At 45.0% G+C, this 72,089-nt stretch overlaps 1 protein-coding gene across 1 annotated transcript; it reads left to right on the plus strand.

Moving 5' to 3' along the window:
- The first annotated feature begins 742 nt into the window (after positions 1–742).
- Positions 743–26,427, plus strand: PEX5 (peroxisomal biogenesis factor 5). The gene is given in 24 exon segments (XM_049772157.1): positions 743–791; positions 1,151–1,320; positions 1,564–1,599; positions 2,272–2,404; positions 2,807–2,938; positions 16,080–16,108; positions 16,110–16,189; positions 16,696–16,777; positions 16,779–16,787; positions 17,159–17,284; positions 17,573–17,646; positions 18,354–18,474; positions 21,369–21,374; positions 21,723–21,755; positions 21,757–21,861; positions 22,050–22,120; positions 23,313–23,361; positions 23,363–23,448; positions 23,450–23,519; positions 24,330–24,340; positions 24,493–24,658; positions 24,931–25,047; positions 25,049–25,089; positions 25,847–26,427. Coding segments are annotated over 23 exon segments (1,932 nt in total). The 5' UTR covers positions 743–791; positions 1,151–1,167; the 3' UTR covers positions 26,049–26,427.
- The last annotated feature ends 45,662 nt before the right edge of the window (positions 26,428–72,089 follow it).

The following is a 72,089-nucleotide window of genomic DNA, read 5'->3' on the forward strand; positions in this document are numbered from 1 at the left end:
GAGGCTTTGGAAGGGAAAGGACCACCAGCTTTGGTTCCCATTTGGCTTTTAGGGAAGACTAGTGACCTCATTTTAAACAGAGAAACTGAGGCCCAGCAAGAGCCTGGAGTTCCCCAGTGTCACAGAGAGCCCCAAAGAAAGCTCCAGGAAGGGGCCTGAGAGATAGCACAGCGGTAGGGCGTTTGCCTTGCATGCAGCCAAATCCAGGATAGATGGTGGTTCGAATCCTGGCATCCCATATGGTGCCCCAGGAGTGATTTCTGAGCACAGAGCCAGGAGTAACCCCTGAGAACTGCTGGGTGTGACCCAAAAACCAAAAAAAAATAAAAATAAAAAAAAGCGCCAGGAAGAGATAGATGATCGAGCTCCAGCGCCCTAGATTGTTTCCTACGAATGTTCAACATCCCAACTCCCTTGGGGTTTTCCAGCCAACAAAGCTCCTAAACGTCCCCTTTAAGGCGCGTGGCCCTTTAAGACGGAGTGAGCCTGCCGTCACGCCGTCTTAAAGGCCCCGCCCCTTCAAGCCACTTCCGTTGCGCAGGGACGGCGGCGGCGCGGCTGTCGCGAGGGCTCCTTTAAGCCCGAGCCCCGCCCCTGCTCTCAGCCCCGCCCCTCTTAAAGGACCCCGCCCCTTCAAGCCGCTTCCGGGGCGCAGAGACGGCGGCTCGGATATCGCGGCTCCTTTAAGCGTGAGCCCCGCCCCTGCCCTGGGCCCCGCCCCTCCCCTCCCCTCCCCCTTTAGCCCGCTGCCGTCCCCGGCGGGTCGGGTCGTGCGGAGCTGCGCGTCGGTGGTGAGTGCAGCACCCCCTGGGACTGGGGACCATTCCCCTATCCGGTGCTCGCGGGCCTTGGGGGCGGCTCAGGTGGGGTGTTGGGGCGGCTGGACGGCGTGGAGGGGCTCAGGTGACTTCGGGGGGCGGTTGCTGTCCTGGCCCTGCCATGGCAAGGCCCAGATGAAGCTGGGGGGCACCAGGAGGGCACCGATCCCTGCCCGGACGCCTGGCAGAGGTGCCCCCCTCTTCTTAGGGGACATCAGGGCAGAGAGTGGTGGCCTATGGGTCACCCACGACCGACCCAAGTGCATCAGGCCCGGGTCACTGGGGCACGATCTGGCCCCTGACCCCAGTTTCCAACTTTCTCTGGCCTTCAGGGGTGCTGGCTGTCACCATGGCAATGAGGGAATTAGTGGAGGCTGAATGTGGGGGTGCCAACCCGCTCATGAAGCTAACGGGACACTTCACCCAGGACAAGGCCCTTCGGCAGGAGGGCTTGAGGCCCCCCAGGACACTGGCCTCCAGGCACTCCCCAACCTCTGAGACGGTAAGTGTTTCTGGTGTGGGCTGGGGCACTTTTGGGGATCACTGTTTTTGGGGTGCGAGTAATTAGGAGTCACTGCTTAGTGGGGTGCTTAGGAAGATGGAAGCAAATGTTTCCTCTGTGAATGGAGAAGGGTTTGGTGACTGGCCCAAGGTCCTCAGCCCAGGCAGAGCTGGAAGTTGAAGTGAATTGTGTGTCCTAGCATCAACCCTATACTGACAGGTCTTGTCTTCCTTTCCCACCTAGGTGTCAAAGCCTTTGGGAGCAGCCACCGAAGATGAGGTCAGTATCTTAGTCCCTTCACTGTCACCTCTGTCTCCTTTGTTTGTCTCTTGTCCTTCTGTTTTGGCTTTCAACTTACTTCTTCCATTTATCCATTGTTTGACTTTCCTGACACAGGGCGATTTGCTTTCCCACCACTGTGTGTGTGTGTGTGTGTGTGTGTGTGTGTGTGTGTGTGTGTGTGTGTGTGTGTGTGTGTGTGTGTGTGATTTGCTTTCCCACCACTGTGTGTGTGTGTGTGTATTCCACATTGTTTTCATTGTGTGTGTGTGTTCCACATTGTGTGTGTGTGTGTGTGTGATTTGCTTTCCCACCACTGTGTGTGTGTGTATTCCACATTGTTTTCATTGTGTGTGTGTGTGTTCCACATTGTTTTCATTGCCATTTTCCAAATTTCATCTTGCTTCCTTGCCTTATTTGTTTGTTTTGGAGCCCTCTCCAGCAGTGCTCAAGGCTTACTCCTGAAGCTTTCAGTGATCACTCCTGGTGGGGCTGGGGCTGGGGGGTATATGGGGTGCCAGGGATTGAACCTGGGTCGGCTGTGTGCAAGGCAAGCTTTCTACTCTCTGTATTGCTCCAACCCTTGCTTTGTATTTGATGCCCATTGAGTCCCCTGTCCCATGTACCCTGCATCTTGCTGGGTCATCTCTCTTGCCCTCTTTCTTCCTGTAGTTGGTGGCCGAATTCCTCCAGGATCAGAATGCCTCACTTGTATCCCGGGCGCCGCAGACCTTCAAGATGGATGACCTGTTGGCAGAGATGCAGGAGATCGAACAGTCAAGTTTCCGGCAGGCACCCCAGAGAGGTGGGTCCCCAGGGAGGGAGATTCCCTTCATTCTCTGTAGATGGGACAGCAGGTGGCATTGGGAGCTGAACTGCAGGAGATGAAGGGAAACTGAGGAATCTTGTGGATTTTTTAGGCATGATAAAATGTATATCATATGTATATGGGTTGTGTGAGTATGTGGGTTGTGTGTGTGCATTGGGACAGTGTGTGTGTATTGGGACACGCCTGGCAATGCTGTTGGCTTTGCACTCAGGAATCATTCCTATTGATGGAGTATTAGGGATTGAATCCAGTTCACCCACATGCAAAACAAGAACCATACCTGCTAGACTTTCTCTCTCCAGCCCCTAAAAGATGTGTCTATCATCTTTCTTAGTTTTCCCCTTCTCTTTCTCTTTTTTTTTTTTTTTCTCTCTTAAGCTCCTGGGGTAGCCGACCTGGCCTTGTCTGAGAACTGGGCCCAGGAGTTTCTTGCAGCTGGAGACGTTGTGGATGTTACACAGGATTATAATGAGACTGACTGGTCTCAGGAATTCATCTCTGAAGTTACAGGTGAGCTCGCCCTGGTCTAATCTTGAATAGTTCCTAAGGAGGGGCTGGAGTGGTGGCACAAGCAGTAGGGTGTCTGTCTTGCACATGCTAACCTAGGATGGACTGCGCTAACCTAGGATGGACTGCGTTTGATCCCCTGGCGTCCCACATGGTCCCCCAAGCCAGGAGCAATTTCTGAGCGCATAGCCAGGAGTAACCCCTGAGCGTCACCAGGTGTCACCAAAAAAAAAAAAAAAAAAACCCAACAAAACAAAACAAAAATAGCTCCTAAGAAGCAGTTAGGATTGTGTACCCCAATTTATCCTCTGATCGTTTAAGGGGCGTATGACTTTACTCATATAGAACATTGAGCCAGGTTTACCTTAGAGATTACAGGTACTTGAAACATACTAACCTGAGAACTGGGTTGGAAACTAGATATGCGATTTCAGATGTCTATGGAGAGAGAGGAGAGAGAGGAGAGGAGAGAGAGAGAGAAGAGAGAGAGAGAGAGGAGAGAGAGAGAAGAGGAAGAGAAGGAGGAGAGAGAGAGAGAGAGAGAGAGAGAGAGAGAGAGAGAGAGAGAGAGAGAGAGAGAGAGAGAGAGAGAGAGAGAAGAGAGAGAGAGGAGAGGGAGAGAGAGAGAGAAAGAGAGAGAGAGAGGAGAGAGATGTGAGAGAGAGAGAAGAGGAGAGAGAGAGAGAGAGAGAGAGAGAGAGGAGAGAGAGAGAGAGAGAGAGAGAGAGAAACAGTAAAAGTTGAGTCTGCCCTATAACTTCCTAGCAGGGTGGAGATCAGCTGCAGACCAAAGGGGCGAAAAACTGCTGTGGAATTTGGCACAGAATCATTTTGACCAGATTTGGGGCCTTGGAAAATGGGATTTTTGTGGTTCAGGGCCTGAGGTATGATGTCTGGGAGGATAAGACTGTACCCAAAGGACTCAAAATCAAAACTATATAATAGCTAGAGGTTGTTTACCACATTCAATGCTTTCTGTGAAGAGCTTTCAATGCATTATGTGTTTAATCCCCAGAGAATTCTTGGGTTATTAACGTTTTTATTCTTATTATATAGATAAGGAAACAGCCTTTGAGTATTTGCGAACTTCAGGCAGATACGTTCTTGTGTGAGCTGGGATTGACTCTGGGTGTGGGTTTTCTATTCTTGTAGATTTAACCCTTCTCTTTACTCTTCACTATTATTGTCAAATCCATGGCTTCAGCTTTTCGGGGTCTAGCCCAATTTTCCCTTTTTTGGTTGATGGTTATTTTTGGACCACACTCAGCAATGATTCAGGGTTACTCCTGCTTTACACTCTGAAATCTTTCCTGATAGTGTTCAAGAAACCATCTGGGGTGCTATCAGCTGCCAGCAAGACAAGTATCCTACTTGCTGGCTCTTAATTTTCCTCTTCTTTACCTCTTTGCCTGATTACTATATATACATCACTTGGGTTTGATTCTTCTCTAAGTCTGCCCTTTCTTTTTTGTTGTTGTTTGTTTTGGGGCCAAATCCAGCAGTGCTCAGGGGTTACTCTTGGCTCTGTGCTCAGAAATTGTTCCTGGCAGGCTCAGGGGACCATATGGGGTGCCAGGGATCAAACCTGGGTCCATCCCTGGTTGTTCACGTGTAAGGCAAATGCTCTACCTCTGTGCTATTACTCTAGCCCTCTCTAAGTCTGTCTTTTTAGTCTTTCCTCTTCCTGATTTCTCTCAAATAGAAAGAAGGATTGTTTTTTTTGATTAAGTGAAGAAATCAAGACTTACAAGAGATAAAGTGGAAGAATTTCCAAAGACTGTAGATTCTTATCACACTTTCCTGAGAAAAGGGGTGGGGCCTAACTGGTTTTTCCCATCCATCATCTATTCTCCTCAGTCAAAGGTTTCTTCCAAACACTAGAGACAAAGCCCTTAAATCTCACAACAAAGACTCAACTTGTTAAAATTAAAATTGTTGATCTCAATTAGCACATTGCCTTGCACTGGCTAACCCAAATTTAATCCCTAGCTATCCCTGAGCCAGCAGGAGTTAACCCTGAGTAGAGAACCTACCTGAACACTGCTGAACACTTTGTCCCAAAATGCCAAAATAAATAGGGTCTGTTGATTCATTTTCTCCCAGTTCCCTACCTGGAGATTAAAGTCAAACAAGTAGGTACTCTTGGCTTCATTAATAGGAATATGCATTATATATATATATATTTTTTTTTTTTTGTTTGTTTGTTTGTTTTGGGCCACACCCGGTAACGCTCAGGAGTTACTCCTGGCTATGCGCTCAGAAGTTGCTCCTGGCTTGGGGGACCATATGGGACGCCAGGGGATCGAACCGCCGTCCGTCCAAGGCTAGCACAGGCAAGGCAGGCACCTTACCTCTAGCGCCACCGCGGCCCCACATTTTATATTCTTAAACTTGTTTTTGTGGGGTTGTAGTGATAGCACAATGGGTAGGTATTTGCCTTGCTCACAGCTGAACTGGGTTCAGTTCCTGGCATCCATATGGTCACCCAAGCCTGCCAGGAGTAACTTCTGAGTACAAAGCCAAGAGTCATCCCTGAGCTACCAGGTGTGCCCCCTCCCCCCAAGTAACAAACTTTTGTTTTTGTTTTTGGATCCCACTTAGCAAAGTTCAGAGCTTACTCCTGATTCAACACTCAGAAATTATTCCTGACTGTGCTTAGGATACCATATGGGTTCCTAGGAATCGAACCCAGGTTGGCTGCATGCAAGAGAGACACCTTACCTGCTGTGCTCTCTCTCCAGCCCCTAATTTTTTTTTAAAATAATACCTTTATTTAAATATATTGATTACAAATATGATTGTAGTTGGGTTTCACTCATAAAAGAACACCCCCCTTCACCAGTGCAACATTCTCATCACCAATGCCCCATCTCCCCCCACTCCCTGCCTGTATTCGAGACAGGCTTTCTACTTCTCTCACTCATTGACATTTTTATGATAGTTCTTAGTGTAGTTATGTCTCTAACTGCACTCACCACTCTTTGTAGTGAGCTTCATATTGTGAGCCAGTCCTTCCAGCCCTCATCTCTGGGAATTATTTTAATAATGTCTTTTTTTTCTTAAAACCCATAGATGAGTGAGACTATTCTGTGTGTCTCTCCCTTAAACTTATTTCACTCAGCATAATAGATTCCATGTACTTCCATGTATAGGAAAATTTCATGACTTCATCTATCCTGATGGCTGCATAATGTTCCATTGTGTATATATACCAGTTTCTTTAGCCATTCATATGTTGAAAGGCATCTTGGTTGTTTCCAGAACCTGGCTATTGTAAACAGCACTGCATGAATATAAGTGTGAGGAAGGAATTTTTGTATTGTGTTTTTGAGTTCCTAGAATATAATAAATATCCTTAGGAGTGGTATAGTTGGGTCATATGGGAGCTCAATTTCCAGTTTTTTGAGGCATCTCTATATTGTTTTCCATAAAGGCTGGACTAGGCGGCATTCCTACCAGTAGTGAATGAGAGCTCTTTTCTCCCCACATATCCTACAGCACTGATCTTGTTTTCTTTAATGTGTGCCTATCTCTGTGGCATGATTGTTGTTTTGATTTGCATCTCCCTGATGATTAGTGATGTGGAACATTTTTTCATGTGCCTTTTGGCCATTTGTATTTCTTTGAGGAAGTGTCTGATTATTTCTTCTCCCCTTTTTTGTTTTTGTTTTTGTTTTTGTTTTTGGGTCACACCTGGCAGCGCTCAAGGGTTATTACTCCTGGCTTTATGCTTAGAAATCGCCACACCTGGCAGGCTCGAGGGATCATATGGGTTGCCGGGATTCAAAACATTGTCCTTCGGCATGCAAGGCAAACACCCTGCCTCCTTGCTATCTCTTCGGCCCCTTCTCTCCATTTTTTGATGGGGTTAGATTTTTTTTTTCTTGTTAAGTTCTGTCAGTATCTTGTATATCTTAGATATTAGCCCCTTATCTGATGGGTATAGAGTGAATAGCTTCTCCCATTCTGTGGGTGGCTTTTGTATCGGAGGCATTATTTCCTTTGAGGTGCAGAAGTTTCTCAGCTTAATATAATCTCATTTGTTTATCTCTGCTTCCACTGGTTTGGAAAGTGCTGTTTCTTCCTTAAAGATGCCTTTAGTCTCAAGGTCTTGGAGTGTTTTACCTACGTGTTGTTCTATATACCTTATGGTTTCAGGATATCAAGGTCTTTAATCCATTTGCATCCTTTGTGCAGGGTATTAGATGGAGATCTGAGTTCATGTATTTACAAGTGTCCAGTCCCTTTTCTTTCTTTTTTTTGTTTTTTTTTGTTTGTTTTTGGGCCATACCCAGCGGTGCTCAGAGGTTACTCCTGGCTATCTGCTCAGAAATAGCTCCTGGCAGGCACAGGGGACCATATGGGACACAGGGATTCGAACCAACCACCTTAGGTCCTGCTGCTGTGCTATCTCTCTGACCCCAAACCCCTTTTCTTAAACTTTTTTTTTTGGGGGGGCCACACCCATTTGATGTTCAGGTGTTACTCCTGGCTAAGCGCTCAGAAATTGCCCCTGGCTTGGGGGGACCATATGAGAACCGGGGGATCGAACCGAGGTCCTTCCTTGGCTAGCACTTGCAAGGCAGACACCTTACCTCTAGCGCCACCTTGCCAGCCCCTTTCTTAAACTTTTTTGATGGTCACAGGAATGCTTCCTTGCCCGTTAGGTAGCTGAAATTTGGTACCATATTGGTGTGGTAGCTGAGATGTGGCAGGCATAGTTATTTAGTTCAAACTTATTTACCAAACAGAGATGATACAGAAACTCATGATCTTACTCCCTTTAGTAGAACCATACATCATCACTGAGACACTGAAATCACCTTCAGTGAAGATCTGATGTGCACCAAGACTTTCTGTCAGACCCAAACTCAGTTTTCATGTACCCTTAAGACCTAAGCGTTTTCCGAGCCCGGAGAGATAGCATAACGGCGTTTGCCTTGCAAGCAGCCGATCTAGGACCAAAGGTGGTTGGTTCGAATCCCGGTGTCCCATATGGTCCCCCGTGCCTGCCAGGAGCTATTTCTTTTTTTTTTTTTTTTTTTTTTTTTTTTTTTTTTTTTTTTTTTTTTTTGGTTTTTGGGCCACACCCTGTGACGCTCAGGGGTTACTCCTGGCTATGCGCTCAGAAGTTGCTCCTGGCTTCTTGGGGGACCATATGGGAGCCGGGGGATCGAACCGCGGTCCGTCCTAGGCTAGCGCAGGCAAGGCAGGCACCTTACCTCCAGCGCCACCGCCCGGCCCCACCAGGAGCTATTTCTGAGCAGACAGCCAGGAGTGACTCCTGAGCACCGCCGGGTGTGGCCTCCCCCCCCCCCAAAAAAAAAAAAGACCTAAGCGTTTTCTATCATTGTGGAGAGAGTTTTGTTAAAAATCTGAGTATTTGTGGATTTTTATTTTTTCTAACTCCAAAAAGCCTCCTTGCTCAGATTAAGATTTTCGTTTGCATTACATTATTTGAATAGATTGCATCTAGTGAGGATCTTCTTTAACCTGTAGCAATTCATAATTCATCTTTATTTTTTTTTAATTTGGCTTCTGGGCCACACCTGGTTGTACTAGTTCTTCCCAGAGGCATCTCCTGACCTGGCTCAGGGACCATATCAGATCGGATCTGACCCGGGTTGGCTTTGTGCAAGGCTAGCGTCCTACCCACTTTATTACCACTCTAACCCTGAAAAACAGCTTTAGAAGAACGTGTTGGACCCGTCTTACCTGTTAACTTTTCTTTGCTTTGTTCTGGGTTTTGGGCATTCATTTGGAACTGTGCCCACTTCACAGACCGGGATAGGGCTTAGCTTTCTGGAAAGGGGAGCTGAACTATGGTAGCATCTGCCCTTGGAGAACTTAACATTTTAGGAACCTATTGCTTATTTGTAGTGGGACCTTATGTACTTACTGAACGAATGATCCAGGATCTGGGAGAAAGAGCAGAGCAGAAGGCATTGATTTTCCTAGTAATTCATTTTTTATTAGCCTCAGCATTGCGGCTGATAGTATATTGATTGAATAGTACGATTATTGGATAAACAGATTTTTGAATGAGAGGGTGGTAAATGTTTTAAACACTTATTCTAGATCCTCCTGTCTAGAAATTTGGGAGTCAAGCTTCAAAGAAATTTTGAGGCTTAGATTTTTTGGTTCTGTTTATTTCAGTCTATTTTTTTAATTGAATTTCTGGCCTACATTCAGCATTGCTCAGAGGTTCAGAGGACATTCCTGGTAGTGCTTGGGACCAGATGGGATGCTGGGGGATGGAAATCGATGGCTGCGTGCAAGGGAATGCTCTACTTACTGTACTGTACTATCGCTCTCAGCCCCACTGGTTCTGGTTTTGTCTTGGGGCCACACCTGGAAGTGCTCAAGGCTTACTACTGGCTTTGAGCCAAGGGGTGCTACCTGACGGGGCTCGGTATTATGTGAGCATGTGTGGTTCTGGGAATTCAACCAGGCTTGGCAGCATACAAGGCATGTACCTTAACCTCTGTACTCTGTTTCTGCTCAGGTTTTGTTGTTTTATTTTTTTATTTTATTTTAGTTTTTGCTTTTTGGGCCATACCCCACTGTGCTCACGGGTTACCCTGGCTCTGTGCTCAGAAGTCACGCCTGGCAGGCTTGGGGAACCATATGGGATGCCAAGAATCGAACCGAGGTCCGTCCTGGATTGGCTGCGTGTAAGACAACTGCCCTACTGCTGTGCTAACTCTCTGGCTTTAAGTTTTGTTGTTTTAATGTGCTCGTGTCTCACTGGAAATTGTAGAAAAGTACACAGAAAGATTCTGTGTATCCTGCACCTAATTTCCTTTGGGGGCATAATTTTTTTTGTTTGTTGGGTCACACCCAGCAGCGCTCAGGGGATACTCATTGCTCTGAGCTCAGAAATCGCACCCTGGCAGGCAACGGGGGACCACTATGGTGATGCCGGGATTCGACCCACCATCCTTCTGCATGCAAGGCAAAATGCCCTATCTCAATGGCTAACATCTCAGCCCATGGGGCATAATTTGACATTGCCATTGGTCACAAATAATAATGAAAATCAGAACTGCTATTGTATATATCCCTAACTCCTACTAGACACCACTATATTGCCTGATTATGTGTATTGACAAGAATTTTCATGCAATTTTATCATATGCAGACTGGTAATCACTACCACCTATGACCACGGCTGATGAACTAGAGGCAGGAGAGAGTTGTGCATGGCTGAGGCGCTGGGCCTTGCACACAGGGCTGTCCTGCATCACATATGGTTCCTTGAGCTCCTTTGGGGAGTGACTCTTTGGGTACAGTAGGCCCTGAGGACTGCCAGTGGGGCCCCAAGGCAACCAACAAAGTGACAGAGAAGAGTTGTTACCCTATGAAACTTGGTTCTCAGTCCATTTGTGTCTTCATGAAATCTATACCCTGTTCCTCCAGCCAAGTCCCTTAGACCAACTACTTCTCCATGATTCCCCAACCTAGGAACCAAATGTCCCCTGCTGTGCTATCACTCTGACCCCATTATTTTTCTTTTTTTGCCGGATGTGGGTGTGGGTAGTGGGGAGGTTTTTGGCCCAGCCCCAATGGTGTGCTTGGTGTGTCTTAGTTAGGGGGACTAATGTTGGTGGGGACAGAACCAGAGTTGGTCATATGCGTGGTAAGTGCCTTAACTTACCTTGTCCACCTTGGGCTCTAGTGATTTTGAGTTCAGAGAGCTTCGGCAGGCCTCTGGTTTATGAGGGTCATAGGATGCTCATGCAGAGGAAACTGCACTCTTGAGAGAAACCAGTGGTCATGGTAGTGGGTGATTGGCCTGAGATTCCCTGAGAGGCTGGGAAGAGGCTCTGCCACCAGGTCAAAGGAAGGAATAGCAGTCTCATTGTTTGGTTGGCTTTGCCTGGAGCGCCTGGAGATGATAGTAAGAGCTTTGATACCCTGTGCTTGTTCCATATTCTGTCTGGTATGTTCCGCTCCGCACAGCAGCTCCTGTGAGGGCCACTCCCTAGTTTGTAGATAAGGAAATGGAACCGTCCATAGTGAGGGGGGTGCAGGTATCCTGCACCTGCACCTGACATTTGGTGTCCAAGCTCTTGGTCCTGACTTCCCTCCCCCGTTTGGGGGGGTCTCAGGTGCAGTCTCTTGAGAAAACCCCACAGAAGTGGGGACGGAGAGATAGCACTGCAGTAAGGCATTTGCCTTGCACACAGCTGATCAGGACGGATTTTGGTTGGAAATCCTGGTACACGCCCATGTGAGTCCCCTGTGCCTGCAGGGAGTGATTTATGAGCACAGAGCCAGGGACTAAACCCCTGAGCGCTGCTGGGTGTGACCCAAAAAACCAAAAAAAAAAAAGAAACCATACAGATGAATTTGTTTTATGTGAGCACTTTTTTATTTTTTATTTTTGGGTCAGAGGTAATCAGGGGTTACTGCTGGCTCTATACTCAAGGATTACTCCTGGTGGGGCTCAGGAACCGTATAGTATGCCAGTGATCAAACCTGGGTCAGCCACAGGTAAGGCCAGTGACCTCCCTGCTGTACTGTTCCTCCAACCCCTCTGATAAGTATTTTTTTAAGGAAACAAAATCAAACAACAGAATATTGGGGCTGGAGTGATAGCACAGTGGGTAAGGCATTTGCCTTGTGTGTGGCCTACCTGGGATGGACTGGGTTCGATCCTTGGCACCCATATGGTCTTCTGAGCCTGTCAGGAGTGACTTTTGAATGCAGAACCAGGAGTAACCCCTGAGTGCCGCCGGGTTTGGCCCAAAAACCAAAAAGAGAAAAGAAATGGGGGGCCGAGCGATGACGCAGTGGTAGGGTCGTTTGCCTTGCATGCAGCTGACCCAGGACAAATCACAGTTTAATCCCCATGCATCCTATATGGTCCCCCAAGCCAGGAGTGATTTCTGATGCGCTTAGCCAGTAGTAACCCCTGAGCGTCACCAGGTGTGGCCTAAAATAATAATAATATAATGAAAAAGAATATGGTGTGGTTGTATTAAATATTAATTCTAGGAGTCCTTGATGGTGCATGGATGGTGAGAGCCTTTCTAGGCCAGCTCGGTGCCTGTAGGTATCAGGGTAACGGCATAAGTATTGACCCACAAGCAGTCAGATTTTAGGAGATACGAAGCTTTATTATAAGGCCCTAACCACCGTGTGTGGCTTCTAAGCTAAATAGCCGCTGCATCCATGCTGTCTCTGATCTCTCTGCTCGCGTCTTCTTCCTACTCCTTCTGTCCTTTTCCCCTTCCCAAAAGGCCTAATTACCAACTACAGACCCCTCCCAATAGTGGCTGGTCTGACCATCAGGTAAAGATTAGCATTTTGCCCTGGGGAGGGCTAACAACAGTAAAGGTCCAAGTGGGTTTTTTTGGATTATTTTGGGCCACACCAGGCAGTGGTCAGGAGCACTCCTAGCAAGATTGAGGGGATCATATGGGATGCTGGGGATTCGACACCTGGGTTGGCCATGTGCAACAAGTATCCTACCAGGGGTCTCAAACTCATTTTACCTGCGGGCCGCAGGAGGCAAAGTCAGGGTGATCCTTGAGTGCAAAGTCAGTAGTAAGCTTGAACATTGGGGGGTGTGACCCCAACACAACTAAAACAAAACAAAACAAAAAAAGATTCCTCTAGGGCAGGGGCCCACAAAAATGTTGTACGGAGGGGCCGTTTGCGGTGGGCCTCGAGTTTGAGACCCCTGCCCTAGACTACCTCTCTGGCTATCAAAATGATATTAAAATTTGGGGGTTGGTGGAGATAGCATGGAGGTAGGGCGTTTTGCCTTCATACAGAAGGGACGGATGGTTTCAAATCCTGGCATCCCATATGGTTCCTGGAGCCAGCCAGGAGCGATTTCTGAGCTGAGAGCCAGGAGTAACCCCTGAGTGCCCCAAAACCAAAATAATATATATATATTTTTTTAATAATTAAAAGGTTATTGATGGTTGAGTTTCAGTTATACAGTGTTCCAACACCCATCAAATGGTTTTTATTTTGGGGAGAAAGGGGGACATGTTTCTTTTGACTCCTTTATTGGAACTGAATCTAGTGACTAATATAACAAGTCCAAAATAAACACCAATTTAAGATGGCTTTACTCACCTCAGGAGTCTTTATTTGCCTCCAGTGTGTTTAAAAGTCCAGGTGCTCTGTAATTTTCTTTCTTTCTTTCTTTTTTTTTTGGTTTCCCATCCTTGAGTGGAGCAGCTGACCTGAAGGGTTTGCACTGTCTTTTAAGGAGCACTTGAGGCCAGAGCGCAGCTTGGTCAAACACACTCCAACTCCAGCTGAGAGTCAGCAGTGAGTTGGGAGGCGTGGATCCCATTCACCTGGTGCATTCTGGCAGGGCACCTCCTGATTGGCAAAGTGCTCTCTTAGGGCTGTAGCACGTAGAGTTGGGGGTGGGGAGCCCAGGGAAGGGGAAATGTGACCTAGAAAAGCTAGTGAGATTGGGGATTTGAATATTGTGAGTTTGAGAGAGTCCAAGAGTCCTTCATTAGAAGTTTTCAACTCTGTCTTTTACTTTTATAGTAAGACATTAATTTTGGTTATGGGTCATTCCTGGTATTGCTCAGGTGTCACCCAGAAAATGTTGAGTATTGCATGCAAAAGCATTGTTTACTTGGCCTTGTTTGGACCAGTCCTCCAGCTCCTGTAACAAATACATTATTATAATTAGGTGAGTTTTGAAATAATAATTTCTTCTTCTTCTTCTTCTTCTTCTTCTTCTTCTCTCTCTTCTTCTTCTTCTCTTCTTCTTCTTCATCTTCTTCTTTCTTCTTCTTCTCTTCTTCTTCCTCTTCCTCCACTTCCTCCTCCTCCTCCCCTTCCTACAAATACAATATTATAATTAGGTGTGTTTTGAAATAATAATTTCTTATCTTCTTCTTCTCTCTTTCTTCTTCTCTTCTTCTCTTCTTCTTCTTCTTCTTCTTCTTCTCTTTCTTCTTCCTTTTCTTCTCCTCCTCTTCCTCCACTTCCTCCTCCTCTCCTCCCCCTTCCTACCTCCTTCATTTTCTTTTCCTTCTTCCACCCCTTCTTCCTCCCCTTCTTCCCCATTCTTCCCCTTTCTTCCTTCTCCATTTAGGGGTCACACATCCTTTTGAGGTCAGGACCTTACTCCTTGCTCTAAACTCAGGAATTACTCCTGGTAATACTTGGGGGTACCATGTAAGATGCTGAGATCAACCAGGTTGGCCATATGTAAGGCAAGTGGCTGCCCTCTGTACTATCATTCTGGCCCCCATGAAATTCTTGTTTCCCCACCATCACACTCTGCATTTTGATTTTTTTCTTTTTTTGTCAAATGCTGGTATTTGTTGATATTACTTAGGCAAAGTCAGTAAATAGAAGGTTCTGTTTTGCTTTGGACAGTGAGGCAATCGATCTGCCTCTTCTTGTACAAACAAGGGACAAATCTTTAATTGGGCGACCAAAGACAGGGTACCTGAGCTTTCAGTATCTGGTGTGAAAGCTAGTGGGTATGCAGAGCTGAAGGAAAGAACACTGCAGGCATCTGCCTGCTCTGTTTACTTTTCCTTTTCTTTTTGCTAAACAAAAATGCTTTCGATTTCTTTTTCTCCTGACCTCAAAATAGTAGAGGGCAAAGTCCAGGATGTTGAGAAAATGCCCAGCACCCTCATTTGCTCTGTTGCTGTGGTGAGCTTATTTAGATATTGCAACACAGTGCCCCTTTGTCACAAAGTGTCTGTGACAATTTTTTTTTTTAAATTTTGTTTTTATTTTCTTTTTTGGTGTTTTGGGCCATACCCTGCGGTACTCTGTGGCTACTCTTTTGCCTGGCAAATGCCTATGCTGTGTTACCACTCTGGCCCCCTACAATTTCTTTTTTAAACTTGACTTAAACACTACTATATTGTTCACAATATAGTTGTTTATAATCCTGTTCTTTTAGATAGAATTCTAATGTCAACTCCATCACCATTGTTGACCTTCTTTCCATGATGTCTCCAGTTTCCACACGCACCCCAACCTGCTTCTTTAACGAGTACAAGATAGTTTACTTTTATATCGCTTGTTCCAGCAAAGTGGCAAGTGGAATGGTCAAAACATAGTTCAGTAAAAGAAAATCGTGAAAATGGTTATGTTTCTCAAGGGTGTTACTAAAGCCAATGTCTGGAGATTTCCTGAGCTGTTTGTTGCGATTGTCTTTGCTTACTGAGTATAGTGGGCTTCTGTGCAACTTTCCCCATCTAATTTGTTGTGTTGAACTTTCTGTACTTGCATATATGGCTGCATGCTCTAGGAGCTGTGGAACTGGCAGATTGCACATCTTGGCATCTCTGAGATTAGCCGAGGAGCTGTGGAGCTGGGTTGTTTATATATTGGGTGTGGGTGGGGTGTTGGGCCATAGGGCAGGCACCTGACCCACCACCTCCATCCCAAGAAAACTCCAGAGATCTCTTCTAGAGACCTGAAACAGTTTCTAGACTCGGGCTTAATGACGTAATCCTCAAAAATATTCTGTGATGGAAGAAATCACAGAATTGCTCTAGAGGGGATTGGGGGGCCGAGGAAGGCTGCAAAGGACACTGGATCTGGCTATTTGAGGTGTACAGATGAATAAACCATCAAGCAGGCATGGCTTACATCAGCTGTACCTTAGATGTTTTTAGGTTAGTATGTGCCTTTGCACTTCATTGCACCGGACAGAGTGGACTTAGGTGTTCTTAGTTCTGACCGAGCATCTTGCCTCTCGGATTCTCTTGGTGGCTGTTAGCAGATCAGACACGAGTCTCCTCCTGTTGGGACAGGACGCTGAGACAGAGCACAAGGGCAGGAGCTCAGAAGGTGGGTAGCTGACCAATGATAATGCACCCCCGCTCGCCCTCAGCTCCTTCCCAGGTTTGAGCCGGTGTGCATGGAAGAGGCCTCATGCCTGCCTTTCCTTATGGAGAAGCTTTTCCTTAACACCTTTTGTACTTCAAGCAGCTCATTTGTTCCTGAAGCTTGCCCAGCTTCTCAGGAAGTGGGTTGGCTCTGGAACACAGAGCTGCAATTTTTCTTTCCATCCCTGCTATGGCAGGCGCCACAGGATCCCTGGAATCTGTGTCATCCTCTCTCTCCCTACCACCCCAGGCCCCATCCCTGACTTAGCCTGGCATGATTTCCCCAAACTTTTTGCCCCCTGCAGACCCTCTGTCTGTATCTCCTGCCCGCTGGGGCTGAAGAATACCTGGAGCAGTCAGAGGAGAAACTGTGGCTGGGGAGCCAGAGGGAACAGCTACCCACTGCTGATCGCTGGTGAGTCGAGCTGCTTCGGGGCTGGGATCTCTTTGCAGGAGGCTGGGGCCCTTTTTCCCACCCTCGCTGTCCTCCTCCTCCACCTCCTCTTGAAGGCAGCATGCAGTCCCTGAGCTTTTCCACGGAGGGGCTTTCACTTGTGTAGCGTCACCCCAAATCTGAATCAAGGCTTCAATAAAACCAAGGAGTTTTTAAAGAGCCCACCCCCAAATCCCTCCCTCCCTTTGTCCTCTGCACCCTATTTTCTCTGCAAATGCGGAGCCGGCTGCTGTCTAGTCCACTTCCACAAAGATAAGGGCTGGGAACAGCAGCGGTGAAAAGGTGGAGCTTGAGCCTCGCACCCCCACCTCCAGGCCCATCTTTAACAAACATTGTGGGTCTGGGCTTGGACCAGCCCTTCCTTTCCCTGCAGAAACCATCCTGGCTTGGGCAGGGTGGAGTGGACATTGGACCATGAGCTGGCAGCCTCCCAGTAAAGCCAGTGATTGCCCCTCTACCCTCTGCAGGTGTGATGAGTATCACCCCGAGGCAGATCTGCAGCACATGGCCAGTGACTTCGTGGCCAAGGTCGATGACCCCAAATTAGCCCAACTCGGAGGTGAGCCCACGCCACATCTCTGCCCAGGGTATAGTGCTGGCTCAGTCGTGGGAAGTCCCAGGACTGGCTTCTTTCACCTCCCCCGTGAAAGCAGGGGAGGGAGCTCCTGTGTCTGCTCCTTCCTCTTGGAGAACAGACATGGGAGCTGTCACTTCCTCCCTCCTCTTCTTCTGTCCATCATTCTCTTTCCCGGGCAACTGGTGCAGCATTAGAGCCAGAACTCACTTCCATCTCTCCCTCTTTAGTGGGCCCAGGCTGCAGCTAGACCTGGCTAGAGGACAGGCAAGTGCAGGATCCTCTGGGGCTGCAGGCTCAGCCGGCACCCCTATGAGCCCGCTCCCAAGTGGCCTCTGTGTGTCTCTGTGCCCCAGTTCCTGAAATTCGTGCGGCAGATTGGCGAGGGCCAGGTGTCCCTGGAATCCGCTGCAGGTCTGGCCAAGCTCAGGCAGAGCAGTGGGCGGGCAGAGTTTATTCAGCAGCAGGTAGGTAGTTCCCTTGTCACTTTCTAGTCCCACTTCAGGAGCCAAGCTGGTACTAAGCCCCTGCTTTGGGGGGGGCGGTCATTGCCAGTGGTTCCAAGAGCGGGAAAGGGACCTGTCTGAGCTTCTCTGGGTGTGAGCATCCAGGTCTTGACTGGGAGGGAAAGAGATGCTGAGGAATGGTTCTAGGAAGTATCCAAGTGGTGGGGATGGTGGTTTAGTAGGTCTGTTCAAACTGGTGGTCAGCGGGTAGACAGTTGGTGGGGACATGACTATTTCTTCTTTGTCATAGGGGCGCCTCAGAAGCCTGGGATGGACCAGTTCACAAGATCGGGAAACACATCTGCCCTTGATCTAGAATTCGAAACGAGCCAGCGTCAGCAATAGAGGTGAGAGCAGAGAGCATAGGAGCAGATAACCCCCAAAGCAACCATTGTGGCTGAGAAAGGGGTGTATTAACCATAACTTCTAAGATAAGGGCTGTTGAGTTTCTCACTGTTCCTGGCTCATCCAGATTTGGATTGCTTGAGTGGCTGCTTGACAGGAAATGCAAATGATGCCCGGGCATCACCTCAGATGGGTTGAATTGAAATCTAGGTCTACGACTGTGCCTATTTTTGATTTTTTTTTTTTTTTGGTATGGGTCATCACCCTTGGTTCTCAGGGGTAACTCCCTGCTCTGTACTCAGGAATCACTCCTGGCAGGCTCAAGGGATCATATGGTATGACGGGAATTCGATCAGCCTATTCTCAACCCTCTGAGGTTTTTCTTTTTCTTTTTTTGGGGGGGGGGCGTGGGTGGGGTGGAGGCATACCCAGCATGCCCTAGGGTTACTTCGGCTCTGCACTCAGAAATCCCTCCTGGCAGGCTCTGGGAACCACATGGGACGTCAGGGGATTGAACCTGGTCTGTCCCAGGTCAGCAGTGTGCAAGGCAAATGCCATATTGCTCTGTTATCACTCTGGCCCAACTCTGATGTTTTTTCAGTAACTGCCTTTAGGACTCCATCCCAGTGCCGCTGAGAATGGGCGCCTGGGAGATCACCCACGGCCCTTCCTTTCCTATCTGGCCTTCCCTTCCTTACAGTCTGATGTCCGATTTCTGGGACAAGTTACAGGCAGAACTGGAGGAGATGGCAAAGCGGGATGCTGAATCTCATCCCTGGCTCTCCGACTATGATGACCTCACCTCTGCTTCCTACGATAAGGTAAAGACTTGACTCTGCCTTTCCTGCTTTGGAGTCTCTATGGCTTATTGTTTCTCCCTTTAACCCCTTGACTTGCAAGAGTTTTTTTTTTTTTTTTTTTTTTTAATTTTTAAAATTTTTTTTGGTGTTTGGTTTTTGGCCTACACCTGGCGACACTCAGAAGGTTACTCCCTGGCTATGCTCCCAGAAATTGTTTCCTGCTTGGGGGACCATATGGGACACCAGGGATCGAACCCAGGACTGTCCTGGGTCAGCCGTGTGCAAGGCAAATGCCCTACCACTGCGCTATTGCAGTATCCATTTTTTTTTTTTTTTTTTTTTTTTTGGTTTTTTGGGCCACACCCGTTTGATGCTCAGCGGGTTACTCCTGGCTATGTGCTCAGAAATCGCCCCTGGCTTGGGGGGACCATATGGGACGCCGGGGGATCGAACCGAGGTCCTTCCTTGGCTAGCGCTTGCAAGGCAGACACCTTACCTCCAGCGCCACCTACCCGGCCCCTCAGTATCCATTTTTAAGCAATTCTCTTTTAACGAATTATTGGCTCTTCGCTCATTAATGACTCCGTTGGGGGACCATATGGGATTATTGGGGATCAAACCTGGATCACCTGCATGCAAGGCAAATGCCCAACTCTATATACAATTGCTCTGACCCCCCTTTTAAGCAATTATTTGCTGAGTCCCTTTCTTGTTTTTGTTTTGTTTTGTTTTTGGGCCAAATCCAGCTATAGTCAGGCATCACTCCTGGCAGGCTCATGGAGCAGATTGAGAATGTCAGGGATCAAACCTGGGTTACGTGTTTAGTCATATAGGAATGTAGCTCTACCTGCTGTGCCTCTCTCTCTCTGGCCCCACATATTTTTAAATATTATTAAATTTTTAGGGAGGCCATACCAGGTGGTGCTCAAGGCTTATTTCTGGCTCTGTGCTTAGGGGTTACTCCTGGCAGGGTTTGGGGAACTTTGTGAAGTGCTAGGGATCAAACCAAGGTGGCCTTGTGCATGCCCTCCCTACTCGCTGTAACTATCTCTCTGGCTCTGTTTTTGTTTTTTGTTTTTTAAGTTTATTTTTTGTTTTTGGGCCATACCAGTAATACTCAGGGGGTTACGCCTGGCTCTGCCCTTCGAAATTACTCCTGCCAGATTGGCGGACTCAATGGAATGCTGGGGATTGAATTCAGGTTGGCTGTGTATAAGGCAAACACTCTACCTCCTATACTATCTCTCTCAGCCCCCTCTGGCCCTGCTTTTATTTTCTTGAACCCTATTTGAAATCATTAATAGCTGGGGTATTGAAAATTATTGAAACATTCTCATGAATACAAAAAACATGTCGTACTTTATGTTCACCTATAATGTTTCACTTTTTAACTGGCTTTATGCTAATAATGACTTTGAATGGAATATCATCAGGAATTTCATTTTCCCCTAACTGGATCTGACTCTTAATTGTCAGATAAATTTGTGGACCCCTATTGGTGGTCCTTAATATTAACAGAAACCCTCAAGCTTAAGTCACTGCTGTTTATTCTTGGCAAAGCTCGAACAAAATTCTATAGAGGGATAGATTTACAGCACTGATCCTATTTCTGCATTCTGAGTTTAGGAGATTTGGGAGGTTACTGCTCCAGGCAATGGAGCAAAACCCAGTGATTGACTTGGATGTCTATTTTATTTGTTTTGTTTGGGGGCCCACACCCTGTGTTGGTCAGGGCTGACTCCTGCTTCTGCTTCTGGCATCACTCCTGGGGGGTTGCTCAGGGGTGCTAGGGATTGAGGCCAAGGTCAGCCTTGTGCAAGGATAGCAAGCACCATGCTTGTTGTATTCTTTCTGACCTCTCTTTAGGACACAGTGGGGGATCCTTCCCTGTTAATCCTCATCCTGGGGCTCACTGAAGACAACTCTATTCTTCTGGGAAAAGAGTGGAAGTTTGAAAAAAATTCCCTTTGTCAGCAGTCAATCCCTAGGTAGGTCAATTTAGGGAACCTGTAATTTTTGCCACGTCACAGCACAGGCTTGTTGTATTGTCTGTTGACATTAATGGCCTGTTTCCGCATTGGATTTTCTTCTTTTCGGTAAGGGTTTGGTGAAAATGCCCATTGCTGTGCTCAGCTCTGAGCCGGTAGCTTTTCTTCCACTTTGAAATTGTGTCATAGATGACAGTGATCTTTGTCCCTGGATGGATGGATAAAGGTGGTGATGTAATACAATTTGCTTAATCACGTTCTTAGGTGAAAGGCAAGGAGATTTAATTAGTTAACAGCCATGGTGCCTGAGTGATAGTACAGCTGGGAGGGGCTTTTGCCTTGCAGGTGGCCAACCCTGTTTAGGTCCCATTCCCCACATAATGGTGCTCTGAGGGAGTGACTCCTGAGTGCAGAGTCAGGAGTAAGCCCTGAGCATTGCCAGGTGGGCCTCAAAAGCCAAAAAAAAAAGGGAAAATAACAATGACCAGAAGCAATCACCTGAAATTGCTGCCCAGAATAGAAGTCTAGAGCACTTAATCTAGGAAGATTCCTGGCAACATAGCATACATGTGGGATAAAGGTTGAAGAGCAAAAAGAAGGGGAATTCTCCATTTACTGCTTTATGACAGTACACCTCAGGTACATGGAATCTGGGTGGGCAAAACATGGGACTTAGGGGATGTGAGTGATGGCCCAGTGATAGTCCAGTAGGTAATGTGCTTTGCCTTGCATGTGGCTAAGCTGGGTTTGATCTCTCGCACCACCAAACCCACCAAAAAGCGTTTTTGAGCCGAGCCAGGAGGAAGCCCTGAGCACTTGCGTGGTGTAAACCGTCCCCCTCTATAAAAGGAAAAGAAAAAAATAAGCTTCTTCCTAGCAGGCCCCAGATCATCAACTTGTCTGACCTTTGGTTATTGCCCAGGAGAGGGCTACATGCTGATGATTCTGTATAATGCTGATAAGAGCATAGAATGGTCCTGGCCCTCTCCTTTCCTGCCTGGAACTTGGGCTTCCTTATTTATTTATTTATTTATTTATTTATTTATTTGCCATACTTGGTGGTGCCCAGGGCTTACTCCTAGCTTTGAATTCAGCTATCACTCCTCGAAATCTTGGACCATATGAGGATGCCGGGGATCGAACCTGAGTCTGCCAGGTGCAAGGCAAATGCCCTACCCTGCTGTGCTATCGCTCCGGCCCCTGGACTCCCCCTTTTTGAAATGTTTGCCCTCTCTTCTTCCTGCTGCTCTGACGGTGAGGCTCTCTCCTTGCAGGGGTAACCAGTTTGAGGAGGAGAATCCCCTGCGTGACCACACCCAAGCCTTTCGAGGAAGGGCTGCGACGGCTTCAGGACGGTGACTTGCCCAACGCCGTGTTGTTGTTCGAGGCAGCCGTACAGCAGGACTCTCAGCACATGGAGGTGAGTGATTCTTGGGTTGGCGAGGCCACTTTCTCCTATGGTGGGAGGTGACCCCAAAAAGAGCGGGAATGGATGAAGACCTGGGCACCAGCATAGTGCAGGGGCGGGCGAGGGTGAGCCCATGCAGAGGGGGAAGGAAGACTGGAAGGTGATTCTAGGGTGATGGGACTCGATCAATTTTTCTGTAGGCATGGCAGTACCTGGGCACCACACAGGCGGAGAATGAGCAGGAGCTGTTGGCCATCAGCGCACTGAGGAAGTGAGTCTGGATAGGGGCATGAGGAGGTAGTTCCCTGAATCTTCTAAGAGCCAGTAGTATGGTAGGGGTGCAGGCCCACATCCTTGTCTTTGTTTTGTTTTGTTTGATTTGGTTTGGTTTGGTCATACCTGGTGGCGCTAAGGGTGCTTACTTCCTGACTGCTCTCAAGAATCACTCCTAGCAGGCTTGGGGGACCATGTGGGATGCCGGGGATTGAACCTGAGGTTGGCCGCATGCAAGGCAAATGTCTTACTTGCTCCAGCTTTGTGTTATTGCTCCAATCCTTGTCTTTTCTGTGATCACCTACAATAGTTTTTTTTGGGGGGTGCATCAGAGAGAGCCACATCCAGCAATGCTCAGTGCTTACTCCTGGCTCTCTGTTCAAGAATTACTCTTAGCAATATTTGGGGGACCACATGGGATGCTGGGGATCAAATCCAGTCAGCCACATGTAAAACAGGCACCCTACCTGCTGTGCTATGACTCTGGCCTTAAGACACGTCTTATGTGCATCGACCCGTGGTCCCCGATCATTGCCAGGTGCAGTCGTGTTGGCCTCCGAGCACTACCTGGGTGGCCTGGATGACCCCCAGCACCTCATCCTGGGCCCTTTGCTGTAAAATCAGCTGTGAAATCACTCCCATGCAACCTCCGGTGAATGGGTCTGAAGCAAGGTAGCTGCGAAGAATTAATAAACCAAGCCAGTCAGAGAGAATCATGGAGTTGGTGGCTTCTCGCCTCATGGTCTCTCATGCACCAAGCCAAAACCAAAACTTCTCTTATTGTGCTAGTACAAATTCAATCGGAAGGGGGAGGGTTGAGTGAGATCTTGGTGGGACTTCAAGTCAAAGGGCTTAGTGAAAACAAAGAGGAAAGTTGGGGACCGCTTTTGTCCTGGCAAAGTAGAATGTAAACAAACCATTGAGTCTTTGGCTCCATTGGCAGAGAATTCCTAGGAGGGGCCCCTAGGTTGAATTTGCAGGACCCTGGCCAGATCCATGGCTGCGAATCTCGGTTACAGGTCTCACATCCATAACTGGGTGAATAGTTCACATGTGGAGGAGTCGCTGATGTCTTGGTGTGAGGAGCTAGGCATGGGCGCCCTTGGTGTCTCCAGTCTGCAGCTGGGCCTGGGGAAAGTTTGGGAGTCACACCTGTGGCCTTCAGTCCGCCCCCCCCTTGGTCCTCACAGGTGCCTGGAGCTGAAGCCGGATAACCGCACTGCTCTGATGGCGTTGGCCCGTGAGCTTCACCAACGAGTCCGCTGCAGCGGCAGGCCTGTGAGACTTCTCCGGGAACTGGCTTCGCTACACGCCTGCCTATGCCCACACTGGTGCCTGGAGAAGAAGGGGCTGGCGGGGCAGGCCTAGGACCCAGCAAGCGCATGCTGGGCTCCCTTGTTCACTGAGTGAGTCCCAGGGGGTCCTGGGGATCATGCACGACAGACAGAGGCCTGGAGTGGGGAGACCTTTGCTTTGGAATGTGTCTTTTGAGTGAGATGTGGGAACCCTGTGGGAGCTCAGTGGTCTGGGTTGCAGGTGGGGTCAAAATAGAAAACCTCCGTGTCTGGCCTGAGTGATAGCACAACGGTAGGGCATTTTCCTTGTACATGGTTCGCCTAGGTTGTATCCCTGGCAACCTATATGGTCCCCCGAGCACCACCAAAAATAATGTCTGTGTGTAGTGTTTGGTGTAATTTCTGAACACCACTGGATGTGGGGCTTTCAAAATCAAAAAGGAAAAAGAAAAAGAAAAAGCCTGGGGCCGGAGAGATAGCACAGCGTAAGGCATTTGCCTTAGATACAGAAGGATGGTGGTTTGAATCCCGACATCCCATATGGTCCCCCGAGCCTGCCAGGAGCGATTTCTGAGCATGGAGGCAGGAGTAAAACCCTGAGCACTGCCGGGTGGTGACCCAAAAACCAAAAAACCAAAAAAAAAAAAAAAAAAAAAAAAAAAAAAGAAAAGAAAAGAAAAGAAAAAGCCTGTATTTGAATTGGAATTTGGCTAGAAGAGGGAAGGCCAGGAGGCTGATGATTCTGAGTATGAGAAAGTGATTGGAACTGTCTTTTCCTAAATCAGTGGCATTGCTTCTTCCTCTCCACTACAAGAGCAGGAGATAGAGTGACCTTGGGAAAGGGCGTAACTGCTGATGCAATGATGGGGCCCCATGGTGGGGGGCACTTTCTCTCTGTTTGTAGAAAGGTAGATTTCCAGGGAGTCACTCAGTGGTTCTTTTTTTCCCTTTCCCCTGAAAAAGGGGCAGGTGGCCAAATGAATCTGGGAACTTCAGTTTTGGGGTTGTGGGGGACTAGGGAAGTCACACCTGCCTGCCCACCTCCCCCATTTGCATCTGCTTTGCTTCTTCCCAGCTCCCAGTTCCTGGAGGTGAAGGAGCTCTTCCTGGCTGCTGTGCGCCAGGACCCGTCCTCCATCGACCCTGATGTGCAGTGTGGCCTTGGTGTCCTCTTCAACCTGAGCGGGGAATATGACAAGGCGGTGGATTGCTTCACGGCAGCCCTTAGTGTGAGGCCTAATGTAAGTCCGGGGCCATTGGGTGGGGCCCCCACACCCTCTGGGCTGACTGCTGTGTGTGTGTGGGGGGGCAGGAGGATGCCAGCCTAGGATATCTAGACCTCAGTGAGCCCTTGGATTTGCCTAAGGGCCTTGGGCTGTGGTGGGGCCTGGACAGGGCTGGGAATCTGCCACCCAGTAGTGGTGAGCCATGGTCAGAAAGAGACGAGCAGCCTGGGACAGGAACAGGGTTTGCACTCCCTGACCCTTCCCTAGCTCTTCCCGTTACATTTCAGGACTACTTGCTCTGGAATAAACTCGGGGCCACCTTGGCCAATGGGAACCAGAGCGAAGAAGCAGTGGCCGCGTACCGGCGGGCCCTGGAGCTCCAGCCTGGCTACATCCGGTCCCTGATACAACCTGGGCATCAGCTGCATCAACCTGGGGGCCCACCGGTGAGGATATCTGGGAGCTTTCTCCTCTGCCTCTGCGCTGGCTGCTCTCCAGCTTCAGATTCTGTTATTGATGGTCTCTTCCCTTCTTCCCTGAGCCACCCTTCTTCCCCTTCCAGCTGTTTCCACCTTCCCCTCTGTTGGTTGGTTTGTTTGCTGGGGCCTGGAAAGCACTCCTGGGTCTGCCTGTGCAGTGGGGAGGATGGAGACTGGGGATCACACATGCACATTATGGTTCTACGGTGCAAAGGCCCAAGGGCTGCCAGGCCCCGATGCTGCAAGGCTTGTAGGGACCCATAGGGCTGAGCTACCGGGTGGGCCCTCATGCTATCTAGGGACTCCAACATGTGGCAACTGCCCTGCCTAGGTGTGAGAGAGAGAAAAGAGAAAGAAACCAAGTATACATTTTTGTTTGTTTGTTTTGGGGGCATACCTGTTGACGCTCAATGGTTACTCCTGGCTATGCGCTTAGAAATTGTTCCTGGCTTGGGGGACTATATAGGACGCTGGGCTTTGAACCACCTTCTGTCTTGGATTAGCTATAGGCAAGGCAAAAGCCCTACCACTGTACGGTCGTTTTGGCCCTCCAAGAATACTTTTTATTCCTCCTGGAGTCTGAGATCTGCCACTGCTGCCTGGGGTTTTCTGAGAAAGAGGGAGAGAAAGATGAGAACAAGTCTGACTGCCTACATCTACTATGGCGCTTTTGAGCTCTAGCCCTCTGTGCCCTGCTGACTCCTGTCATTTCTCTTCCCTGCAGGGAAGCCGTGGAGCACTTTCTGGAGGCACTGAACATGCAGAGGAAGAGCCGGGGCCCACGGGGCGAGGGGGGTGCCATGTCCGAGAACATCTGGAGTACCCTCCGCCTGGCACTGTCCATGCTGGGCCAGAGCGACGCCTATGGGGCAGCTGATGCCCGGGACCTTCCCTCCCTCCTGTCTATGTTTGGCCTGCCCCAGTGACAGTGGGACGGGCTGCCCTGTGAGTGTTCATCATGGAGGGGTCCCCGCTCTGGAAGTGACTCCCTCTCCCCAAATGGGCCTGCCCCGGGGGTGGGCTGATGACCACAAGCGGTACATACGACCCCTTGGGAGTGGCCTCCGTTGTGTTTGGGGGTGGGGTAGTCTGTGTTCTAAGCGCCCGCGTAATTGCAGCCCGGGGAACTGTGCTGTGATTCAGGCTAATCCTAGGATGGCCCAGCCAGCCGCCCACAGATCTCTCTGCTCTTTGGGGTCCTTTCTTGGTGCTTGCTGGTTCTTGGATTGGTTTTGCCTATGCCTCGCCATTTCGAGAGAGAGCCCATCGCCTCCGTCACGTCTACCCTTGCCGACCCATTCTGTCCCCCACCCACCTCCTTACTGGGGAATCCAGAAGAATTTTGGGGAATCCAGACCCGACAGCTTCCTGAGGCCCTGCATAGGTGGGCGCTTGCTCCAGGCACCCCTCTAATGTGCATCAGTAGAAAGAGGTGCGAGGAGTCATTCTGCTGGATCTGACTGTTGGTTTGGCTCAGCATGCTGAGCTTGGCTAGAGGTGCTCATCGCCAGGTTGTTCCTGGCCCTCTCCCCGGCTGCCACCTCTCAGAATCCCTGAGGTAGGCCGCTGTGTGCTTAGGGAAGCCCCCATCCTTCTTCAAGGTGCTGTTACTTTACAGATACTACAGAGGCTTTGGGGGGGTGTCGAGGAGGTGGAGATCTTATATTTCCGGAATGAGTCTAGAAAGAACCAGATGGGCCAGCTCACAGGCTCTGTTCTGGGGGGGTCGGGGGCTTGCTCGGGTTGAAAGGCAGAGCAAAGCGGGAGAGCCAATGTAGAGCAAGCACCAATCCTTCCTCCTCTAGATCGGCGAGAGCAGTAACTTCAGCTGAGTCTCCAGAAAACTGGTCCAGGATTCACAGTCCTGCCGAATTCCTAGTCCAGAGGGGGTTCCCCCTTGCCATAAGCCTTTGTTGTACTTCTTAGAATGTTCCTAGGGGAGAACATTGAAAAATTCCCACTTCCCCATAAAACCTCCACCAAGTGAAGACTGAGGAATGGTGAAGCAGCAGCTCAGATCCTTCACAATTGTCCCCTGCATGGGGAGGAAGGTGTCTGCACCAGCCCCCAGAAATGACTGTTCAGCCTCTGGCCTTGTCTTCCATAGTTAATGATCAGAGAGACTGAGAAAAAAGAGGTTTTTTTGTTTTTTTTTTAAAGAGACTACCACGGGTCCCTAGGGCCTCATCCTGAAATTTATTTTTCTTTGTATGAATATGTGTAAATGACTGAAAAAAATAATAAAACTGTAAAATATTTGTATGAAGAGTAAATAGAACTGACCTAATTTTGAGTTCTGCCTGATGTGACATTAGGGTGCTGGGAGGTGGGTGGGGTGTCTGGGGTGGGGGAGATTTGTACAGATTCTTCGCTTTCAGATATCTCCTGGATGGATCAGTTCCCTGCCCTCTAGTTCAGAAATTGAGCATCTTCTTTTTTTGGGTAGGGGCTGGCTTGGGGACCATATGGGACATCGGGGATCAAACCCAGGTCTGTCCTGGGTCAAGCCGCATGCGAGGCAAATGTCCTACCACTGTGTTATCACTCTGGTCCTTTTGTCCTTTTTTTTTTTTTTTTAAATCAAGCATCATCTATGTTCTGGGAGGCTGTGAATGAGAGGGACAAAGTCCCCATGCCATGGGAGTTTACAGCTCAACAGAACAGGTTGCTGTACACATTTCATATATTGGAGTGACTGTAACAGGAAACATACAGTGTTGAAACTGTCAGGTTGATCACATGGGTCATGTGTGTGCCGTGGTAACTCTTTACCAAGTGGGCATAGCCTCTTCAGGACTCATCTGTACTTCATTTTCTCTTTTGACTCTGCAATTAAAACACTTAATACCAGGGCCAGAGCGATAGCACAATGGTAAGGTGTTTGCCTTGCACGTGGCCAACACAGAACAGACCCTGGTTGAAATCCCAGGCATCCCATATGATCCCCTGAGCCTGCCAGAAGTGACTTCTGAGCATAGAGCCAGTAGTAACCCCTGAGCGCTGCTGGGTGTGACCCCCCATCCCCCAAAAAAAACCCCAAACTTAAAAATTAGAACAATTCTGCATTTCAGTATAACTGAATATAGAGATTCACTTTGCTATTTTATCCCAATACATGTATGGCCTCTGCTATCATCAGTAGCCATCGTCTAGAATAGGCATTTGTTAAAACTAAACATCGAGGGTCCAGCACAACAGTATAGCAGGCAGGGCGCTTGCCTGGCCATGCAGCTCATCCGGGTTTAATCCTCAGTATCCTGTATGGTTCTCTGAATACTGCTTGGAATGATTCCTGAGTGCAGAGCCAGGAGTAACTCCTGAGCATCTCCAGGTGTGACCCCAAAAACAAAACAAAATAAACAACAAAATGGAGTAATGGCTGACACCATAGTCATTCCATGCCCAGATTTTTTTTTTTTTTTTTGGGTGTGGTGAGGACAGAGTTAAAAGTAAGCACCAAGGAAAGAATTACGCAGAAAACTGCTTTGATGGAAAACTGCCAATCAACAGAATGCAAGCCCAGGTCTATGTAGCCTTGTAGTGAGGAGGACAAGCAACTAGACTTGTTCCCAAACTGCTTACTTTGCCCTGACATTGAAGATTTATGCCCCTATTGAACACCTGCCTTTGCTCCTACGTACCTTTACAAAGCAGCTACCACTCTGACAATGGAGCCAAGACTTGTTTGTGTGTTCTCAACCCTCCTCCCACCCTTTGTCACATAGCTTAAATGCCACAGGAAAGCCATACCCAGCCTGCTCAGGGTTTACTACTGTGTCTGTGCCCAAAGGTCACCTCTGGTGCTCAGAACCAGAGAGGGTCCAGAAATCAAATCCAGGTCAGCTGCATCAAGACAAGTTCCTTGCACATTGTACTATCTCTACTGCATTTATATGAAGGATAAACTTATATGAAGGATGCTTTCTGGTGGTGTAAGTTCTGTGGGTTTGAGTAAATATTTGACCACCTGTGTCTGTCATGATTCATCACTGCCCTAAAAATTCTGTGTTGTGGGGCCGGAGAGATAGCATGGAGGTAAGATATTTGCCTTGCATGCAGAAGGTCGGTGGTTTGAATCCCAGCATCCCATATGGTCCCCGAGCCTGCCAGGAGCAATTTCTGAGCATAGAGCCAGGAGGAACCCCTGAGTGCCACTGGGTGTGACCCATAAACCAAAAGCCCCCCCCCCCCAAAAAAAAATTCTGTGTTATCTGTTCACCAGGTATCTTTGTCTACCCAACCAGGCATTTTTTGTTTTTGTATTTGTTGTTTGTTTCTGGGCCACACCCAACAGTGCTCAGAGGTTACTCCTGGCTCTGTGCTTAGAAATTACTCCTGGCAGGCTCAGTGGGCCATATGGGATGCCGGGTGGGGGGGGGGGGGGGGGGGGGGGGGGGGGGACGGGGAGGTGTCAAACCCGATGGACCACGTGGAAGGCAATTGCCTTACCCACTGTGCTATTGCTCTGGCCCCACAACCAGGTACTTTTTATATTACTCAATTTTTTTTTTGTGAGGGAACACAACACTGTTTGGGGCCTACTCCAGGCCCAGCCATTTGTGGAACAGGGCCTTACCCTACACTCTCCAGCCTGAATGTAACTCCTTATTATTGTATGTGGTGGGGGCAGTTTGGAACCTACTCAGTGATGCTAAGGATTTACTCCTGGCTCTGTTCAGGGATCACTCCTGGCGCGGCTTGGGGCACCATCTTTGGTGGTGGGGATGGTACCTGGATGAACACATGCCAGACAAACACCCTCTGCCCTGTACTTTCTCTCTAGCTGCTCAACAACTCCCTTTCCTTGAATGGCTACAACCTTAGATATTTTCTACAAAACTTTGAACCAGGTTTGAGATTTTTCTTTCTCAGGAGTCATTATGAGCCTCTTCATTGACTTGGAAATGCTCTACTGGCAATTCCTTCTTTTCTTCCGACAGATGGCTCAGCATCTGAGCTTTCTGAGAATCCAGGTCATTGTGAAGAGCTATAAACATTCTCACCTGCTGTTGTGAAACTCTACATGTGCTTCTGCTGGGTTCTTCCATGTTGCTGAGAACAAGGACCTTTCAAGGAGAGTCCCTTATTGTGCTTTTTCCACATTCCCCGCCCCCCCCCTTTGGTTTTTGGGTCCAAAACCAGCATTGTTCAAAATTTTCTTCTCTGTGCTCAAGCAGGAATCACTTCTGGCTGGCTCAGGGGATCAACTGAGATGCCAGGGATTGAACCTGTGTGTAAGGCAAGTCCCCAACCTGAGGAGCTATTGCTTCTCTACTTTTCTGTCTTCCCTTCTTGGCTTCTCTAGCTCCTTCCTTCCTTCCTTCCTTCCTTCCTTCTTCTTCCTTCCTTCCTTCCTTCCTTCCTTCTTCCTTCCTTCCTTCCTTCCTTCCTTCCTTCCTTCCTCCCTCCCTCCCTCCCTCCCTCCCTCCCTCCCCCTTTCCTTCCTTCCTTCCTTCCTTCCTTCCTTCCTTCCTTCCTTCCTTCCTTCCTTCCTTCCTTCCTTCCTTCCTTCCTTCCTTCCTTCCTTCTCCTCCTTCCCTTCGTCCGTTTTTGGGGGCCACAACCTCCTTCCTTCCTTCCTGCCTTCCTTCCTTCCTTCCTTCCTTCCTTCCTTCCTTCCTTCCTTCCTTCCTTCCTTCCGTCCTTCTTCTCCTCCTCCCTACCTCCCTCCCTTCTCCTCCCTCCCCCTCCCTTTCTTCTTTCTTCTTCTTTCTTTCTTTTTCTTTCTTTCTTTCTTCTTTCTTTCTTTCTTCTTTCTTTCTTTCTTTCTTCTTTTCTCTTCTTTTCTTTCTTATCGTCTTTCGTTCTTCTTTCTTCTTTCTTCTTTCTCTCTTTCTCTCTCTCTCCCTCCCTCCCTCCCTCCTCCCTCCTTCCTTCCTTCCTTCCTTCCTTCCTTCCTTCCTTCCTTCCTTCCTTCCTTCCTTCCTTCCTTCCGTTTTTGGGCCACACCTTCCTTCCTTCCTTCCTTCCTTCCTTCCTTCCTTCCTTCCTTCCTTCCTTCCTTCCTTCCTTCCTTCCTTCCTTCTCCCTCCCTCCCTTCTCCCTCCCTCCCCCTCCCTCCCCCTCCCTTTCTTTCTTTCTTTCTTTCTTTCTTTCTTTCTTCTTTTCTTTTCTTTCTTTCTTTCTTTCTTTCTTTCTTTCTTTCTTTCTTTCTTTCTTTCTTTCTTCTTTCTTTCTTTCTTTCTCTCTTTCTCTCTCTTCTCTCTCTCCCTCCTCCCTCCCTCCCTCCCTCCCTCCCTCCCTCCCTCCCTCCCTCCCTCCCTTCCTTCCTTCCTTCCTTCCTTCCTTCCTTCCTTCCTTCCTTCCTTCCTTCCTTCCTTCCTTCCTTCCTTCCTTCCTTCCTTCTTTCGTTTGCTCAGGGGTTACTCCTGGCTGTCTTCTCAGAAATAGCTCCTGGCAGGCACGGGGGACCATATGGGACATATGGGACATATGGGATTAGGTCCTGGATTGGCTGCTTGCAAGGCAAACGCAGCTGTGCTATCTCTCCGGGCCCTAGCCTCTTTCTTTCATTTCTCCTCCCTCTGGCTCTTTTTTTTTTTTTTCTTTAATAAGCATGTGCTTTTCTCCTCCATAAGATAGGAAAATCTTACAGATCTCCTGATCAAGCAACCAAAAACTATTAACTCCCAATTTTGGCCCCCACCACCTGTTATCTCTCTCCTTCCTCCCAGCCACCTTGTTGGCCCGTGGGGAGCCAATGCCACATTCAACCTCTACTCAAGTGCCCTCATCTCACTCTCCCTGTGCTGTTTTCTGCCCTCACACCACAATTTTACACAATTTTTAGTTGCAGAGCTATTGCACCCTAGTGTTTTACGATCCCTCTACAACAGTCTCTTCACTTTCCTCTCCAACCCACTCAGTTCCCAGCTCTATTTATCATGGTTCTTTGGGGATTAATTTTTGTCCATAATTGGTGGTGCTCTGAAGCTACTCTGGCTTTGTGTTCTGGAGTTTCTCCTGGCAGTATTCGGACAGTCACATGATGCTAGGAATCAAGTCTGGCTTAAACTCCTGCCAGGAAAACACTTGAATTTTTAAACTAGTTCTCCAGCCATTCAGGAGAAAATATTTTTGTGTTGGTTTTGGAATTACATGTGGCAGTAGTGTTCAGGGCCTACTCCTGGCTCTGTGCTTAGTACTGGTGTGCTTGAGGAACCATATGTGATGCTGGAGATTGAACTGAGGTAGGTTTTATGCAAGAAAACAGTCTTAATCTCAATACTACCTGTCAGGCCATTCATAGTAGATTTGTTTTTGTTTTGGGGCCACAACCATTGATGCTCAGGCGTTACTCCTGGCTTTGTGCTCAGAAATTGCTCCTGGCTTGGGGGTACCATCTGGGACGCCGGGGGATCTAACTGCGGTTTGTCCTAGGTTAGCGCTTGCAAGGCAGATGCCTTACCTCTAGCGCCACCGCTCCAACCCCTCATAGTAGATTTTTGACAAACCTAATCATGTTTTCAAGCTCTGTGATCTAGAATAGGGATAGAGAAAGATGCCTTAAATACTATGTTTCTACTACGATAGTACTAACAACTTGCTGCAACCTATACTATAGTGCGCTAATAGCAATGCCTTAGATCTTAAACCAAACTCTATTATCTAGAAACAAATGTTACCCTCCTTTTATAGATGAGGCAATCAAGATCCAACAAAAAGAAACCTGCTGAAGCTCACATTATAGTCAGTGGCAGAGTTGTGATTTAATTGGTGGCAGAGCTGTGTCAGAGGCAATACGCCACCTGAATTTGTTCTCTTGACCTTAATATTGCAACCTCTCAATTTTGTGGTGGGGCCCCAACTGTGGTTAGTGCCCTCCTTTACATCTTTGATGTTATTATGCACAGATGTTTTTATATGTGCTAGAGAAGATCTAATTTTTATTTGAGGCCAAGTTGGCCCCTGTTGGCTTTGCATTTTCTTTCCAGCTTTACAATTTAGGGTCTTTCTAGGAGCCAGCCCCAAGTCCTTCCTTCCCATTTAATCACTCCCGGTAGCAAAGTCTGGATCCCCTCACAGTGTCTTGTGATGATCAAACCAGACTGAAGCAGAACCATATGAAACTTGTTACACCAACACACGTCTCTACCATCCTCTGGAAAGCATTGGCCTAGCTCTTTGGTGGTAATGTAGAATTCTAAACTGCACTAGAAATGGTATTCCTGGGTCCCAGAGGGAGGAGAATATCCCATCTAAATACCTGAGCAGATCCTGGGAGAGATCCCTGTTTTGGCACCCGAGTTCAACTCCCACTTCAGATATTTACAATCAGTTATTATCACTGTGTTAAGATTACAGATAGAGGAAGAAATAGGGCTCCAGTTAGTCTGAGATCAGAAATAAGAGAAGCAGATGCTTGAGAAAATGGATCCGTCAACATCATTTAAGAGGAAAAAGACATAAGCTCAATGGTCTTTTGTTTTGTTTAATTTATCTAATTTTAAGGGACTAAAAAGCATCCCAGGAGCAGAAAACTTGTTTCTGCTGACTGGGCTGAGGGGATGCTCTTCTTAGCTTGATGGTGCAAAGCTACTGGCTGGTGGCTCCTTTGAACTTCTGGTGTGTGTGGGTAGGAGTAGAGGACAAAGCTGAACTCCACTGGGGATTCTGGGATGTGTCCCAAACTGCTTTGCTTCCAGATCTGTGCGCTTGAATGTTGGGGGGGGTCCCAGAGTGGGTCTATGTACGCTGTAGGGGTGCATTATGGGAACAGTGAGTTGGAAGGAAATTTGGGTAGTAGCATGTGCTTATAATACATTTAATGTGAGGGAGGCTTATCTAATATTCCCTCTCAACTTCTCTGATCAATTCACCAGAATAAGGTAGATTAAATCAAGCATGTCTCCAATTTGATTTATACAACAATTTGTATTTTCCTCTTAGGGTCCCCCCAATCTTATTTGGAGTGTTAGAATTGATTCTTATTATTTCTGTAATAATCCCCCCATCATTTATTGAGAAGCTAATAGGAATTTTTTAAATATGAAATGAAATGCAATACAAGAGATTTAGGGGCCAGAAAGATAGTACAGTGGGTAGAGTGCTTGCCTTACATGCAGCCAACCCAGGTTCAAACCACAGCATCCCATATGGTCCTCTGAGCACTGTGAGGAGTAATTCATGAGCGCAGAGCCAGGAGTAAACCCCAAACATCACTGGGTGTGACTCCTACCCCTCAAAGAAGAAGAAGAAGAAGAAGAAGAAGAAGAAGAAGAAGAAGAAGAAGAAGAAGAAGAAGAAGAGAAGAGATTTAGTACATTTGAAAAGCCCCAGGCAAGAAGAAGAAGAAGAAGAAGAAGAAGAAGAAGAAGAAGAAGAAGAAGAAGAAGAAAAGAAGAAGAAGAAAAGAAGAAGAAGAAGAAAAGAAGAAGAAGAAGAAGAAGAAGAAGAAGGAGGAGGAGGAGGAGGAGGAGGAGGAGGAAGAGGAAGAGAAGAAGAAGAAGAAGAAGAAGAAGAAGAAGAAGAAGAAGAAGAAGAAGAAGAAGAAGAAGAAGAAGAAGAAGAAGAAGAAGAAGAAGAAAAGAAGAAGAAGAGATTTAGTACATTTGAAAAGCCCCAGGCCTGGAGAGATAGTACAGCGGCGTTTGCCTTTCAAGCAGCGGATCCAGGACCAAAGGTGGTTGGTTCGAATCCTGGTGTCCTATATGGTCCTCCGTGCCTGCCAGGAGCTATTTCTGAGCAGACAGCCAGGAGTGACCCCTGAGCACCGCTGAGTGTGGCCCAAAAACCAAAAAAAAAAAAAAAAAAAAAAAAAAAAAAAAAAAAACCTACAGGGGAGGGAGAGATGGTACAGGATGCAAGGCACTTAACCTTGCATGCAGTCAATTCTGATTCAAATCCCTAACACGACATACGGTGCCAGGGTCACTCGTGAGCACAGAAGCAGGGATAGCCCCGAGTACCCCATGGTGTGCCCCACAAATAGATTTTATTTTATTTTATTGGTTTTTGGGTCACACCTGGCGGCACTCAGGGCTCTGAGTGGCTCTGCATTCAGAAATCAGTGCTGGCAGGCTTGGGGGACCATATGGGATTCTAGGAATCGAATTCAGATCCATTCAGGGCTGGCCACATGCAAGGCAAATGCCTTACTGTTGTGCTATCTCTCAGCCCCTCCCCAAATAGATTTTGAAAGTTTCTTACATAGATTTTAAAAGTTCCCCCTTCTCTTTCTGCAAATGACTGTATTTACAGTTCTATGGTGCTTGTATATCATAAATATTGATATTGTAGTTTTTTTTGTTTGTTTTTGGGTCACACCCGGCAGCACTCAGAGGTTACTACTGGCTCTACGCTCAGAAATCGCTCCTGGCAGGCTTGGGGGACCATGTGGGATGCTGGGATTTGAACCACCGTCCTTCTGCATTCAAGGCAAACGCCCTACCTCCGTGCTATCTCTCTGGCCTCAGATATTGTAGTTTTATTATAATTTAGATATCATGGTTTTAATAGAGCTAGCACTAAAGGATTGAGTTTTTGTACTAAGTTACAGCGCCTTCGCCACCACCAAAGTACCCCCAAGACCTTCCATCATTGTCCTATGTCACTACTAGTCTGCCTCTTCTTCCATCCCTTTCCCCTACTTGTGATCTTTCTAAAAAAAACAAGCAACGAAATTTTATTTTGCTCCTCTAGCTCCCAGTCATCTGTCATTCCCAACTCTGCCATCTTGTGGCGATTTTATAAAATGCATATTTGCAACATGGAACTAGTAGCCTCTATAGAATCTGGGCCCTATACATGGATGGGCACAAAAACTATTATGCTGAGTGAAGTAAGTGAGAGGGAGAGAGATAGACACAGAATAGTCTCTGTGGGATTTAAGAAAAATAAAAGACAGCATAGGAATAATATCCAGAGATGATAGAAATAAGGGCTGAAAGGACTGGCCCACGATATGAATCTTACCACTGAGTACAGTTAGAGAAATAACTACACTGACAATGGTAGTGAGTGAGAGAAACAATACCTGTCTCGAAGACAGACAGGGAGTGGGAAGGAAGGAGATGGGGGGGGGGCATTGGTGGTTGAAAGGTTGCATTGGTGAAGGGGAATGTTCTTTTTATGACTGAAAACCAACTACAAATCTGTTTGTAATCATGATGCTTAATAAAAATATTATTAAAAAAAAACCTGGTGCTTTGAGACAACTCCACTAATAAATATTAAGCTATGTGGGCTACACCTTGGTCTTGAAATTTTTTTTTTTTTTTTTTTTTTGTCAAATTAGGTGTTTTGCCGAGTTGAAACTCTGGAGCCATGGATTCATGGGACTATGCAAAGATCTCGTCAACTTGAGCATGATAATAATAAAACTAAAGGACAAATAAAGGACAAATACAAGTCTGTTCCAGTCATTCTTGGAAAAGATAGTGACTTGGGTCTGCAGTGGGGAGAAAGTGTATTTAAATTAAAAATTTTTTTTTTTTGGTTTTTGGGCCACACCCGGTGACACTCAGGGGTTCCTCCTGGCTATGTGCTCAGAAGTCGCTCCTGGCTTGGGGGACCATATGGGACGCTGGGGGATCGAATCATGGTCCGTCCTAGGCTAGTGCTGGCAAGGCAGACAACTTACCTCTAGCGCCACCATGCCGGCCCCTTAAATCCACTTTTAAGAATGCCAAGTGAGGGGCCGGGCGATGGCGCTGGAGGTAAGGTGCCTGCCTTGCCTGCGCTAGCCTAGGACGGACCACGGTTCGATCCCCCGGCATCCCATATGGTCCCCCAAGAAGCCAGGAGCAACTTCTGAGCGCATAGCCAGGAGTAACCCCTGAGCGTCTCAGGGTGTGGCCCAAAAACCAAAAACCAAAAAAAAAAAAAAAAAAAAAAAAAAAAAAAGAATGCCAAGTGACTCAGTGGGTAGTAGATTTCCTGGTTCTAATGACTTTATTGCAAAATGTTTTTTTTTGTGTGAAAAATGTTAATATTTAAACACTGTGGTTTACAAGGTTGTTCATAGTACAGTTTCCTCCCCCACCAGTTAGTTACATACAACACTCTTCACCAGTGGAAAAAACTGAAAAGTTAATATTTGATTAAGAACAAATTCTTTTTCTGAAATTATGATAATACCCCCCCCCCACACACACACACACACAATGCTTCCTCAGAACTTACTCCTGGCACTCAAGAATTACTCCTGGTGGTGCTTGGGGGACTAAATGGGATTCAGAGATTGAACTTGGGTCAGCCACATGCAAGGCAAACACTGTACCAACTATATAATATCTCCAGACCCCCATTTTTTCTTTTTTTCTCTTTTTTTGGGGGGGTCATACTTTTTCCAGCTCAGGGCTTACTCCTGACTCGAAGCTCAGTGGTTATCCCTGCAGTGCTTGGAAGACCATATGTGATGCTAACAGTCTATTGATTGTCCCCATCTATGGTCATGGGCCTCTTAGTATCCAGTTTTCTTCTCCCTGGATTATTTTTGCAGTTGGGCTGGGAGCTGGGATGACTCTGCAGATATTGTGTCTTCTGCTCCTCAGCTCCCTCTGCTCAAGGTCAGAGTTGATTTTCTTCCCTGAGATGATCAGAGAAGTGAGTGGATAGCATGGAAAAAGAGAAAGGTCTCTGTAGTTACATAGGCCATATAGATACTTTTTTTTGGGGGGGGTCATACCTGACAGTGCTCAGTGCTTACTCATGGCTCTGTGCTCAGGGATTATTCCTGGTAATGCTCAGGGAACCAAATAAGGTGTCAGGGATTAAACAGAGAGTGGCTTTATGCAAGGCATGCATCATATACAGTGCTGGAGAGTCAAACCCATGTCAGCCACATGCAAGAATCCTGAACTCCTGTACTATCTCTGGCTCTAGATGATACATTTTTGCTAAAAAAAAAAATAACCACAATGACCATTTGGGAATTTTAGTTCTGTGGAGTACTTACTGTTAGAACTGCAAGTTCTGCAATACAATGTTTGCCCCCCCCCTTTAGATCAATAAACTTCAGTGTCCTCCCCCCCCATGTGTATGGCTGTTTGGGTCATACCTGTGGTACTCAGGGGCTACTCCTGACTCTGTGTGCAGGAGTCATTTCTGGCAAAGCTCAGGGAACCATACAGTGCCAGGGATCAAATCTGCAAGCACCTTGCCCTCTGTCCTCTTCTCTCCAGCCTCAGTCTTGTCAATGTTTGTTATCTTCAGAGGCATCACCTAAATGACAGAAGGCCCCACTGTGTGGTAAGCACCAGACACTGCTGTTAGGCCCTTTAGGCTATGTCTCACCTGTCTCATTAGTGTGTTCAACAAAGCACAGCCTCATGGAAAATTCTGTTTTCATTTTCATGGTCCTTTTAGGCTGTGTGCTTGTGCGTGCCTGTATGTTTGTACTGTGGCATGAGAGTGTGTATAATGTCACCATCTCCCTGTGTGAGGAGCAGAATGGTGAGCAGTGACTGGGTCAGTTTGGACAGCACACATATGCCCAGGGTCAGGGGGGTGATGTCAGCTGCATGGCATCAGGTCAGAGGTAAACACCCACCAGGCTGCTTTTCTGCTCTCCTTCTACCACAGGTCTCAGCTGAACCGCAGTGTTTACTCTGCCCTGGGCTCTGTAAGATGCTTTGCTTCTGTCTCACCTCATATTCTAAGGTCCAGGTCATCTGCACAGAGGCCAGCAGCCATGAGAAGTGACCTCCAGTTCTTTCTCTCATTTTTGTTCGTTTTTGTTTTTGGACTATACCAGGGCTTACTCTTGGTTCGGCACTCAGGAATTACTCCTGACTCTGCATTCAGGGATCACTCCTGGTGGGCTCAGGGAACCATCTACCATGCTGGGAATCAAATCTATGTCAGCCACGAGTAAGAATTCCCCCCCCCCCCAAAAAAAAAAGAATTCTGGGCCACAGTCAGGAGTCTGAGACTGCCCTGCTCAAGAGGTATTTGTCAGCAAAAAGAAGTTCAAGCTATCTGTTTAGGTGGGGTTCCTGAAAAAAAATTGGCCCCTCTCAGTGAGGGACAAGTACAGATGCATATTTTGGAGACTAGTGGGCACTTGGTCCCTCGTACTGGAATCTGGCCAGTGCCTAAATTCCCTGTCGTCAGTTCTAAGTTCTCTCTAAGGGAGCAGGCTGGGTGGAAGGAGGTGCTGAGAAGTGCAAAGCCCGATTTCACTGCTTAGGAAGGGACTGAGTCCTTGTGGAATCACCCCGTGATTGCTTTGAGCACCCAAACCCCTGAACTGTTCCTCCTGCCTGAGCCTTATGTGCCTGGGAAAACTAAGATTTTCAGGGACTCAACTAGGCTATTAAAGTGACTCACCTGTGCCTTTCCCTTCTCTCTGAGAGCCTGGCTTCAGGAATTCTCATTGCCCTACAATTACCCTACAATGCTTTCCAACAATATTGATACACTTCCCTTTTTCTAAATGCAGTCCAAGAGACAAGACACTTTCCTCAGTCATCCTGTTTCCTCCTACTGCTGTCCAGTTGGTGGCCATCGGGTTCTTCCATGTTCTTCCAGTTAATCCCTGTTCTCTTTCTCCATCCATTTTCATTTCTCACTGCATAGTAGTGATAGAAATAGAGCTGCAGACACACACAGTTAAGGCTCTGGGAAAGAGGGGCAGTTTCCATCCTGCCACCCATGGGGCCCACCTCCCAGGCCTGTAATGAGGACAACCTCTCTGAGACAGGACTACACTCAGGGCATGGTACAAAGTGCTCAGTACCTGGCCTCCCCCTATCATTCTAGAGTTCCCGGCCCTCAGGTTGATGAGTAAGAACAAGGAGTGTGCAAGGTAGATGAAATATTCTCTAGTGAGACCTGAGCAGTGTGGGCTGCAGCCCTATGGAGGGCTCTACCTTGGCTATCATCTGCCATCAGCCTGGCTGAAGGAATAGTGGGAACTTTGACTTTTCCTGTTGCTCTTTGGGAAGGTTCTAGTCCTCAGTGGGTGGACAGAATCTAGTGTTGGGAAACCGACTCCTCTCTCTGGACCTCTGACCCTTGGAGAGACAGTTATGCTTTTCAAGAGAGGAAGTTTATGTCATGGAGGTGACTTGGTCTATTTCTCCTGTTTAACCCTCTAGTTAGCGAAGTTTTGTATATAAGAATCTAAATGATGGGTTTCGGATAAGTCTACACAGTAAAGTTAGGGTGATAATTTTTTTTGTTTTGTTTTTGTTTTTGGGTCACACCCGGCAGTGCTCAGGGGTTACTCCTGGCTCTAAGTTCAGAAATCGCCCCTGGTGGGCTCCGGGGATCATATGGGATGCCAGGATTTGAACCACCATCCTTCTTCATGCAAAGCAAACACCTTGCCATTGTGCTATCTCTCTGGCTCTATAGGGTGATGATACTTAATTCACAAAACAAAGCTAAATGTAAACCTGTTGAAAGTGAGTGAGTGAGAGAGAGAGAGAGAGAGAGAGAGAGAGAGAGAGAGAGAGAGAGAGAGAGAGAGAGAGAGAGAGAGAGAGAGGTAAGGTGCTGGCCTTGCTTTTGGCTGATAAATGGCACTGCATTTTGTCTTCCAAGCACTATTGGGATAATGTCTGAGTAATCACAAGTATACTCGGTACCACCAGGCATGGCCTGGAAACAGGACAAGATAAAACAAAATTAGGAACCTGTGCTTATAACAGTTTACAAGAAAATAATGGATTGTAATAAGCTTGTAAAGAGCTTATTTAATACTCTGATAAATTTTCCAAAAATTGGGGTCTGGAGTGATAGCACAGTGGTAGGGCATTTGCCTTGCCTGCAACCAACTCAGAACAGGCTTGGGTTCAAATTCTGGCATCCCATATGATCCCTTGAGCCTGCCAGGAGTGATTTCTGAGTGCAGAGCCAGGATTAACCTCTGAGTGCCTCTGGGTGTGGCCCAAAAACCAAAAAAGTTTTTTTCCAAAAATTTGCTGAGTATGAGGAGGAAATAATATATCCAATACTTTAAAAGAAGGAGGGCAGTGTTAGTACTCATTCTTCATTACTTTTTCTCTTATGGTATTTTGAAATTGTATTTTACTCTCAAATGCTCATGGTATTTTACACTAAAATGCATCTACATATACACGTCTATGTATACAGTCTACATAACCCATATGCTCACTTGATTCTGAAGGTCAATAGCAATGGGTCTCTTTTTTTTATTTTGGGGGGGGGCATCTGATGGTGTTCAGGAGTTACTTCTGCCTCAGTACTCAGGAATTACTCCTGGTGGTCCTCAGGGGGTCATATGAGATGCCAGGGATCGACCTTGGGTTGGCTGTGTGTAACTTGCTGAACTATTACTCTGACCCCAGTAAAGGGTATCTTGGAGGAACACATTTATTTGTTGGGAGAGAAAAGAATTTAGTGTCTGTATTTCTGGAGCTTCTTATCTAATGCTAAAGTTTCTGTTAGAGAGCTCCAATGTGATGAATCCTTAAGGGGAGTTATAGATTTGGGATAAAAGAACCAATTGTAGATGGTGAGGAGAAGAATGAAAAAGAAAAGGGGAAATGACCTTGGTGGGCACAGATATGAAGGTGAGAGGGAAAATGCTGAGTCTGTTGCGGAAGTTCCCCATGGCCACAGGAGGAAGTGATGAGGCCGAATGCAGGATGAGACCTGAATGCTGAGCAGAGCCAGAGCCGGCAGAGCCAGCAGTAAATACAGCCTGTCAGAACAATTCATTGGTCTTCTTGCCTCCTACTTCATGGCAGACTGCTGCCATGAATGTCCTGGTCCCCTAGATGTGCAGCTTGATCTCTTCTTCTTCTTCTTCTTCTTCTTCTTCTTCTTCTTCTTCTTCTTCTTCTTCTTCTTCTTCTTCTTCTTCTTCTTCTTCTTCTTCTTCTTCTTCTTCTTCTCCTCCTCCTCCTCCTCCTTCTTTTTTTCCTCCTCCTCCTTCTTCTTCTCTTCTTTTCTTCTTCTCCTCCTCCTTCTCCTCCTCCTTCTCCTTCTTCTTTTCCTTTCTCCTCCTCCTCCTTCTTCTTCTCTTCTTTTCTTCTTCTCCTCCTCCTCCTTCTCCTTCTTCTTTTCCTTCTCCTCCTTCTTCTTATTCTTCTCTTCTTTTCTTCTTCTCCTCCGTTTCCTTCTCCTCCTCCTCCTCCTTCTTCTCTTCTTCTTCTCCTCCTTCTCCTCCTCCTCCTCCTTCTTCTTCTTCTTCTTCTTCTTCTTCTTCTTCTTCTTCTTCTTCTTCTTCTTCTTCTTTCCCTTCTCCTCCTTCTCCTCCTCCTTCTCCTCCTTCTTCTCCTCCTCCTCCTTCTTCTCCTCCTTCTCCTCCTCCTCCTTCTTCCCCTTCTTCCTCTTCTTCTTTTTTCTTTTCTCCTCCTCCTCCTTCTCCTCCTCCTCCTCCTCCTCCTCCTTCTTCTTCTTCTTCTTCTTCTTTCTTCTTCTTCTCTTCTTCTTCTTCTCTTCTTCTTCTTCTTCTTCTTCTTCTTCTTCTTCTCCTCCTCCTCCTCCTCCTCCTCCTCCTCCTCCTTCTCTCTTCTTCTTCTTCTTCTTCTTCTTCTTCTTCTTCTTCTTCTTCTTCTTCTTCTTCTCCTCCTTCTCCTCCTTCTCCTCCTCCTCCTCCTCCTCCTTCTTCTTCTTTTTCTCCTCCTCCTCCTCCTCCTCCTCATTCTTCTTTTTTTTTTTTTTTTTGTGGTTTTTGGGTCACACCCGGCAGTGCTCAGGGGTTATTCCTGGCTCCAGGCTCAGAAATTGCTCCTGGCAGGCACGGGGGGACCATATGGGACGCCGGGATTCGAACCGATGACCTCCTGCATGAAAGGCAAACGCTTTACCTCCATGCTATCTCTCCGGCCCCTCTTCTTTTTGTTTTAGGACCACACCTGGTGACTCTCAAGGGTTATTCCTGACTATGCGCTCAGAAATTGCTCCTGGCTGGGGGACCATATGGAGCAACCGGATCAAACCCAGGTCCGTCTTGGGCAGCTGCGTGCAAGGAAAACACCCTATCACTGTGCTATTGCTCCAGCTCCAACTTAATCTTTTCTGAGAAGCCTCAGCACCCCAGTTTTCATGGCTGATCCTTTATCCTCTCTCATGATCTCTTTTATTCCCAGGACCTCTTTGTTTCCCTCATTTCCATTCATTTCCACACACTCTCTTTTTATTTTTTGATCTTTTGGCTACACTCAGTGGCACTCAGGGTCACTCCTGGATCTGTGCTCAGAAATTACTCCTGGTAGGCTTGGGGGACCATATGCGATGCCAGGCATTGAGCCAGGATCTGTCCCAAGTAGACTGTGTGCAAGGCAAACGCCCTACCACTGTGCTATCACTCCAGCTCCATTTCCATTCTTTTAAACTCATCTACAGGCCCTGATAAAATTTGGAGCCCTTAACCTACAAATTTCCTTCACCACCTCTGCTCTCCTCAGTTCATATTCTGATTAAAGCCTGATTCCCTCCCTGATAACAATGATTTCTTTAGGAAGTGAATCTATTGTGTTTCAACAGTTTCTTCTAGACCAAGACTTTGAATAGGTGTGCTTCAGATTTAGTCTTAGTAATATATTAAAGAACCTGAAAATCTCAGTCTTGAAAAACATTGAACAATGACCAAATGAATATTCCCCTTCAACTCCAATCCCCTTCTTCCATAGTCAGTTCTTCCTTCCTCCCTTCCACATTCATGTTTCTAAAATTACTATCATTGATCATTTGTCGCTGTTATCATCCACCCTTCTGATCATTTCTCTTACAACAGTGAGGTCTGTAGCACCTCTGCAGTCATTCTAAGTTCTTTGTCTCCATCCTTCCCCTAAAATCAGCAGGAATTACTCCAATACCCTTAGACATGACTAAGACAGCTGCTGTCCTCTTGATTCATTGAGTTCTTTATTTCTAATCACTTTTCCTCCTCGCATTCCATCTCTGTTTATTTGTATCCCTTTGGCCAACAATAACTGTATATCTGATAGTCTTGGTTTCTTTAACCATTTCCTGACTGCTGTTTCTTATTTGAACAAAGTGTATCTCTATATGCTTATTCTTTTTTTTTTTTGGGGGGGTCACACGCAACAGTGCTCAGGGGTTACTCCTGGCTCTATTTTCAGAAATCACTCCCGGCAGGCTTGGGGGACCATATAGGATGGCAGGATTCAAACCACCGTCCTTCTGCATGCAAAGCAAACTCTTTCTCCACGCTATCTCTCGTTCCCTACATGCTCATTCTTAACAATTTCTCAGCCTCATGGATGCTGAATCTTTCTCCCCCTTTTTTTTTTACTTTCTCATGACTTACATTTTTTCTTAAACATGTTAAATAATTTTTTTTTATTTTGTGTTTTGGCCCACACCTGGTGATGCTCAGGGGTTACTCGTGTCTATGTGCTCAGAAATTGCCCCTGGCTTGGGGGACCATATGGGATGCTGGGGGACCAAATTTGCAGTTAGTCCCAGGCTAGTGCGGGCAAGGCAGATGCCTTACTGCTTGTGCCACCACTCTGGCTCTCATGCTAGATAATTTTATTTAACATTATAATAATTCTCCTTTGACTATAACCTTTAACTTCCCTGCCTCTGTTGTGAACCTTACCTAGACTACTCCAGACCTAGTTGAAGCCAATTTGCTTTACTGGACTAATGAAAAAGGCAGGTGGAGAATAGCAGGCATTTATGTTGCTAGCCTAGTTCTGAATATACTGGTTCAGACTAAAGGGCAAATGAGAACTTTCCATCTACTCTACTCCTTGGCTTCTAAGTTCCATTTTACTTGTCAGATACATATGCATATCTCTTTTAAAAATTATCTTTTACATTTTCTCTGGAGTCAGTGGGGATCTTCTTATCTTCCTTTTACTAACCCTACAGACTCCTGGTTTTTGTACAATGCACATGCTTTTAATGTAGCCTTCTAGGTTAGTGGATAATATCCTTATTATCCTGGGTAGTTCTCTGCTCAGCCTAAGGGTCATAATTGTACTCACTGTGTCAAAAATCTTCATATTTTCAAGTGTGCTCTCTTTTTTTTCCACTGTTAATGTCTCATTTCTCCTGGCTTATTCTTTTATCTTGTTTTGTTTATTTTTTTGAGGGGGGCACACATGGTGGTGCTCAGGCATTACTCCTGGTTTTGTACTCAAGAATCTCCTAACAGGGCTCGGGGGAACCATATAGAGTGCTGGGGATTGAATCTGGGTTGGTTGCCAGTCTGCAAGGTTTACACCTTACCTGCTATATTATTGTCTCTGATCCTCCAGGTTTATTCTTTTCTTTTTTTTTTGGACCACACCTGGTAGTGCTCAGGGGTTGCTTCTGTCTTTGTGCTCAGAAATTATACCTGGCAGGCTCGGGACCATATGAGATGCTGAGAATTGAATCCTGGTTGGCTACATGCAAGGCAAATGCCCTATCCATTGTGCTATTGCCTTAACTTCCCAAGGGTTTATTCTTATAAATAATGGAATAGGCAAAAGCTGGCTCCCTGTGTGTGACACCAGGCGGGGAAAATCCGCGAAAGTACACCGGCCCAGTGGGGCTCAGCTGTGAAAGACTGTGAGTGTGACCTGTCTATGTCTGTCTACTGTCCTCTTGCGTGAAACTCTTGCGAGTGGGGCAAAAAGAGCCTCCAGAAACCTCGCTCGCCCAGACGCCATTTTCAGGGAGGGACTTCAGAGCATAAAAACCGGCTATCCTTTGCAAAAGCTGGCTCCCTGTGTGTGACACCAGGCGGGGAAAATCCCGAAAGTACACCAGCCCAGTGGGGCTCAGCTGTGAAAGACTGTGAGTGTGACCTGTCTATGTCTGTCTACTGTCCTCTTGCGTGAAACTCTTGCGAGTGGGGCAAAAAGAGGCTCAGAGGAGCACGGCCGCTCCGCTTCGCTACGCGGCCGTGCACTCTTTCTAAGGAAAGAACTCCATTGCAACAAGAAGGAAAAATCACACTAAGAACGGCGCTATATCACAGAAGCAAACATTTCTCTCTGGACTGTCTTCTCTGTTACATGCTCAGGCCTAAGATTTGACCCAGTGTGAGGCTTCATCCACGGAGGACTCCCCTCCCTTAGAGGCAAGTCAGCCCATCCAGAAAGGGAGGAGCCAGAGGAGTGTGCTGCCTACATCATATAGACAATGAATACCACTACAACACGTAGAAAAACCCACAATACAAATGTGACAATGGGGAAACAGCGCAGGCCAGCATCAGACATAGAGAATGAAGATGACAATTCTGAGGACCAGATAATGACTGAACAACTAATCAACCTCTCAGATAAGGACTTTAGACTAGCAATATGGAAGGTGCTCAACAGACTCCAAGAAACCATGGATCGAGTTGAACAGAACACTAATAAGAACCAAGAAAATATGAAGGCAGAAATGACAAAACTCCAAACTGAAATAACATGTCAACTAACAGGCCTGAAAAACTCAGTAAACGAAGTGAATGACAAAATGGATAAGCTCTGGGACAGGGTATCAGAAGCTGAGAATAGACTTGGTGCTGTGGAAGATGAGATACATAACAATTCCATACAGCAGGAGAGATTGGACAAAAAACTTAAAGCAAATGAGCAGACAATGGAAAAATTAGTCAAAGAATGGGAACAGACGAAAATAGAAGTCTATGATAAGATCAACAGAAACAACTTAAGAATCATTGGAGTCCCAGAGACCCAGGAAGAAAATTTCCAGGAAGAATCAATGGTCAAGAACATCATTAAAGAGAAACTTCCAGAGCTAAAGAATATATGTGATCAAATCCTGCATGCCCGAAGAGTACCAACCAAAAGAGACCCCAGAAAAACCACCCCAAGACACATCCTAGTCACAATGACAAATCCCACAGATAGAGACAGAATTCTGAAAACAGCAAGATCAAAAGGGGAAATCATGTTCAAGCAAGCTTCCCTGAGATTTACAGCAGACCTGTCACCAGAAACGCTCAATACCAGAAAGCAGTGGTGGGATATTGTGACAAGACTGAATGAAATGAATGCTTCACCCAGAATACTATACCCAGCAAAACTCACTTTCCGGTTTGATGGAAGAATACATGGTTTCACAGACAAAAAAACAGCTCAGAAACTTCACAGACACAAAACCAGTCTTAAGAGAAAAACTGAAAGACCTAATCTAAGACAAGACTACCCAAAAGACACACCAAATTTTGAAATAAAGATGGCGTTAAATCCCAGGACAATTCTTTCTCTCAACGTCAATGGACTAAATGCACCAGTTAAGAGACACAGAGTGGCTAAATGGATCAAAAAACTCAATCCAACCTTCTGCTGCCTACAAGAAACGCACCTGAATAGTCAGAACAAACATAGACTCAAAATAAAAGGCTGGAGAAAAGTTATCCAAGCAAACAACACCCATAAAAAAGCTGGAGTGGCCATACTAATATCAGATAATGCAAACTTTATACTCAGGAAGGTTGTAAGGGACAAAGACGGACATTTTATATTAATCAAGGGGTACGTAGAGCAGGAAGAATTCACTCTCCTAAACATATATGCACCGAATGAGGGGCCAGCAAAATATTTAATACAACTGCTGACAAATCTGAAAAATAATATCAACAACAACACAATAATTGTGGGGGACCTAAACACGGCTTTGTCAACACTGGACAGGTCAACCAGACTGAAACCCAACAAGAATATACTAGACCTGAGGAGAGAAATGGAAGAAAGAGGCCTAGTGGATATATATAGGACACTCCATCCCCAGAAACCTGGATACACATTCTTCTCCAATGTACATGGTACATTCTCCAGAATAGACTACATGCTGGCACATAAAACATACCTCCATAAGATCAAGAGGATAGAAATTTTGCAGACTACCTTCGCTGACCACAAGGCTCTGAAATTATTTGTGAACTCCAAAGGGACTCAGAAGAAACACTTTAACACCTGGAAGTTAAACAGCCTCATGCTCAATAACCAGTGGGTCCGAGATGAAATCAAGGAGGAAATAAAAAGGTTCCTGGAAACAAATGACAATAAAGACACAAACTCTCAGAACTTATGGGACACAGCAAAAGCAGTACTGAGAGGAAAATTTATAGCTTTGCAAGCACACATCAGGAAGGAAGAAGGAGCTTACCTGAGTAGCTTAATGACACAGCTAATAGAACTAGAAAATGCTCAACAAAAGGACCCAAGAACAGGAAGACAGAAGGAAATAACAAAGCTGAGAGCAGAAATCAACGAAGTGGAAACTCAAAAAACAATCCGAAAGATCAACGAAAGCAGAAGTTGGTTCTTTGAAAAAATAAACAAGATTGATAGACCACTGGCAAACCTAACAAAGAAAGAGAGAGAGAGAAACTTGATAACTCGTATCAGGAATGAAAAAGGAGAGATCACTACTGATATGACAGAGATTCAAAGGGTAATCAGAAACTACTTTGAAAAACTCTACGCCACTAAAAATGAGAACCTGGAAGAAATGGATAAATTCTTGGACTCTTATAATCTTCCACGGTTGAAGGAAGAGGATGTAGCATATCTAAACACCCCCATCACCATTGATGAAATTAAAACAGTAATCAAATGTCTGCCGAAAAACAAAAGCCCAGGTCCAGATGGATTCACTAATGAATTCTATCAAACTTTCCAAGAGGAACTACTGCCAATCTTGGCAAGACTCTTTCATGAAATTGAACAAACAGAAACACTTCCAAATAGCTTTTATGAAGCCAACATCACCTTGATACCTAAACCAGACAGAGACGCTACCAAAAAAGAAAATTACAGACCAATATCACTGATGAATGCAGATGCAAAGATCCTCAACAAAATCCTGGCAAATAGGATTCAATGCCTCATTAAGAAGATCATCCACTACGATCAAGTAGGTTTCATCCCAGGAATGCAAGGCTGGTTTAACATCCGTAAATCTATCAACATAATACACAACATCAATAACAAGAAAAATAAAAACCACATGATCATATCAATAGATGCAGAGAAAGCATTTGATAAGGTCCAACACCCATTCTTGATCAAAACTCTCAGCAAGATGGGAATGGAGGGAACCTTTCTCAATATAGTGAAGGCCATCTACCACAAGCCAGTGGCAAATATTATCCTCAATGGAGAAAAACTGAAAGCCTTCCCTCTAAATTCTGGCACAAGACAAGGCTGTCCTCTCTCACCACTCCTATTCAACATAGCACTGGAAGTACTTGCTATAGCGATTAGGCAAGAAAAGGATATCAAGGGAATCCAGATAGGAAAGGAAGAAGTCAAGCTCTCACTGTTTGCAGATGACATGATACTCTACTTAGAAAACCCTAAAGACTCTATCAAAAAGCTTCTAGAAACAATAGACTCATATAGCAAGGTGGCAGGCTACAAAATTAACACACAAAAATCAATGGCCTTTCTATACACCAACAGTAATAAAGAAGAAATGGACATTAAGAAAACAACCCCATTCACAATAGTACCACACAAACTCAAATATCTTGGAATCAACTTGACTAAATATGTGAAGGACCTATACAAAGAAAACTATAAAACTCTGCTCCAAGAAATAAGAGAGGACACACGGAAATGGAAACACATACCCTGCTCATGGATTGGCAGGATTAACATCATCAAAATGGCAATACTCCCCAAGGCATTATACAGATTTAATGCCATCCCTCTAAAGATACCCATGACATTCTTCAAAGAAGTGGATCAGACACTTTTGAAATTCATTTGGAACAATAAACACCCTCGAATAGCTAAAGCAATCATTGGGAAAAAGAATATGGGAGGAATTACTTTTCCCAACTTTAAACTGTACTACAAAGCAACAGTTATCAAAACAGCATGGTATTGGAATAAGGATAGGTCCTCAGATCAGTGGAATAGGCTTGAATACTCAGAAAATGTTCCCCAGAGATACAACCATCTAATTTTTGATAAAGGAGCAGGAAATCCTAAATGGAGCAGGGAAAGCCTCTTCAACAAGTGGTGTTGGCACAATTGGATAGCCACTTGCAAAAAATTAAACTTAGACCCCCAGCTAACATCATGTACAAAGGTAAAATCCAAATGGATTAAAGACCTCGATATCAGCCCCAAAACCATAAGATATATAGAACAGCACATAGGCAAAACACTACAGGACATTACAGGCATCTTCAAGGAGGAAACTGCACTCTCCAAGCAAGTGAAAGCAGAGATTAACAGATGGGAATATATTAAGCTGAGAAGCTTCTGCACCTCAAAGGAAATAGTGCCCAGGATACAAGAGCCACCCACTGAGTGGGAGAAACTATTCACCCAATACCCATCAGATAAGGGGCTAATCTCCAAAATATACAAGGCACTGACAGAACTTTACAAGAAAAAAACATCTAACCCCATCAAAAAATGGGGAGAAGAAATGAACAGACACTTTGACAAAGAAGAAATACGCATGGCCAAAAGACACATGAAAAAATGTTCCACATCACTAATCATCAGGGAGATGCAAATCAAAACAACGATGAGATACCACCTCACACCCCAGAGAATGGCACACATCACAAAGAATGAGAATAAACAGTGTTGGCGGGGATGTGGAGAGAAAGGAACTCTTATCCACTGCTGGTGGGAATGCTGTCTAGTTCAACCTTTATGGAAAGCGATATGGAGATTCCTCCAAAAACTGGAAATCGAGCTCCCATACGATCCAGCTATACCACTCCTAGGAATATACCCTAGGAACACAAAAATACAATACAAAAACCCCTTCCTTACACCTATATTCATTGCAGCTCTATTTACCATAGCAAGACTCTGGAAACAACCAAGATGCCCTTCAACAGATGAATGGCTAAAGAAACTGTGGTACATATACACAATGGAATATTATGCAGCTGTCAGGAGAGATGAAGTCATGAAATTTTCCTATACATGGATGTACATGGAATCTATTATGCTGAGTGAAATAAGTCAGAGAGAGAGAGAAAAACGCAGAATGGTCTCACTCATCTATGGGTTTTAAGAAAAATGAAAGACACCCTTGTAATAATAATTTTCAGACACAAAAGAGAAAAGAGCTGGAAGTTCCAGCTCACCTCAGGAAGCTCACCACAAAGAGTGATGAGTTTAGTTAGAGAAATAACTACATTTTGAACTGTCCTAATATTGAGAATGTATGAGGGAAATGTAGAGCCTGTTTAGGGTACAGGCGGGGGTTGTGTGGGGAGGAGGGTGATTTGGGACTTGGGTGATGGGAATGTTGCACTGGTGATGGGTGGTGTTCCTTTTATGACTGAAACCCAAACACAATCATGTATGTAATCAAGGTGTTTAAATAAAAAAAAATTAAAAAAAAATAATGGAATAAATTGTTTATATTATAACTTATATAAAATAACTTTATATATAATTTATTCAATATATAAATAAATCTGAGTATCTCATGTCTTGTAAATCATCAAACAAATAGCTTCCATCAACTCCAATTCCCTCCTTTCATAAGATCTCTAATCACTCACTTTCCACAATTTTTTTTATCTTCCACCTATCTAAATAAATTCAGCAAATGTAACCTCTTCTATTCCTCAGAATCATCACAAAAAAAAGAAATGTAGCAACCTTTTCTCTCTTTGTCTGGATCTTACTGCAGCATTCATGAAGTTGATTTCTCCTTCAGTGTTTCTTAGTCTGTTGATAGTCTTTCTATGTCAATCGCTTTTCTTATATTCTACCGTGTTGTGATTTCTGTATTCATTCTCCAGGTGTAGACATCTTCAGGGATCGCCACCAATCTCTTTAGTCTTCCTTAATCATTAGCTTCCCCCTAAAATCCATTGCCTCACTTATGTCTATACCTTGAAAGTTGTCAAATATGTACCTTCACAACACTCAAATCCAGATTCACACCTTCCATTGCCACTTGATATCAGCAAACCCATCCAGTTTAGCAAAATGTTGGATTTTACTTTCTCAGTTCCTGCACCTCATCTTTCCTAGCCACTATTTCCTTAATTCAGGTTAAAGTTACTGCAATTTTTAAAGTTACTTAACATAACTACCATGTTCCTCATTCGTCACTTTCAAAAGGATATCAAGTTTTCTTTGCCCTATCCTGATCCTCTATTGCTATTTTTTGTTCAAGAAAGGCTGGATCATTACAAGTCTCTATTAGTTTCCCAGGGAAGGCTTGGGGGACCATATAGGATGCCAGGTTAGTCGAATGCAAGGCAAGCACCTTCCCCACTAAGACTATTGCTCCAGCTCCCTGATATTTCTCTTCTATAAATTATTCTTTTTCTGTCAGCTAGAGACAAAATTTAAATTTAGTTTGTATCTTGAGTCTTGCTTCTAAACACCCACCCACAGACTTTCTATTGAATGGATTTCTTCTTTTAAATTTTTATTTAAACCATTGTGATTTACAAAGTTATTCATAGTCGGGTTTTAGACATATAATGTTTCAGAATCAATCTTACATCAATGTCAACCTCCTCCACCAATGTTTCCAGAGTACATCCCATACTCCCCCACCCCCAGCACAACCTCCAGCATAACAGGCCCATGTTTAAATTTGGTTGTTAAAGATTGGGTCTCATGTTTTCATTATTGTTGACTCGGGCTTGGTTATTTAATTTTGTACTTAACACCACTAATGCAGCTGAGACTCTTTAGCCCCATACTTTTACATTTGTGTTTCTTCTCTTTCACTCAATTTTTTTCCTTCTCATCACTATACTCTGGGGCCTAGAATGTTCTCGACAAGCCCCATTTAAACCATTGCCTTCCTTTATGCAGTTATTCTAAATACCACACATATGAATGATATCATTCTGTATTTATCCTCCTTCTGGCTTACATCGTTATTTTTTGGCTTACATCATTTACTATAATATCTTCCAGTTTCATTCATATTGCAGCAAATTGCATGACTGCATCTTGAATGGATTTCTTTTTTTTTTTTGAATGGATTTCTTATACTGGTGGACACCATGTGTCATCTGGCCCCTACCCTACAAATTGCTTGGTGCTGCTCTGTTGTTACTCTTCCACTCAATGGATATATACACAAACTCTTTTTGTGTTCATAAAACAGATAGACATAGGAAGTGTTTACATGTGAGAAGTAAAGAGGCAAACTGGCCATCCTTTAGTACTTCATTGTTAATTTTACTAAAGAGATGATTTTGTTTATTTGAAGATCTTGCACTAAATATTCTATTATCTCTAGTTTCCTGTAAAAGTCACTTCATTTAGTTATCATTTTATTTTGTTTTGTTTTAGTTTTGGTTTTTGGGTCACACCCAGCAGTGCTCAGGAGTTACTACTGGCTTTATGCTCAGAAATTGCCCCTGGCAGGCACAGGGGACCATATGGGATGCTGGGATTCAAACCACTGTCCTTCAGCATGAAAGACAAATGCCTTACCTTCATGCTATCTCTCCGGCCCCTAGTTCTCATTTTAAATAATATATTTGTAGTAAGGAAATAACAAATGCCAAAGCAGTAGAAATTAAAAACTGGTATTTATTTATTTATTTAGGGTCACACCTGGTGCCTCTCAGGGGTTACTCCTGGCTATGTGCTCAAAAATTGCTCCTGTCTTGGGGGACCATATGGGACGCAGGAGGATCGAACCTCGGTCTGTCCTAGGCTAGCTTCGGCAAGGCAGACTCCTTACCACTCCACTCCACCTCTCTGGCCCTGAGGACTGGTCTTTAATAGAAAGTATATTATTTCAGGAGGAATGGGGGACAGAAAAGGGGACATTAGGACAGTTGTGGAGGGAAGTGAGCACCCTGGCAGAGGGTCTGGTGCTAGAATGTATTGTAAACCACAGTGCCTAAAATAAAATAAAAACTAACTATCCCTTGGTGAGGCCTCTCATATCAGTTTGAATTACATAACTCCTACCCAGACTATTTGTGGTTTATCTCTGGAACTCTCCAGTTATTCTTGAGTAAACTGATTACTGTTTTTTAAATTCTCCTGCAAAATTCCAATATCTCTACCCAAATCACTACTTTGCATTTTAGAGCATATTTTTGGTGTTCTTTAAACATTTGTAAAATTTAAATCATTGTGATCTACAAAGTTATTTATAGTTGGGTTTTAGACACACAATGTTTCAGCACTAATCCCATCACTCCCTCCACCTATGTTCCCAGAGTCCATCCTATGTCACCCCCACCTGCCAGTATAACAGGGCCATTTTTTAAGTTTGGTTGTTAAAGATTTAGTCTCATGATTTCATTGTTTATTCTGTGGCTTGGACATTTAGTTATTTTTTATTTGTTTTTGGGCCATACCTAGGGGGTGATCAGGGGCTACTCCTGGCTCTGCACTCATGGGTTATTCCTGGTTTGTTCTGGGAACCATATGGGATGCTGGGTATCAAACCCGGGTCAGAGGGATCAAACCCAGGTCGGCCTTGTGCAAGGCAAAACCCTTTTTCTTGTACATTCCTCCAGCACATGAATATTTAGTCCTGTCCTTTCTTACCACCACTGATGCACCTGAATTCCCTTGGCCCATTTCACATTTGTCTTTCTTCTCCTTCACTTATTTTCTTTCCTTCTTACTATACTCCGTAATCAAGTGTTCTTGACAACCCTGGTGTGCTTTTTATGGTACTTATCCCTATGTGAAGTGAGAATTTACTTATTTCCATGTTTAGTATTCATAAATTCTAATGACTTGCAAAGCCCATGGGATCAAGGCCTTGATTGTATTTGCTATCGCATATCTAGCGCTATAGAGAGTAACTGAGATCCTATTGAAACCCAATAAGTAGTTCTTGGATGACTAAATAGTAATGTTAACTGTGTACTCCTAATTAAATATATTTGTCTGGAGGTGCGCGTGAGTGTGGTGGAAAACGAATAAAACTGATGCAACAGCTCCAGCTCAGGATAAAGGTATGACCCAGGGACTGTCTCAATAATTCAGCTTATTATTAGATTCATTATGAAATGAAATTTCATTGTGGTTATGAAAGAACCACAGATAATTCTTGTTTGTGAGCACGGGTCCCCCCCACTGTCAGCTTCTCCAAGAAAGGGAGCTGTCCAAATGCTGAATGGGGTGTGTGGCATGGCTGCTTCTGCGGAGTGTGTGTGTGAGTGTATGATGACTGCAGAAGCTTGGCAAAAGCTGCGGTGGGTGTGGGAAATGGCATCATCTCATTGGCCGAACTGCGCTGCAGGGGCGGGGCGTCCTCTCTGTGGGCGTGTGTTACGGAGCCGTTGGGAGGGGGCGGCAGAGAGACTGAGTTTTTCAGGTCGTCACTGCAGTGAGATGCTTGGGTTAGTGGTGCAGGGGTGTGGGAGTGGTTGACGCTGCTGGGGTGGGGTAGACTGCGAGGAGGGGCGGGTGGAACCATGAGCTATAGCTGGGGGTGAGGGGAGAGCCCCACCTTATATTCTGGAAGCCTGGAAACAATGCAGGAGCCCCGATCCACAACAAAGGAGTTGGAAGGACTCTGCAATTTTTTTGCATGACAATTGATGGGGGATTTTAGGGCTCCTGTTGGTAAACGGGCTGGATTCTGGCCCATCGCTGAGCTCCAAACCCATTTTCCTCTCTAGGTGAAATAAAATCACCAGTCGCTAAGACAGCACGTCTGACACCACAAAAGGGCGACTATGAAGAGCAGGCTGGCCAGATCCATGGTATTTGGCCTGTGGAATCGCTAATAGTTATATCCAACTCAGGAAAAGCTCTTGAGAAGTCCCTTGGCTGGTGAGCGGGCAGTGGGGCTTTTCTTTCTGGAAGCTTCCTCTCACTTGGTGCACAGTTTTTCATTGCCCCTAAACTCTCTGGGGATGCTCATGGAGCAGGATTGTTCCCTGGGGTCCAGGTTTTTCCAAATATTCTTGGAGATAGGACAGAGGCTAAAGTGATTGCCTAGCACCAGGCCCACCCGGCTTGGATCTCCTGCTTGGAACCGCATGTGGCCCCTGAGTATAAATAAATGTGGCCCTGGAGGCCATACACATCCCACAACATAACATCACAGTTCACATTTACTTCATTCCAGCACATGTAGATGTCATGCCTACTACATGCATCATATGAGTCACCCACACCTCATTGGAACCACCCAACCCAGAATGTGTCTGTCCTCACTACGTTCCCACTTCTCCCCTACTAAGTTCACCCCTCCTCTCATCTCCCCTATGCTCCTTTCCTTCCTTTCCCCTTCTCTCTTCTTTTTCCTACCACCTCCCCTCTATCCCAACTCCTCCCTCCTCTCCCATTCCCGCTTCTCACCTCTTTTCCTCTTTCCCTCCCCTTCTCTTCTTCCATCCCCTATCCTCTATCCTACTCACCTTATCCCTCTTCTCTCCTTCCCTCCCCTCTTCTTCCATTCTCTCCTCTCTTCTTCCCGTCCCTTTTCTCTTTCCCTTCCACGTCCCTCCTTTGCTTCTTCTTTTTCTATCCCTTCCTCTCCCTTCCTCTTGTTTTCTCCCGTCCCTTTCTCTCTTCTCTTCCCTCCTCTCTTTTTCTCTGGTGGTCTGGGTAGCCTCAGCACCCATGTCTGAGCAGCATTGCTTCCTGGGGCCTTTGTATTGAACTTTCTATCTGGTTGGGTTAGAATCCTGAATACTGTTTGGGAGCCTTCCACTTCCAATGCTTCCTACCCCCAACAACTAAATCCTTTTGAAATTCTCCAGAGGGAGTCATCCAGATTCTGTGCCTGGCATCCTCTTCCTACCAAATTTCCCCTTGTTGTTTTTGTCTTTTTTTTTTTTTTTGGCTACACTCAGCAGTACTCAGGGCTAACTCCTGGCCCTGCATTCAGGGATCATTCCTGGTGGTGTTCAGGAGATTATATAGGGTACCAGAGATCAAACCCTGTTGGAAGCTTGGAAGCTTGCAAGGCACACCTTACTTGCTGTATTATTGCTCTGGCCCTTTTCCCAGTATTTCTTCTTTTTTAAAATTGAGATATTCTTTAACTTTCATTTTTCAACTTTATTTAAAATGTTTTCATTGAATCACTGTGAGATACACAGTTGCAAAGTTGTTCATGGTTGAGTTTAAGTAATACAATTTGCAACAATTATCCTTTTAACAGTGCACATTTCCTACCACCAGTGTCCCTATTTTCCCTCCCACCCTCTCTCCCCCAGCCTGCCTCTATGGCAGACACTTTTCTTCTCTCACTCGCTTTCCTTTTTCTCTTTCAGACACTGTAGTTTGCAATATTGTTACTGAAGGGGTAGCATGCATACCTCCTTTCAGCACCCAGTTCTTGGCCATTTCTAGCTAGCATTTGTCATAGGGTCCCTTCTCTTTCCTAAATACAACCTCTCAAACTCCCAGTCAGATGACATAGGCCTTTAGAAGGGTCTGTAAGGTAATTTATCAGAGTTCTTGATGATCTGGAAACTTCTTCTGTGATATGTTCATTAGGATGTAACTATCTTTGAAATTGTTGGTTTCTATCTATAAATATTTTGATTTATTGCATATAAATATGAATATATAGTCTTAGAAATATACAGTCTTAGAAAACACCTGTTAAAACATGGAATGAGGGATCAGAGCAATAGTATAGTGGTTAAGGTGCTTTCCTTGTACATGGCTGACCTAAGTTCAACCCCAACACTCCCAAATTCTGTCAAGGAGTAATCCCTGAGTGCAAAGCCAGGAGTATTTCATGAGCACCACCACCTGAGCACCACTGCGACCCCATAAAATAAAAAAAATAAAATAACAAAAATCCCCACCCCATTCAAATCCACCTCCGTTACCCTCCCTAGAATGAATAGTACTTCTATTTAGAAGTTGCCAGAATTTTGGGTCTACAGATATTGAAATACTGTCTACCTTTTACTGTGGTTTCACCTGAACAGTTCATATACCCTCATCTCAGAGAAACAGTGTTCTAGTGAGAATTGTGATGATGCTGAAGAATATCATCCATTCCTGACACTGTGTTAAGGAATGACCCCTGGAGATGCTTGGGACCCACTATGAGGTGTTGGAAATAGAGAGCAACTGCATGCATGGCAAGCATCTTACCTCCTGTACTATTTCTCTAGGATATAGATTATTCTTTCTCTATTTTTGAGTTTGTTTTGGATGTGAATCTGGAAGAAAATAGTCATTTGTGAAGCTCAGGATTTTTATTGTGAATGATTTCTTTCCATCACAGGTACATACATTTATTTAGTTATTTTATTTATTTTGCAATCACAAAGAAGACAGAATTCTATTTGATTTGGAAAACAACATCTCAGCACAAGGGGATAATGTGGTTGCTCTTACAATGACACTACATGTTGCTGAGCTCAACGTCATCATTTCCGGGGTTTTCTTGTTTCAGGCCCAATGAGCGTCTCTTCTCTTCCAAGCCAGAGTTGGCAGCTTCTCCAGAGGATGGCTGAGAGAGGCCTGAAACAGTAAATACCTGGGGTCAGTGATGACAAAAGGACAAAACAAGAATCTTCTGGTGTAAAGAGACTAGAGCAAAATGGCTTCAATTGTCAGGCAATCCAACCCTTTTATGAAAGGCTAGATTGAGCCACTTCACACAGATTCAGCTACTCTAGGCATAGCCTTGATTTGACCTCCCCAGCTGGAAAGAAAATAGGCCAATAAGGGTGGAAAAAGGGAGTGGAAAAAAAAACATGAATGTTTTATTTACATAAGTTTGGTATGATTTTTTTTCTTTGGGTATTGGGTCATTCTCAGAGCTATTCTCAGAGCTCACTTCTGGCTCTGTGATCAGGTATTATTCCTGATGAGGTTTGGGAGACCATATTTGGTGCTGAACATTGAACCGGGTTCAGTCATATGTAGGCAAGCATCTTACTGTATTATCCTTGGGCCTGATTTATTAGTAAATAGAGGCAATTCACTAGAATTTTCAGCACTAGAGTCACAAGCCAGGCCCAACAGTATTTACAAAAGCAACTTGGCTTTTACGAGTGGTAGCTTTCTAGCTAGCTTTTCTTACTATGAGACTACATGCTCACATATAGAGAGAAACTCTAGTTCTCAAATATGACAATATCCATTTGTTAATTGAAACAAGAAGACAAATTGATGCCTTCATTTCTTTTTAGGATTTCGGCCTAATCAATGGCCACTGCACATTCTGCATTGACAATGGGCAAGGTCAAGGTGAATGTATGGTTACATGGTTCCCCCTGAAATTGTTTTATAGCTTGTCAATTTAAAACATTTCTAGATGATGTCTCCTATGTATCCCTACATGGAGTATGAAAAATGTGAACAAAATGATGCAACTCAAGCGGACATGTCTGCATCCATTTGATGGAGCCTAGGGACACAGACAACAAAGCATGTCTCCAAAGGTAAGAGCCAGCTACATTCAAGCATGGATAGAGAAAAGCTCATCTCCTATAGGTAGATGGGGGGCTATTCAGAGCCTGATAAACTAAGTTGAGATTGCTTCAAACCCTCTTCTCAATGGTAGGGAAGCAAGACTCCTGGAGACTGAGGGAATACCCACCTGTCTGGGAATAGCTGTCATCACTCTCCTCCGGGAAAAAAATAAATTTCAGGCATCCTAGGATGAGCAGGAATTTCAGGAACAGGTAGCTCTTCAGCATCATCATGACCATGTCCTGGGGCACTAACATGCCCTCCTGGAAGCTCTGAAAAAAAAATAAGGATTTAGGTGAGGTGAATAATATACTTTGTGTGGTAAACCCTGCTAACACAGATTCTAAGAGCTGAAAGAGATAGGCACTATTTTACTTCTCAAAGGCATATATTTGATCTCAATAGTTCCAGGGATCATCTATATCTTATGAATAATTTAGAATATCAAACTTAATACTATTTTCTAACATGGCCTTATATATAGTAAAAGAATCCCCAAATATTTATGCACTATTTTCATGCATTTGAGCACCCACATGTACATATAATGAAAGCCCAGTTGTCTATCATTCACCCTGAAATGCAGAGAGGCATAGGAGAAGGAAATGTGAAATTGCCAATTCCAATCACAGGAGGCCTGGATCTTGTTTATTTTTATTTCATTATTTTATTATCTAGTCACTATGGATTATAAGGTTATTCACAACTGGGTTTCATACATAAAATATTTCAACACCTGTCTCTTCGCCAATGTCCAATTCCCTTCCATCTACCAGCCTGCTTCTTCGAGAGGGAGAGAGGGACTTTTGTATAACTTTTGGTACTCTGGTTTATAGTCATGCTACTGATGGTTTCGTAACACTTCACCTTCTTTCAGTACCCCCTTCTTGTACCCCTCCTGTTTGAACATTATTATTGCAGTGTTCTCTTTCCTGTCCTAGTATACTCTCCCATTTTAATCCCCTGTGGTACTCTTTAATTTTAGAATCCAATTTCTAGAATCCCTTCTGGACATGGATCATCCCAAGGGATAGCCATCTATCTTGGGTAAGATCTAGCTATAGAATCTCTCCTAGGTTCTTTACCAGTAATAGGAGCTTGTGGTGATTCCTAAATCCCAAGGCTTGGCAGAATAAAAAATTTCCCCCTACACATACACACTATCCCCTCAAATATTGCGTTATCCCACGGCCAAACAAATACCTGCTGGTTCCCACCATGGAATTTTTGAGATGATTTGTTTTAGATATTGCTTAGAAAGTCACTGGGCTTTTGATGTATGAATATATATATTCATATATATATGTATATATATTCATAGTCCTTCATGATGCAAGTCCATTACAGAGTGGAAGCTGCTCCAGGTGTAGAGAATTTGAGCCTACTTTTTCTAAGATTACAGAGTGGGTAGATAGAGAAAAATTTTTTTGATGTGGAGAGTGTGGAAATTTATTGATGGAATATGGATCCTAGGTAAAAGAATTTGGGTGTTTGAATGCAAAGAGTTGGCAAAAGTGCACCCAGGAAAGAACACAAAGTAAAATAAAATAAATGTGCAGTAAATTAAAGTGGTCCCAGTCTACCCCATTGTGCCTAACTCATTTCTAAATCAAGCTAACTGCATCTCTCCCTGGTTCACAGTACTAAAGGATGCTTGCTTTTTTTCTCTTCATCCCTCTACATTTGGGCTCTCAGTTTCTTTTTGCCTTAAAAGGATAAATTCTAAATATCATGAATCATAGCAGTACACCTGGACTGTCCTTCCTCAGGGCTCCTCTAGTGTTGGAAATGCATTAAGGAAAGAAGCAGAGAGTTACAGCTAAAGGATGGAGCCATCTTCTAGTAGGTAGGTGATATTCTTATTTGCATTCAACCGGAGAGGCATCTAGTAGTCCCACCATTAAGGTCTTCCCAGGGAATAAGTTTGTAAAAAAGAGGAGAAAACCCTTCCCATTCTAATTCTTAGATGAGATTCCTTCTCTTCATTCCCACCATCCAAAAGGACATTTTAATTTCTACTACCAGAGGCAGATTTGGGGTATCTGTTGTACCCTTTTCACCATCGCAGCTCAGTTGCTGAGTCATAAGACAGGAGGGGGAAGAGGGTAGGAAAACAAACATCACACAATATAAAAACCATCAGAAAAAAGCCTTTTCATGAGTCAGAGGCCCTTGGAAGAAATCTTGAGGCTTTAGACACAGAGAATGAGAGTTTGACAGTTCTGCCATGTAAGAGGCTGCTGGTATGAGTTCGGGTCTGTGTTCATTGAAAATAACCCACAGCCAGTTCATGAACAGAGAGAAGGGGATGGGACATACCTGGACTGTCCAACAGGTCTTCATTTTGGGAGATTATGATGCAATCAACCTCAGGCTCAAGTGCTCATCTATAGGATCTTCAATCGTAGACAAGGCTGTGAAAAGTGACATGAGTTTATGGACTATGCCTGGATATATATATATATATATATATATATATATATATATATATATATATATATGTATATATTTCCTCAGCAATAGGCAAAATCTTCAACGATCTCCAATACCCAATCTTGGAGAACCCCATCTGGGGACAAAACTAGGTTCCTGACCCTGAGCTCATTTTCTGCTTATGCTTTTCATACAGTTAGTGACACGTTTGAGATTCTTTAAACTTAACTCTTGACCCAAGGACTTACATTTCAGAAATAATGAAATTCTCTTATAGCGAAGGGACAATTTTTGCCAGGTCAGAAAGACGACGGCCAATATGGGTGCCCTTTTCTTGATATCACAAAAGGCATTCACGTAGCCTTCACTTAGCCTCTCGGAGGGCCTGCCTGAGGGCTCTACTTTCTATTGCTGTAGCTGAATACCAGGAATAATAAGCAGAAAAAAAGAGAAAGCCAGCTCCCTCACCATACAAAGGAACACAGGTAGGGCACAGATTTTGAGGTGGGGAGATGAGCTGGAGCTGTTGTCTGATGGGGAGAAGAGGGTTATTGGAGTAGGAGAGAGGGTCATAAATCCAGGAGAGCCCTTCACATCCGGGCCATCTCCTGAGATCTTAAGACCATGACTTCACCATTCAGAAACAATGGGTCTGCCTGAGCTCCCCGCCCCTTTCCCCCCAATGTAACGTCCCTGTTCTCTGTCAAATGTCTTCTGCACCTGTTTCAAAGGGATTGAAAAATAAATAAAACCAATGAAAGCTGCTACAATAGAACAAGATAATAAAGAATAAAATCATTAGAAGACATTTCTGTACCTCTATGGTTAATTTTCTCATTACCCCCCACCCCCAAATTCAATTTTTTTTTTTTTTGCAGGTCCCTGAAAATACGGGTGTCTCCTCTATCCCATCAAAAGAACTCCTTACCTTCACTGCTCCGAGGGTGGGAAGAAGAGTGTCCTCTCACCTGGAGAGAAGAGAAGGAAAATGAAATAAGGGTGCAGAACTGGCCTAGAAAAGCCACCGCACTGCAGTGTTAGTTAATTCATTCCCAGATCCCAGCTCAGATACCAAGAGCCTCTCCTAGTGCAAAGACCATACTGCAGTCCCGGGAGTGCCTCTGATGACAAACGGGGACCCCCTCCCCATCCCAGCCTGCCCGCAGTGGAACAGGTCCCCCCAACTCACCAGAGCATCTCACTGCAGCGACCACCTCATCATACTCGCAGGCTCTTCGCCCCCAAGGCTCCGCAGCCCACGCCCACTGCGAAGACGCCCCGCCCCTGCAGCGCAGCTCGGCCAATCAGGTGCTGCCGTTTCCAGGGGCCCCAATAGCCACGCCCCTAAAGAGTCCTGGGCGGAGCCACAGCTCAGCTGCGGAGCCCACCGCAGTGTCTGCTACGTCCCAGGAGCCTTAGTACCACACCTCTGCTCTCCCTAAATATTTGCTGTTTCCTCTCCAGAGCCGCAGCGTCTGTCCTTTTTTTTTTTTTTTTTTTTTTTTTTTTTGCAAAGACAGCGGCAGAGCTTCCTCTTGATCGTCCCTGGGAGAAGGAGCCTAGAGGGGAGGCAGGAAGGTCAAAATAATCTACGCAATGAATGGGCAGAATTTGGGCAGCTCTTGCATCTCTTTCCTGCACAAACTAAACCAGGGGTTCTGCAGGGATGGGATAGCTCTCGGTGGTCCTGTTTCCAAACACACTGAACTGTGATTTCTTGACTCAGTTCTAATGACAGGTAAAAAAAAAAAAATACAAGTTTTATAATGAATCTGATGGGGTTCAGTTACTGAGACGTTCTTTAGCTTTGTCATGAGCTACAACTATTGCATCAGTATACTTGTACACCAACCTGTCTGTGTGGCACGCACACACACACACACACACACACACACACACACACACACACACACAGGATTCCTATATGCATTCAGTTTACAAGTATGCATGCAGAACTTGCTATAAATTCGGACCCAAAGAAATGAAGAGCCAACTTTGATATTAGAAATCAGGAACCTTGTCTGTGCGAGGATGGATGATAATGTTGGCACTGTCCCTTTAGTCTGTCTGAAGGAGAAAAAGATGGAAGCTTTCATCAACTATATATGCAGTTCCACTGGAAATGGGCCTCGGAGGATCAGCCCAGTAGGGAATTTATTGATCATCTTAAACTGAGCAATCTGCAGCCCACTCTTTAGAAAAGAGAAAGGTTAATAAAAAGGCACTAAAATGGATATATATAATGAAAAGGTACATATGAAACAGACACACACAAGCGCAGCATGTTTTCTCAAAACAGTATTGTCTGGTAGAGTCCTGACATAGGAAGCCTGTCTTTGACTTCAAGTTTCCCTGTCTAGTCTATTTTAAAATGCATTTATATTGTTTCCAATGGATGATCTATATTGCCTGCAAGTTTTTCTGCACTTTTTTTTGACGGGGAGGGGCTCACTTTTATGATTAGGGGTTACTCCCTTAGGAGGCTCTCTCAGAAATTACTCTTGGCAGATTTGAAGGACCATATGGTATGCTGGGATTGAGCCCAGGTCGGCTGCATGCAAAGCAAATACCCTACCTACTGTGCTATCCCTCCACACTCTCTACTGCACTTTTTCAATATCTTTGTCCTCCATAGTCAAACTTATGTTTTGAATATTCTCTGCTTTCCTCACACTGTCACCTCACATCTGTTAAAACGACTAAAAACACAACAAACACAACAACAAAATAAGTTAGAGTAGGAATTAGCAAAGATATGAAGAAAACATCGCTGCTCACTTTTGGGACAACAACCAGGAAATATCATACTCAAACTTTAATACCCTTCCTCAAAAGCTTAATATATATATATATATATATATATTTTAGGCTACACCTGGTGATTCTCAGGGGTTACTCCTGACTCTGTGCTCAAAAATTGCTCCTGGCAGGCTCTGGGGACTACATTGGATGCCAGGAAGCCAAACCAGGTCAGCTATGTGCAAGGCAAATACACTACCCACTGTATTATTGCTCTGGCCTCCATCCTTAACCAATATTGCTGTGTGGGTCCAGCCATTTCACCTCTGGATAATCTAGCTTTAGGAAATTAAAGCCTTAACTTGAAAATATCTAAGTACATCATATTCATTGCAGTGATATTTCCATCAAGACATGGAAAAATTTTAAAGATTATCAGGATAAGTGAACAAAGAAAATATGATACATGGAATATTATAAATAATTAAACAATATTATTTAAGTAGAATAAAGCTGATGGAGGGGCTAGAGGGATAGTATAGTGTGTAGGCACTTGCTTTGTATGCAGCCAATCTGGGTCCAATTTCTGGTATCTCATATTGTCCCCTGAGCAGGAGTAATTTGTTTTATTTTTCGGTAGTAATTCTTGTAGAGGCAAGAGTAATCTCCAAGGACTGCCTTGGGCGGCCTCAAAACAAACAAAATAATCCAATGGAAAAAAACAGAACCCTATGATCTCAGTTAAATGTAGATATTTTTTTCTTTTGGTAGGGGGTTGGTTTTTTTGGCAATGCTGCTGGTATTCAGGTTTTTCTCCTGGTTCTGTGCTCAGGGGTCATCCTTGGTGGTGTGAAGTGGGGAACAAACATGCAGCATCAGTGATTGAATGGGAGATGGTCACATGCAGTGCAAACATCTTTTTATTATTATTATTATTATTATTATTTAAAGAAAAGACATCATATAGTTGACGCAATTAATCATAATACATTTATTTCAGAAAGAACAAAGGCAAAGTTATTTAAAAAATAGAAAGAAAAAGTAAAGAGATGAAAGAGAAAGGAAATAAGAAAAAGTTCAGTAACGAGTATATATTTGAAAATTTTGGGGCCGGAGCGATAGAACAGCGGGTAGGGCACTTGCCTTGCACGCGCTCGACCTGAGTTCGGTCACCAGCATCCCACCCACATGGCCCCCCGTGCATGCCAGGAAAGCGTCCTGAGCAAAGCTAGGAATAGCCCCTGAGCATAGCCGGGTGTGGTTAAAAAAAAGACCAAAAAAAAAAAAAAAAAAAAAAGAAGATTTTGAATCACCAATGAACTCATTAAAGTCCTAGCTAAAGGTTTAGTAAGCTATTTTTTTTTTTTAAGAATAAGAGTTAAAGAAATATAGTAAAAATGGTGTTAGAGTGGTGATTGCTGTTGGGGGACATGGAAAGGAAAATCCTTGACCTAAATATGAGACCTTACCCCTGAAGTTTTCTGGCATAAGACCAGCTCTGGGCTCCAGGCATACTAGGTTGTCCAACCTGAGTCATTCTCTGTGGTCCCAGTAAAAATCCACCCTCCCACATTCGCTGTTGTTCGTGTCAGGTTTCTGTAGTTAAAGATCCTGGATTCTGTGCATATCCTCCATTGAAGTTAGGATGATGTGGAGTGTCCTCTAGTTTCACCTCACAGTTAGTGGGCAACGCAGAGAGCCCTGCCCTGAAAGCAGGTTGTTGTTAATGCAAACATCTTAACCACTGTACCGTCTCTCTGGTCCTAAACATGAATTATTTTTATTTGATTTACATCAAGGTGAATATATTTTTCTTGTAAATTGCTTGGTAAGTTCTGATTGCCAGACAAAACTAATCGCAATTATATTTGTTGATTAGCAATAAGGAGACTTATGGGAGAAATGATATGACAGTTTATTAAATGTGGAATCACTTTTTGAGAATCGCCTGGCATGGACTCTGAACATAGGAGCCAGGAGTAAGTCCTAAGCACCACTGAGTGTGACCTGAAATTAAACCCTCTAAAAGTGGCATCATTATATTATGTTCAATACACCTCATTTAAAAAATGTAAGAAAAGTAAGCTAGAACATGCAAGCTAAGCTTTCTTCATTCAACCTTCAGAGTGTAGACTTAAAGTTATAACTAAGAATTAAAAATACAAAACCGCATTAACACTGTCCTAGAAGTTCATGACAAGCATAGAGAAACAGGCTAATAACTTCATCTCTTGAAGAGCATGGACTGTCTTTCCAAGGGTCAGAAAGACCAGATCTCTGAGATTCTGTGCACCCACTGAGGTCTGGAACATTTCCCAAAAAGTAACAGAACAATTGAAAAATCAACTGTCCCCTCAGCTCAGTCATTGGCATATGACAGCCAAGATGGCACCCTTCATAGGGCTGCAGCCCCAGGTTGCACTGGAGATTCCAGCCACCCTGCACACTCCTGGTTCTCCCTCAACAACATGAGGGTCAGGAACTCTGAAATAGAGGGAGGTTGGCCACTGAGCACTGTGCACTGAGTGTAATTCTATTCTATTTTTTTTTTTTGGTTTTTGTTTTTGGGCCATACCTGGCGGTGCTCAGGGGTTACTCCTGGCTGTCTGCTCAGAAATAGTTCCTGGCAGGCACGGGGGACCATATGGGACACCGGGATTCGAACCAACCACCTTTGTTCCTGAATTGGCTGCTTGCAAGGCAAATGCCACTGTGTTATCTCTCGGGCCCGTAATTCTATTCTAGAGTGAGGTTCCTTATCACAGGCCTGGGAGGAGGCCTCTGCAAATGGCATGATGGAAACTGTCCCCCTCCTTTTCCAACACCTTCCCTAGATGTGTCTGTAGCTTTATTTCTACCACAACCATGCAGTAGGAAATGAAAAATGAGGGCATGGCAGAACCCTGCTTCCTTATAACTTCTGATTGCGTGAGTAAAGGGTGCAGGTAATGGCGAGGAGGGAGCAGAATATTGAACCCAAAGGGTCTATACCTGAACCCCTGGAGACCATATTCACAATTGTACCTTATTTGGTACAATTGTTTTGCAGGTGTGAATGGGATCGACTGGAATAGCATAGATGGACCCAGAGACCACCAGCTGGACTGGCTTTTCCTGCATTTGGAAGAAATGAAAGAAGGCTTAGATGTTAGAGGGAGGGAACATCAGTTTGAAGCAAGAGAAAGGAACCTGGGGTCCCAGGCATGAACACGAGGTCTTCAGAAACTAGAAAACACTGGGCTAAGGGGGCTCTCCTTTAGAGCCCCCAGAAAAAATATATCTGTGCCCACAGTGGAGCCCCTCTCAGATGTCCTGCTAAATTGGGCTGACTTTGACTACTCAGTAAGTGGTCATTCATGCCAACAGCAAGTGCAACCCAATTTGTTCCGAGGAGTAAGCCCTGTCTCATATGGAAGCTCCAGAACTGTTCCCACAGAGATGTAGAACAGGAAGGGCACCGGGAAAATCAACCTCCTTTTAGCACCCAGTTCTTGTCCAGAGTGATAGTTTCCAACTATCATAGTCATAGTGGTCTCTTCTTTGATCTAACTGCACTCTCCTGCTCTTTGTGGCAAGCTTCCTACAATGGACCAGTCCTTCTGACCCTTTTGTCATTATTACTATGCTATATATTTTTTTAAATCCTACAAATGAAAGCAGTCATTGTAACCCCCCTCTCTCTTTCTTTCTCTCTCTCCTTATGACTCATATGGCTCAGTATAATACTCATATCCATCCATGTATAAGGAACATGAGGGACTCGTTTCCTGTGCAGCTCAGCCCGTCCGTCCAGACAGCCTGATCCAGGGTGAGCAGAGACAGTAGAGACAGTGGTACAGAGCCCCACTGTGTGTAAGTCACGCAAGCATAGCTCAGGTCCCAGCTGTCATCCCAGATGGTGCCCCAGGAGTCCTGGGGCAGCATCTCCAGCCGGCTGGCGCAGCGAAGGCCTCTGTCCACTAGGTGGCGCTGCCTGTTGTCTGGGGAGAGAGTCTGGACAATGGGGCATGTCACAGAGAAGAGCTTGATGTGTTTCAGGTCTTGGGAGGCCGCACCTGAGCAGTAGGGGGCGCTCTCACCTGAGGCTTGTTCAGATTCAAAAAAACCACTGGCTCAGACACATAATCACTGCAAGGTAGAGCCCAGGTTGACTTCCTGCCATGTTCATAGCGTTAGCTGGGTTGAAGGCCAGAAACTGTATTAAACAAAATAATAGCTAGGAGCTGGAGAGAGAGCATGGAGGCAAGGGTGTTTGCCTTTCATGCAGAAGGATGGTGGTTCGAATCCCAGCATCCCATATGGTTCCCTGTGCCAGCCTGGGGCGATTTCTGAGCATAGAGCCAGGAGGAACCCCTGAGCACTGCCAGGTGTAACCCCCCCCCCCCAAAAAAAACCCCTCCAAAAGTAGCCTAGTGATTGGGTGTGAGATGAAAACTCACACAATATTAATATTTTCATAATTTTTTGTTTGTTTTCATAACTTTAAAGTTCATCAATTTATGAGGATTCTGGCAAGTTTTATGGTTAGTCAAGACATTTAGAAAAATGGGAACATAGCAATATCATTCGAAAGTGAGGTAGAACTACCAAGGTAATGAGACTTTCTGGAGTCATGCTGGAGAGGAGAGAAGGACAGAGATGAATGAATGAATGTGTTTGCCTTGAGGTCTTTGTCACTTTAGAAGTACTTAAAAAAATTTTTTTTTGTTTTGTTTTGGGTCACACCCGGCAGCGCTCAGGAGTTACTCCTGGCTCTAGGCTCAGAAATCGCTCCTGGTTGGCTCGGGGGATTCGAACCACCGTCCTTCTGCATGCAAGGCAAACACCTTACTTCCATGCTATGTCTCAGGCCCCGCTTAAATTTTTTTAAATTGAATCACTGCGAGATACACAGCTACCAAGTTGTTCATAATTGACTTTCAGTCATACAATGTCTAACACTTATCACTAGTACTTATTTCCTGCCACCACCAATGCCCACAGTTTCTCTCCTTTCCTCCCCCACTAACTTCTGCCTGTCTCTAGTGCAGACATTTTTCTTTGCTCTTTTCCTTTAGACACTATTTGAATATTGTTATTGACGGGGTATAATGAGAATCACTTTACCTCCTTTTAGCACCCAGTTCTTGTCCAGAGTGATCATTTCCAACTATCATTGTCATAGAGGTCCCTTCTTTGATCTAACTGCACTCTTCTGCTCTTTGTGGCAAGCTGCCTACAATGGACAAGTCCTTCTGACCCTTTTGCCTATTATTACTATGCTATATTTTCTTTTTAAATCCCACAAATGAATGCAATCATTCTACATCTCTCTCTCTCTCTCTCTCTCTCTCTCTCTCTCTCTCTCTCTCCCTCCCTCCTTATGTCTCATATAGCTCAGTATAATACTCTCCATATCCATCCATGTATAAGAAAAGTTCTTTCTTTTTTGAACCACACCCAGTGACACTCAGGGGTTACTCCTGGCTATGCGCTCAGAATTGACCCTGGCTTGGGTGGCCATATGGGACCCTGGGGGATCGAATCTCTATCCGTCCTAGGCTAGCAAGTGCAAGGCAGAATGCTTAACAGGCTTAACACTTGCTCCACCTCTCTGGACCATAATCAAATTTCTTGACTTTATTTTTCCTAAGAGCTGCATAATATTTTTGTTGTGTAGATATACCATAGTTTCTTTTTTTAAAAAAATATCTTTATTTAAACTAAAAGACCTTTATTTAAGCACCATGATTACAAACCTGTTTGTAGAGAATTTCAGTCGTAAAAAGAACACCCCCATTCACCAATGCAACATTCCCACCACCATATGGATCAGTATAATACTCTCCATATCCATCCATATATAAGCAAATTTCTTGACTTCATTTTTCCTAACAGTTGCACAATAGTTTGTTGTGTAGATATACCATAGTTTATTTTTTGAAATATCTTTATTTAAGCACCATGATTACAAACATGTTTGTAGTTGGGTTTCAGTCATAAAACGAACACCTCCCTTCATCAGTGAAACATTCCCGCTACCAACGTCCCCTATCTCCCTTCTCTCCCAACCCCTGCCTGTATTCGAGACAGGCATTCTACTTCTCTCATTAACATTGTCATGATAGTTGTTAGTGTAGTTATTTCTCTAACTGCACTCACCACTCTTTGTGGGTGAGCTTCATATCATGAGCCAGTCCTTCCAGACCTCATCTCTATTGCCTCTGGGTATTATTATAAGAATGTCTTTTATTTTTCTTAAAACCCATAGATGAGTGAGACTATTCTGTGTCTATCTCTCTCCCTCTGACATATTTCACCCAGCATAATAGTTTCCATGTAGGATGGATTCTTTCTTAAAATTTCCAGAGGGTAAGCCATCCAAATGACACCTGGATTTTGGACTTCAAGACTCTAACTGTGAGAACATGCACTCTATCTGTAGTAAGTGTTTTCTGAAGCATAACAAAACAAAGCAGAAAAGCAAAAAATAATTCATTCATTAAGTGCTTCCAGAGACTCAATGTGTCTTTCCACTAGATGGGGTTCTAACGTGAGTTTCCAGGTCTTCTGGCATTTTTGGATCTCCCAGGATCCCACATGGTGGAGGAATTAGGGTAGATATTCTGGTGATAAATTTCTGCCCTTTAAGTTAAGTCCTTTCTTTACTGACCAGATGATATGGAGAACTTGTACCCTATCTAAATAGACCCTACAAAGGTGTGATAGTCCAAGATTCACTCTGAAAAACACATGTCAGACAGTATTAAAATGTCAGGAATTCTTGGCCCCTGTGTAATGGATCAGAAGTCCTTGGAAAAATTTTTCCCTTTTTGAATTAAAGTAGAACAAAAACATGATAAGAAAATCCTTTCTTTTGGGAGTCATTTTCATCTTGAACAAGAATTCTCTGAGTTTTCTCTCTCTGTTCTAAGGTGTGCGAGCTCTGTCCCAAGAACAGGGTTTAAATACGGTGAGTCTGTGACAATCATAAAATTCCAAGAGCTTCTTAATATTCTCTTATGTAACTTCTTCTCAGGGACTAAATAGACAAGATTGAGATCCCTTAAGAGCAGATGTAGGCCAATTCCCAGGATGGTCTCATAATCTGCCATTGTGCCTAATGCTGTGACTTCATTGACCTGAGCAAGAGCACCTAATAGGCAGAGGCAAGATTTCCCCAAGTCCTTTCCATCCAGAGAGCATGTATTTATTAGGATATGAGTTGATCTTAAATCCTGGGAGTGGGGTCTTCTTTATGTCAGGTATCCTTGGTTTTATCTTGGGACCCTGTGTGTTTCTTTTTTTCATTATTCTGGCGATTTATCAATGCAGAAAGAACAAGTACAAAAACGAAGGTAGGAGAAGGAAATGAGCATGAAGTGTTCTATGGCAAGTGGCTGAAAAGGGACCCATTGTGATGTGAGACAATACTAACTGCTTTTTATCCTTACTTCATTTTCTGGGAAGTGATACACTCTGCTTCCCTGGACTCTTAAAACTCAGAACTGACTATAGCATCCTGTATGAAAGCAGTGAGGGAATTCAGTGACAAGGCTTACAGCTTAGGTTCTGGCTAAGAATTCTGCGTATGCCTACTGT

The sequence above is a fragment of the Suncus etruscus genome, chromosome 4, assembly GCF_024139225.1.
Source record: "Suncus etruscus isolate mSunEtr1 chromosome 4, mSunEtr1.pri.cur, whole genome shotgun sequence".
Lineage (NCBI taxonomy): Eukaryota > Metazoa > Chordata > Mammalia > Eulipotyphla > Soricidae > Suncus > Suncus etruscus.